The 72,089-nt window shown below is 35.5% G+C and overlaps 1 protein-coding gene and 1 long non-coding RNA gene across 6 annotated transcripts; one reads left to right on the top strand and one right to left on the bottom strand.

Annotated features, from left to right (window-relative positions):
- Positions 1-22,866: 22,866 nt before the first annotated feature.
- On the bottom strand, positions 22,867-37,582 carry ETAA1 (ETAA1 activator of ATR kinase). 5 transcript variants are annotated; one of them, XM_003908745.5, is made up of 6 exons: positions 37,232-37,582; positions 35,562-35,690; positions 35,232-35,308; positions 31,940-32,052; positions 29,664-31,690; positions 22,867-25,070 (listed from the first exon to the last, which is right to left on the bottom strand). In XM_003908745.5, the coding sequence occupies exons 1-6, from the start codon at positions 37,452-37,454 to the stop codon at positions 24,943-24,945; spliced, it is 2,697 nt and encodes an 898-aa protein (XP_003908794.2). In that variant the 5' UTR covers positions 37,455-37,582; the 3' UTR covers positions 22,867-24,942. The 5 variants fall into 5 exon arrangements, with proteins under 5 accessions (XP_003908794.2, XP_021780585.2, XP_009182594.2 ...); XM_021924893.2 differs by having other exon boundaries at positions 35,562-35,632; positions 37,232-37,346; XM_009184330.4 differs by having other exon boundaries at positions 35,562-35,686; positions 37,232-37,342.
- LOC110741072 lies at positions 36,784-46,673 on the top strand. Its single transcript, XR_002516709.2, has 3 exons — positions 36,784-36,987; positions 41,905-41,940; positions 44,302-46,673. It is a non-coding gene; the product is annotated as an uncharacterized LOC110741072 (long non-coding RNA).
- Positions 46,674-72,089: the final 25,416 nt, after the last annotated feature.

Below are 72,089 nucleotides of genomic sequence, written 5' to 3'. Positions count from 1 at the left end.
GTAGATCTAAACAGAACTCACCCAGAAAATTTTCTCCCGTATTACTAAAGGAATCCAAAAAATCTCCCTCATGCTAAAATGCTTAAAAGCCAAATTTCTGAACCACAGACAAAAATGAACAGGAATTGACATCATACATTTTGCCTTCTTTCTTACCTTATTTTTAGCCTCATGTCAAACTGTATCTCAGTTTCCTCTCATTTAGGCCAGATTCTTTTGGTCTCAAGTTATTGAAAGCTTAATTTTTAAATAGGGACTTTATGTATTACCTCTAAAGTCACTAGTTTAGCACTTTAATTCTTCTGTTTCTTGTTGGATTTTATAAAATAGAACAAAATGCAGTAAGTTGTTTACACAATTGTCAAAACATTCCTGCATAAGATGGCAATGCTGTCAAAATAAACTATTAGCCTGCAAGCAGATCCAGAAAATGAGTACCTCAGTTGTCCATTCAACTGATGAATGAAAATCTGTTGGGCAATTGTAGGAGTATTAATGTGTAATACATGAAAGTACAGGTTTTAAATATGCACCCTGCAGAGAAATTTTCCCACAATAGTTGAGATATAATTTGTTACAATTAAATGTAGTTACCGTGTTAACTAAATTCACTTATTATATATTTTATTCTAAATATTTGACTGGTTAAGAAAACCAAAAAGCAATTGTGACTTAAGAAAACTAAAAAACAGTAGTGAGATATCAGAGATATAACTAACTGAGAGTTTCTTAAACAGGCAAAAACAAATAGAAATTCAAATGGAATTGTGTTTGAAAAGTATATTTCCTGAAATATGTTTTAATAGTCTCAACTGGAGAGGTAACTTCTACAGTGTTAATATAATATCTCAAATGAATTGACATAAAAAATACAAGTGATATTGTAAAGTCAGTATTTTCTCATTTTCTTCCTGGAAATGACCAGAGAAAGAGATGTAATAAACTCCCTTTTTGGGGCAAAAGTAGTACCTAAAACCATAAACTAAAAAGTAAGCGTAGGGTTCCTGTAAGAGTGGCGATCAAGCAGAGATGTATGCAGAAGGGATAGGAGACAAAACATTACAGCTTCAGATCTAAGAAAGAGTCAACAAAATACACCTCTTAAAAGACAAGGACACTCTCTGGGGTGCAAAATCCAAATGCTTTGTTGAAAACAATGGGAATAGGATTCATGTACTGGAGACAGGAACTCCCCTGGACCTGGTTTACTTCTGAGAATAAAAAAGATGGCAATAAACCAGGAATTATGCACATTAACTGTATTTGCAGAAGGAAGTAGTGGGAGCCGAAATTTGGCACTGTGAAAAACTTCCATAGTGCCTATTCTCATTGTCTTGAGAAAATTAAGGATTAGACAAATTCATATACAAAATTCTGGGTCAGACCCCAGGATAATTCTGCTAACATGGAATATAGCCCTGAAATCTCATACACAAAACTCCTGAAGATAAACCTACCTTGGATAAATTCATCCACTTTAATCATAAATAATGAAACAAGGAAACATCACCAGAGCCACACAAATATATTGCAAGGAAAAGGAGGAAACAAATAAGAGAAATATCTTACAAATGAAGAATATTCAAAAAAAGAAGTTCTATTGTAGCAGAAAAATTGGGACCAAATTATCTACCAGAAATTTTAGAAGTTCAATCAAGCAATATCTCCTATGAAGAAAGAGGATGAAAAAGATATTTAAAAACTCAAGGAAGAGATCATAAGACAATAGGAAGAGATAAAATATAAATTCAGCTATAAGGTGAAAGAGAAAAACAACAAAACCATCAAGAAAACAAAGGCAAAATCAGAAGCAGCACAATGGAGAAAAAATGCAGAAAACACAATAAAACACATAAAAGAAATAAGAAAAGTAAGGAAATGAAATGGAAATTAAAAAGTAAAATGAACTAGAGGCAAACTGACCCAAGATTTGAACAGAGTGCTCTCTAAAAAATTTTTTTAAAACAAGTAATTTACAGTAGTTTAAGAATATTTTACTGAAATAAAAGATTTGGATTCATACAGTGAAAGAGCAAGCTTTGTCAAAAAAATATGTATTCAAAATAATAGGCCAGGCTCGGTGGCTCATGCCTGCAATCTTAGCAGTTGGGGAGGCCGAGGCAGGTGGATTGTCTAAGCTTAGGAGTTCGAGACTAGGCTGGGCAACACAGTGAAACCCCATCTCTACTAAAATACAAGAAAAATTACCCAGGTGTGGTAGAGCGCTCCCATAGTCCCAGCTACTCAGGAGGTTGAGGCAGGAGAATTGCTTGAACCTGGGAGGTGGAGGTTGCAGTGAGTCAAGACTGCGCCACTGCACTCCAGCCTGGTAACAGAGCCAGACTCCATTTCTAAAAAATCGTAATAATAATAATAATAAACAAGACACATCCTAGAAAGCTTAAAGAATTCTAATGAAAATGAAATGAAGATTTGGATAAAAAAACATCAAGGGATGGAGTGGGGTATCACAGTGTACTCAGGCTTTTCCACAGAGAAATTCAAAGCTAGACATTGCATAGGAATCCTACAACATCCTTAGGAAAAGAAAGTGGGTGGAAGGTGGGGAACCTAAGAATTTTATACCCAGTCAAAGTATGATTTTAAAAATAAAGCGATCTACTAAAACTGTAAGAACTCAGAAAATATTGTCCCCATGGGTCCTTCTTGAGTAATCACAAGAATAAGAACAGTTATAGAAAAGATGATTGAAGACAGCATTTGCTCTCTTAACATTGAGGACTAAGAGGTTAAAAAAATATGTAGGATTAGAGTTATAGGGAAGTACAAGCATCATAAGCTCTTGCAGTATAGAAATATGTAACTAACAAAAATGGAAAAGGCAGGGGGAAAGAAGGTGAGAAGTAGTATAAGCTTTCCTATTTCCTCGTCTTTAATAGCTGCAGATCAAAGCACATCACTGAAAGCTAACAAATCATTAGTAAAGATATAATTATAGAGACAGTGGTTAATAGCTTGAAAGATAAGATAATCAACCCAAGTCAAATGATACAGGAGAGGGAATGGAGAAGCAAAAAAGAAACATCTTTATCATTGCTTATGATAACAACTTAGGTATGTTTAAAGAAATGGGGAAATAGAAGATTAGTGAATTATATGATGTTATTGTCATAAAGATACTCATTAGAACAAAAATTAAAACGTTCTAATTATTAGGAGAAATAAATAAACATATGTATAAAGGGAAGCCTACATGAAAGATTTTTAACAGGCATAAAAGCAAAGAGTAAAACTTAACATGACAACTAAGACTACATCTATCATTCATCATAAGTATAAACAAGTTAACTCAGCCATTAAGAGAAAGTGATACCTAACTCTGTAGTGTAAAAAAGGAGACACCTGAAATAAAGAAGTTCAGAGGGAAAAATAGAAGGATGAGCAAAAGTTTTCCAGGTGAATACATGTAAAGAGAAAGCAAAGGTCACAATTTTCATATGAGACAGGATTGAATTTAGGTTCCAAATCACTGAATAAGTAGAGAAGTTTATTTTCTAAAACCAGAGGGTAAAATTCAAAATGGAAGTATAATAGCAATGTCTGTAAACCAAATAATATCATAAGTAGACTGTTCAAAAGACAGAAACTATTGCAACTATTCCACTTTTCTTTAGGATATAGGAAGTCACAAGAGCAAGTTTCTCTCATACTAAACATGAGATACAGCTGGATAATCTAAAAAAATACTTTTCTTGAACCTATCAGAGAGCTGAGGTTACAAGGCAACCTACTGAGTTGAATAAAAAACGTGACAAGTTCCTCACACACAAACTGCCTCACGTTTGGCACAGCAGGATAGGAGGAGGTGGCCTCCATTTTGCTATACTCTCTTTTTGTTATCTGTTCTTTCAATTTTTTTCTTTATCCGCCTTCTTTTTGATTGAGTATTTTTATGATGTTAATCTACCTCCAGTATTAGCTTTTCAGTTTTGCCTTTTTTATTAAAAAAAAAAAAAAAAAGTATTAGAGTCGGGCATGGTGGCTCACACCTGTAATCTCAACAGTTTGGGAGGCCAAGACAGAAGGATCGCTTGAGACCAGGAGTTTGAAATTGGCCTGAGCATCAAAGCCAGTCCTCATCTCTACAAAAAATGTTTAAAATATTAGCCACCCATGGTGGCGCTGCTTGTAATCCCAGTTTCTTGGGAGGCTGAGGCAGGAGGATTACTTAAATACAGGAGGTCAAGATTGCAGTGAGCTATGATGGCACCACTGCACTACAGCCTGGGTGACAGAGCAAGATCCTGTCTCTAAAAAAAAAAACATATTTTTATTTTTAGTTTTTCTTCTAGGTTTTTCAAGAGATATCTTTAACATCATATTTTGCCTAAATAATTTTGTATTATGTATATTATAAGAAACTTAAAACAGCATACTTTGATTTTCTCTTTTATACTTTATAAATTATATTTGAATTCTACATATTTTATAATCTCACAATACCTTGTTAATATTTTGCTTAAGATAGTCAATTATCTTTTCATGAATTTACCTAAAATGATTTGAGAAGACATAGAAATTCTGAACAAAGCAATTACCATATGATGAATAAAATTATTAAATAGTATTTAATAGTATTATTAAATACTCCAAAAGTACCAGACCATACAGTTTCAAAAATGAATTCTGTGAGGAACAAATTGTCTCATGCTATTTAAATTATTTTAGCATATAGTAAAGAAAGTCTTCTAACTCCTTTATAAAGTGTTCATATAATTGACGCCAATGTTTAAAATAGATTCCACACACGCAAAAACTAGTGACCGATGTCACCCAAAGAATCCCAAATAACATATTAGAAAACAGAATCCATCAAGGCATGACAAGAATATATCAGAGTACGATTGAGGGGGGTTGGATTATCTAGTACAGTAGGTTCTCATTTAGCATAATCAATCGGGTCTTGGAAACCATGACTTTAAGCAAAAGGACTTAGAACAACCAATTTAACCACAGGCTAATTGAGATAAACAAGAGTTAAGTTCTTACTACATATTTCTGGTCAAAAAACAGCACCAAACTTCTAAAACAAGATCCAAAACACTTCTAGTATTAAACATTAATATAAAAATGAGCTAGACATATATTTAAAAAAGATTAATACAAACAACTAAGATCATTTTTTACCCACTTACTCCAGTTCAAGGTGGCGAGTGGCCAGAGCCTATCTCAGCAGCTCAGGGTGCAAGGCGGGAACCAGCCCTGACCAGGACCCTCTCCTACGGCAGGGCACACTCACACCCACACACACACTCACTCCTCTGGAATCATGTAGACACGCAGATTCACCTAAGCTGCACATCTTTGGGATGTGGGAGGAAGCTGAGTAGAAAACCTGTGCAGCCATGGGGAGAACGTGCAGACTCCACACAGACAGTGGCCACTGCTGGGAACTATTTTTTTTTCCTATCAGTGTTATAATGAAACAACGATGAACAAAATGACATTATTCCAGGACCTTCTATACTATAAGGATGTTTTAATGTTCAAAAATCTAATAATATAAATATAAAACTGAAAACAGAAAAGAAGAGATAACTCACAAAAACTTCACTTGTTGGTAATACAAACTTTAAATAACAGTGGCTTACATAAAATAAGTTTACTTCTGTCTCCTAAAATAGATTAAGCATAAGCAATCGCTTAGTAAACAGTGGTACCTTAGTTTTGAAGAAATTATGGCACCAACTAAAATTAGTGGATGTTAGCAATAAAGGTAAAAAGAGATGATAGATATCGGGAGCATCAAATAGTATCTGCTGTAGTTATCTCCATTAATGAGGATAATAAGACATTTGAGAAAAGCAATATTTGCTTTTGAAGAAAAACTCAACGAGGTAAATAGTATAACAAAAGCTATTAGCAGTATAAAAGCCTGAGATGTAATTAAAAAGAAAACTGAAAGCATCTTCATTAAAGTCAGGAATAAGTGGCCAGGCGCAGTGGCTCATGCCTGTAATCCCAGCACTTTGGGAGGCTGAGGCGGGTGGATCATGAGGTCAGGAGTTCAAGACCAGCCTGACCAACATGGTGAAACCCTGTCTCTACTAAAAATACAAACATTAGCCGGGCGTGGTGGCGGGTGCCTGTAATCCCAGCTGCTCAGGAGGCTGAGACAGGAGAATCACTTGACCCCGGGAGGCAGAGGTTGAGCGAGCCAAGATCACGTCACTGCACTCCAGCCTGGGTGATAGAGCGAGACTCCATCTGAAAAAAAAAAAAAAAAAAAAAGGAATAAGTAGGATACCTGCAACAACCATACTTATTCAAGAATTTTCTTGCCAGTACTAGCCAATAAAAATAAAAATACATAAGTGAGATAAATCAAATTTGTTAAGGAGGAAAATACTTTTAAGTTGTTTTTGGTTATCTATTGATGCATACAGCACCCAACTAAAAACTATGAACTTAAAATAACATGTATTATCTCTCATGATTATATGGGTTAACTAGGCAGTTCTGCTTTCCCCTCCAGAGCAATTTAAAGTTTCTATTCTAAATCGTCCAAATAGACAAAAACTCTAATATAAAATTATAATATTAGAAAATGTTTATTTAGAGAAACATTTTCAATGCAAGGTACATTTTACCTGTAGGTCTTTGAAGGTTTATGCTCTCACGTTCCCTTTTAAAAATTTTATAAAGTGAAGAAGTAACACAATATTTAGCTTATCCTCTTTTAACTAAATGATAGATAGGTTTCAAACCCAAGATTTCCATGGTTAAGTTTATAAACTGACTTTTTCAACTGGGTTCACAGTATTGTGACACATACATGGATTATTCTAGACACAGAACAGAAGCAGAAACTTGATCAAGAATCCAGCATTAGAGAAATGAAAACGGCATAAGTGCATAACTAAGACTGACATGGCATAAGAAATGTGTGTTCTAAATATGTGAGCTTTCATGGGGAGGTTCTGAATGCATTTTAGTATTTTCTGGCTGTCATGTGACACAATTTCAATTGATTATTTGTTATTTTAAGCTTAACGAACCAATTTTAGAACTTTTCCCAGACACATAGAACTATTCCTATGTTTTATCTCATAGGTTGCTTAAAGTATTTAGTTCTCCTTAATTTGGAATATATACAACTTCAAAGCAAAAATATGAGAATTATGTGAGATTTCAATAATACTTTCCTAAGGTAATCCACCCCTTTGATCAGCAGTATTGTCTTCTCTCAAATATAAAGACCACATCCAGCATTTCAAAAGAGGCAAACGTGTTTGTGATATGACATAGTTGCCTGGTGTTGAAAGGAACTGTGTTGTTTCTTGCTATCTCAGAAAACAAACAGTAAGTCTAGAATAATGGTAAACAGCTTTTTTTTTTTTTTTTTTTTGGACAAGAGCTAATTCAAGAAAATAAAAATGTTACTTTTTTGTCAGTCCGTATTTCTTCTTTTTAGAAACTGCCTCTCTTTTAGGTCCATGATTCTGGTAGTGTTGTCAATTAAGAGGTCACTTCCCTGCCCCAAGGGTTGCATGTGAGGGAGCAGGAATAATCAAGGTTCTTGCTTAGTGAAGGAGATGGGAATAGAGTGGGGTCTGTCTTTTTATAAGGGGTTGAGCTTGAAAATCAGGTAAACGTGGAGATGTTAGGATCCATCTTTCTCATTATATGGAGAGAACTTGGCTAAGATAAAGTCAACAGAGAAACAGAGATGTGAGAGATAGAAGTACAGAGAGACAGATGGAGAAACTGACCCCGGGACATTATTTGAGCATTTAGATCAAGGTATACCTAAAGCATGGATTATAATAAAATAATTTAAATAATATGACAAAATGTTTAATTTCATTAAACTATTCTCAACTATTTTAGAAACAAAATACAGCTTTAAACTTAAATTTTTAATGTGTAAATGCCACACATCAATAGGCCTATGACTTTTAGTATGCCACACTCATTAAAATTATACATATGTACCTTGTGAAAGCATAAGTTCTGTTTTGTCAGCATTACCATCCTTGCAATGTGGTGTTTGTGCAACTATTTGAATATTTTAATATATTTTGCCCATATTTGACAAAATTGAATGGAAAACTTAATAAAGAATGTGCTAATATCAATAGGTTTAGATCATTTTAAAATTTGAAAACAAAACCTCTTTTTATTTATTTTATTTTTTATTGTTCTTTTTTTTAAGATGGAGTCTCTCTCTGTCACCCAGGGTGGAGTGCAGTGGCATAATTTTGTCTCACTGCAACCTCTGCCTCCCGGGTTCAAGCGATGCTCCTGCCTCAGCCTCCTGAGTAGCTGGGACTACAGACACATGCCACTACGCCCAGCTAGTTTTTATATTTTTAGTAGAGACAGGGTTTTACCGTGTTGGCCAGGCTGTTCTCAAACTCCTGACCTCAACTGATCTGCCCACCTCAGCCTCCCAAAGTGCTGGGATTTCAGGCGTGAGGCACCATGCCCAGCCTCAAAACCTCTTTTCAAAGTTGACTATTCAATTTATAGGTCCTCAACTTTCACACGTATATCCTATAAGTTTTATGAGGAAAAAGAAGGAATAATTGTAGGCAGTATTAAGACAATTAGTATAACACAAACTAAATAACCCAAACAAGATTGTATATAACAAATCAGTTACAAAACCAGACATACCAAAAAGCACTTTTAACAGCTACCATGCCCTGCAACAACTATATTGACATCAAAATGGTTTTGGGCTTGTTTTAAAAGAAGTCAAATTTGATTATATATTAGAGTAGTTGCTACAAGACTGAAAAGAAAAGCCTCCATGACAAGATAAATCAAAGGCTATATATTGAAATAGAATGAGCATAAAGAGGGAATTACATTACACTGAAGTATAGCAGTGACTGCTCTGCTCATATAAAGACGTGAGGGGGCAGGGAGAGAGAGAGCATCAGAATAAATAGCGAATGCATACAGGGCTTAATACCTAGATGATGGGTTGATAGTGGCAGCAAACCATCATGACACACGTTTACCTATGTAACAAACCTGTACGTCCTCTACATGTATCCCAGAACTTAAAATAAAATTAAAAGAATTGCACCATCAGCAGAGACTTGAAAATGAAGGCTTAAGCAAATATTAACAAATAAAGCAGTAATAAAACAGGACAAGTCATAATTTAATTTAAAATAAATCTGAAATGATAGTAATATTTGTATAAACTTTTTAGTTGGGTGAAAGACTGAAAATGTTAAGTTTTAAATTTTTTAGGTTCTTTTTATATATATTAATTAAATTTATATATGTACATTAACAAAAGTCTTCTCTTGGTAAAAGCTAATAATTCTATCAATAAAAGTTTATAGATTATTGCTACCACAAATTATGGCAATAAATGATATTATTTTTAATATTTCTAGCATGAAGCATGCATACTGTAATTATTCTTTTCGTGGGAATATAGATTTATACAAAAGTTAAATTAGTCTGGGTGTAGTGGGTCAGGTCTATAATCTCAGCACTTTGGGAGGCCAAAGTGGGCAGATCACTTGAGGCCAGGAGTTTGAGACCAGCCAACACGGTGAAACCCTGCCTCTGCTAAAAATACAAAAATTAGCTAGTTGTGGTGTCAGGCAGCTGTAATCCCAGCTACTTGAGAGAATCACTTGAACCCAAGAGGCAGAGGTTGCAGTGAGCCAAAATCACATCACTGCACTCCAGCCTGGGCAACACAGTGAGACTCTCTCTCAAAAAAATAACAATAAAAAAGTGAAAAGTTAAATTAGAAAGTGACTATCATAACAAACACGATCTTTGCAGAAAACAATCCACACAATTCCTATGAATGTCAATCATCCATTATGAACTCTAAATATTATTTGGTATTATTACATTTAATACTTCCAGGAAGCCATCTATTATAACAAGTTAAATAGTGTAAGCCTTATAGTTAAAATGTTGGTATTTAATTGAAACATTATTTTCAAAACACATTAACAATAGTGGCACATATACACAAAACCGAGTGTATGTGTGCATGTGTGTGTATTGTGTAAAATGACATGACATATATACGAAACTCAAAGGAATCTACTACCTTTAGAGTCACAGAACCTTGAAGGGATCTTGAATATTAATCTTTTTTATTTTTTACAGAGACAGGGTCTGGTTATGTTGCCCAGGCTGGCCTCAAACTTCTGGACTTAAGTGATCCTCCTGTCTCAGCCTCCTGAGTGGCTAGTACTATAGGTGTGCATCACTGTACCCAGCTTGGATCTTCTTCATTTTCATAGTGAGTAAACAGATGTCCAGAGAATTTATTTAGGCAATGAATTAATGGTAAAACCAAAAGTAGTATTTTAAAAGTTATGAATGTTTTGTGTTATTTGGGGCCATGTAAAATATAATGTGTTTATCCTAGACTGGGGATCTCATGGGTAATCAGTATACCATTTCTTTCTATTCAAAATATCTAAAATTGGCAGTTTTGTCTCTAGTATCAAGATAAAGTACCTAATAGATAGTCTGTTAGATAACTAAAACCTGATCAAAATTAAAAGTTCAATTACTTTATGGCTCTACAGAGTCAAAAAAAGCAGGCAGATTTTGGAGGGGTGCTAAAACTTGGAGGTAGTAAACTGTAGAAAGAAAGATTCCCCTATTTGAGGTTTTGTGCTGAAGTCAAACACAACTCTGGCAGAGTGCAAAGTGGCTAAATGACCCAGAAAAAGTCTACCATCTTTCTGTTTAGAGGAACTAAGAGAAGCAGCCAAGGTAAACAGGGCTGCCAGAGAGAAAATATCAGAACAGACAGTGCCAGATAAGGCAAATTCAAAACTCCATGTAAAAACTCTGTCTAAATCTCTGGCTGACCCTTGAACGATACATATGCTAAGCCAACTAAAAGAAGTATGAAATCAGATCTGAACTTGCACCATAGTCAAGGCAGAATTTTTTTGTTTGAGTTCAGCCAAATTAACTGCCTACTAAAACAAAAACATCAGCACTCTTTAGAGGAATATAACCAAATCCAGTCTCCAGAATATAACCAACACAATGTCCAGGATACAATCCAACATGATCTGACATACAAAGAGCCAGAAAATGTGATCTAATCTCCAAGGAAAAGATAATCAGCAAAGGCAAACTCTATAGTGATTGAGATGTTAGAATAATCAGGCAGGGCACGGTGGCTCATGCCTGTAGTCCCAGCATTTTGGGAGGCTAAGGTGGGCAGATCACTTGAGGCCAGGAGTTTGAGACCAGCCTGGCCAACATGGTGAAAACCCATCTCTACTAAAAATACAAAAATTAGCTGGGCATAGTGGCGTGCATCTGTAATCCCAGCTATTTGGGAGGCTGAGGCAGGAGAATCACTTGAACCCGGGAGGTGGAGTTTTCAGTGAGCTGAGATCATGCCACTGCACTCCAGCTTGGGCAACAGACTGAGACTCTGTCTCAAAAAAAACAAACAATCAAAAAAAAAGAAGGAGAAGAAGGAGAAGAAGGAGAAGGAGAAGAAGGAGAAGGAGAAGGAGAAGGAGGAGAAGAGGAAGAAGAAGAGGAAGAAGAAGAGGAAGAAGAAGAGGAAGAAGAAGAGGAAGAGGAAGAGGAAGAGGAAGAGGAAGAAGAAGAGGAAGAAGAAGAGGAAGAAGAAGAAGAAGAAGAAGAAGAAGAATAATAATAATAATAATAATAATAATAATCAGGCAAAGACTTTAAAGCACCTAACCCCAGGCAAAGACTTTAAAGCAGCTAAACCGTGCTTAATGATGTACAAATATGTTTGCATACATACAAATATGTTTGCAATGAATAAAATGATATGAAATATCAGCTGAGAAACTATAAGAAAGATGTGACAATTTTAGAACTGAAAGTAAATGTCTAAAATTTAAAGAAATCATATGATGGGCTCAATAGCTGCATGACAATGACAGCATAAAAATTCGGTTAACCTGAGGATCATTTTAAAATATGCAATCTAAAGAAGACAGAAAAAATGATGGAACTAAAGTATAAAAATCCTTGGGTACTTGTACTACAAATCAAATGGATAATTGGAGTTCCAGAAAGAAAGGAGAAAAAGAATGGGACAGAAAAATATGTGAAACTAAAGAACCAAAAACTTTCCAAATTTAGTGAAAAACATAATTACACATCCAAGAAGTTTAGTGAGTCTGAAACTGTCTAAATACGAAGAAAATCAGGCCTACAAGTATTATAGTTGAACTGCTAAAGACCAAGCCAAATAGTCTTGACCAAATAAAGTATTTAATGTTTGTTGATTTTAAAATAAATAATTCTGAAAATATAATTGCGGTAGAAATGCTTTTGCCTTACATTTTTATTACATACTTATGCACAGCTTTAGGTAAATATAAAAAAGTCATTAAATAAATGTGCAGATAGAATTGTATAAAAAACTGAAGGAAAAAATCAGGTTATGAGCATCCTAAAAGTAACATAATTTACTAAAATATATAATAATAAAAAGAAATCCATAAAATACTACAGGTATACCTCAGAGATATTGTGGATTTGGGTCCAGACCATTGCAATAAAGTGAATATTGCAATAAAGTGAGTCATGTGAATATTGCAACAAAGTGAGTCACATGAATTTTTTAGTTTCCTAGTACATGTAAAAGTTGTATCTATGCTATACTGTATTCTATTAAGTACACAATAGCTGATAGCAGTGATATTTTGAGAATGGAAAAATAATTTAAAAAGGGAATAAATAAGAACTTTAAAAAAGTGTACACTAGCATTATGTCCAGAACGCATTGTACATGCATTTAATTAAAAATACTTTAAATACTTAATTTAAAAATACTTTATTGCAGCTGGGTGGGGTGGCTCATGCCTGTAATCCTAGCACTTTGGGAGACCAAGGTGGGTGCATCACTTGAGGCCAGGAGTTGATGGCCAGCATGGTTAACATGGTGAAACCCCACCTCTACTAAAAATACAAAAATTAGCTGGGCCTGATGGCACATGCCTGTAATCCTAGCTACTTGGGAGGCTGAGGCATGAGAATTCGCTTGAACCCAGGAGGCAGAGGTTGCAATGAGCTGAGATTGCACCACTGCACTCCAGCCTGGGTGACAGAGTGAGACTGTCTCCAAAAACATAAAATAAAATAAAATAAAATAAAATAAAATAAAATAAAATAAAATAAAATAAAATAAAATAAAGTAAAATAAAATAAAATACCTTATTGCTAAAAAGATGCTAACAATTATCTGAGCCTTCAGCAAGTCGTAATTTTTTTGCAGGTGGAGAGTCTCCATGTTGATGGCAGCTGATTGCTCAAGGTAGTAGTTGATGAAGTTTAGGGTAGCTGTGGTTGTTTCTTAAAATAATAAAACAATGAAGTCTGCCACATCTACAGACACTTCCTGTCATTAAACATTTCCCTGTAGCATGCAATGTTGTTTGATAGCATTTTACTCACATAGAACTTCTTTCAAAATTGGAGTCAGTATTCTCAAACACTGCTGCTGCTTTACCAACTAAGTTTATGAAAATATCCTAAATCTTTATTGCCATTTCAATAATGTTCACAGTATCTTCACCCAGAAATAGACTTCATCTCAAGAAACTACTTTCTTTGTTCATCCATAAAAACAACTCTTAAACTGTTAAAAGTTTTATCAAGATTGCAGCATTCTGGGACACCTTCAGGCTCTACTGCTAATTCTAGTTATTTTGGCATTCCCACCACTTCTGTAGTTACTTCCTCCACAGAAGTCTTGAAGCCTTCAAGTCATCCATGAGGATTGGAATCAACTTCTTCCAAACCCTTGTTACGGCTGATATTTTGACTTCCTCCCATGAATCATATATTCTTAATGGCATCTAGAATGCTGAATCCTTTCCAGAAGGTTTTCAATTTTATTTTGCCCAGATCCGTCAGACGAATCATTATCTATGGCAGCTATAGCTGTGCAAATATATTTCTTAAATAATAAGAATTGAAAGTCATGGTATTCTTCACTGCTGTTCACCTGCTGTCAAGAAAAAAAAAAAGACACTTCACTTGATGACCATAATTAAGCAGCAATAATTATTAATTTTATCAAATTTCAATCTTGAGTATACATTTTTTAATAGTCTGTAAGATCAAATGGAAAGTACACACAAACACTTCTACATATCAATGTGTCATGGTTATCTCAAGGAAAAGTACTTGTTGCATGCTGAATTAGCTACTTTTTAAAATATGAAATATCAATTTCATTTGAAAGAATGACTGGCAGTATCTGGTTATTTGGCCTTAAATATTTGGTAGACATCATCTCAAACATGAACAAAGTTAATCTGTCACTTCAAGGAGAAAAACTGAAATTATTTTTTGGAAAGGATAAAATTCAAGCTTTCAAGCAAAAATTAAAATTTTGGAAAACTTGTATCAGCTATCATAAAGCTTGACAGTTTCTGAAAGCAGTAAGACATTTCTTGAGATCAGTAGTGATAGTAAATGTGATCATATTATGAAATGTGCCAACACTTGGAAGATCTGCATAACTCAGTGAACCAGTATTTTCCAAATGATAATTGCGTGAAGATATTTTACACATATGTAAAAACCTATTTAAATAAAATATAGACCAATGAGTTTTAACATACCAGAGTATGAAAAGTTTATTGGTTTGGTTCAAATTCTACATTGCAACTAACTTTATTTTTCATAGATAGCTTTAACTGAGATACAATTGACATACAATAAATTTTACATATTTAAATTGTATAATTTGGCTGGGCATGGTGGCTCACACCTATAGTCTCAGCACTTTGGGAGGCTGAGGCAGGAGGATCACTTGAGGCCAGGAGTTCGAGACCAGCCTGGGCATATAGTGAGACTCTGTCTCTACCAAGAAAAAAATGTAATAAATAGTACAATTTTATAAGTTTGGAGTACGTATGCAGCCATAAAAACACCGAAATCAAATAGTCAACATATCCATCAACCCCCAAGTTTCTCTCCTTTGTAATCCTTCCCACTGTCCCCTCGTTTCTTCCCCCATCCTCAAGCAATGACTGATCTGCCTTCTGCCACAATCCATGGCTTTCCATTTTCTGGAGTTTTATATAAGCCTTAAAATTATTTTCACCATTTTACCTACCTAGAGGGAGCATATGAGAGTTCTAGTTCCTCCAGATTCTGCCAACATTGATACAGCCAGTACTATAATTTGAATATTTGGGCTTCCTTAAAACTCATGTTGAAATTTGATTCCCATTGTTGGAGGTGGGGCCCAGTGGGAGGTGTTTGGGTCATGGGAGTGGATCCCCTCTGGTGGGGGTAAGGGAGTTCTCTATTCGTTCCTGGTAGCCAAAGCTGGTTGTTAAAAAGAGCTTGGCACCTCCCTGCTCTCTCTTGCACTGTGATTTCTATATTTTTAGAGACAGTGCCAATCTGTCACAGGCTGAAGTGCAATGGTGTGATCACCACTCACTGTGGCCTCAAAAACTAGGATCAAGCCATCCTCTCACTTCAGCCTCCAAGTAGTTGTGACTACAGGTGCACACCACTGTGCATGGTTAATTATTATTTTTTTTGTGTGTGAAGATAGGGTCTCACAGTGTTGCCTAGGCTGGTCTTCAATTCCTGGCCTCAAGCGATCCTCCCACCTCAGCCTCCTGAAATGTTGGAGTTACAGGCATGAAGCACCACATCCAACCTGCCCTGTGATTTCTACATACTGGCTTTCTTTCCTTTTCTGCCATGAGTAGAGGTAGCTTGAGGCTCTCACTAGATGCAGATGCTGGCATTATGCTTCTTGTACAGCCTGCAGACCCACGAGCCAAAACAAACAAACAACCCCCCCCCCCAAAAAAAAAACCTCTTTTCTTTATAAATTACCCAGCCTCTGGTATTTCTTTCTAGCAATATAAATAGACATGTCTTTTTAATGTTATTCATTCTAATATGTGTGTAATGACATCTCAGTAGCCCTTATGGAGAAACTCTACTAAGGTAGTGTGGAGGGCAAATATGGGGTTGGAGCCCCCACACACAGTCCTCACTGGGGCACGGCCTAGTGGAGCTGTGAGAAGAGGGCCACCATCCTCCACACCCCAGAAGGTACATCCACTAACAGCTTGCACCATGCACCTGGAAAAGCCATAGGCACTCAATGCCAGCGCTTGAGAGCAGTCATGGGAGCTGAGCTGAGCCCTGCACAGGGCAGAGCTGCCCAAAGCCTTGGGAGCCCACTCCTTGCAATCAGAGAGGCCTGGATATAAGACATGAGTCAAAAGAGATTATTTTGGAGTATTGAGATTTAATGACTACTTTGCTGGGATTTGGAATTGCACGGGGCCTGAAGCCCCTTTGTTTTGGCAGATTTTTCCCTTTTGGAAAGTGGGTATTTACCCAATGCCTGTACCCCCATTTAATCTTGGAAGTAACCAGCATGTTTTTATTTTAAAGGCTCATAGGCAGAAGGGACTTGCCTTGCCTCAGAGAGACTTTGGACTTGGACTTTTAAGTTAACACTGGAATGAATTAAGACTTTGGAGGACTGTTGGGAAAGCATGATTGTATTTTGAAACATAAGAAGGACATGAGATTTGGGAGGGGATGGGGACAGAATTATATGGTTTGGCTCTGTGTCCCCACTCAAATCTCATGTCGACTTGTAATCCTCAATGTTGAAGGAGGGACCTGGTGGGAGGTGACTGAATGATGGGGGTGATTTCTAATGGTTTAGCACCTTCCCCCAGTGCTGTCTTATGATAGAGTTTACATGAGATCTGGTTGTTTGGAAGTGTGTAGCACCTCTCCCTTTGCTCTCTTTTCTTTCTGCTCTGGCCATGTGAAGACCAAGCCTGCTTCCCTTTCACCTTCTGCCATGATTGTAAGTTTCCTGAGGTATCCCAGGAAGCAGAAGCCCAGATAGCTTGCAGAACCTGATCCAATTAAAACCTCTTTTCTTATGAATTAGTCTCTACTAGTTCTTTACAGCAATGCAAGAACAGACTAATACACTGTCTTTTGCCCATTAAAAAAATGGGTTGTTTTCTGTCTGAAGGTTGAGATTTGGAAGTAAGTTATGTATTCTGGATACAGGTCCTTAATCATGATGTAATTTGCCAAGATTTTTCTCTTATTCTATAGGTAGTTGTTTCACTTTCTTGATGGTATCTTTTGAAACATGAAGTTTTTGATTTAGATGAAGCTTTTGTTTTGTTTTGTCACTTGTACTTTTGGTGTTATAGCTAAGAAACTACTGCTAATTCAAAGTCATAAAAATTTACTCCTATGTTTTCTACTAAGAGTTTTACAGTTTTGGCCCTTACATTAAGTTCTATGATCTATTTTGAGTTAATTTTTGTATATAGTCTAACTTTATGCTTTGGCATATGGATATTCCGTTGTCTTAGCACCATTTGTTAAGACTTTTCTTTCCCCATTGAATGATTTTTGGTACATGCTATGGTTTGAATGTTTGTCCCCTTCAAAACTCATGTTGAAATTTAATTGTCATTTTAACAGCATTGAGAGGTGAGAACTTTAACTAGGCCATGAGGGATCCACCCTCATGGATGGGATTGGCGCTGTTATAAAAGGGTGAACTGGGCCCCTCTTACTCTGTCTTGCCCTTCTTCCTTTCTTCATGGGATGACACAGAAAGAGGGCTGTTGCAAGACGCCAGCCCTTTGATTTTGGACTTCCCAGCCTCCAGAATAGTGAGTCAACAAATCTGTTCATTATAAATTACCCAGTCTCAGATATTCTGTTACAGCAGCAAAAGCAGACTAAGATAGGAGCCTTGTTGAAAATAAACTAATGAAAAACATTTGTTTAAGGAATATTGGGCTATTTAGGTTATCATCTATTTCTTGAGTGAGCTTTGGTTATTTGTAACTTCCAAGGAATTTTTCAATTAATCTGTGTTGTCAAATATGTTGGCATTAAGATTGTTCATAATATTCACTTATCATTTTTTCTGTACAATCTGCAGTGATGTCACCTCTCATACTCTTAATATTAGTAATTTGGGTCTTTTTAAAAAAACTTAAAAATAAATGACAGACTTTTGTTGTCATTCATTTTTCTTTTTTATATTTCATTAAATCAGCTTTGATCTTTGTTTCCTTTCTTCTGCATTTTTTTTTATTATGATTATTATTTTGAAATTGAGTCATGCTATATTGCACAGGCTAAACTCCTGGGATCAAGCAGTCCTCGTGCCTCAGCCTCCTGAATAGCTGGGATTACAAGTATGTACCACCACACCTGGCTTTGATTAATTTTAATTCACTTTTGTTTTTCTAGTTTCTTAGACTGAAGGCAGTTTGGGGCCTTTTTTTGGGATCTTATTTTTCCAGATAGGTATTTAGTGCTATAAATTTTCCCCTAAGTACTTCTTTAGCAGTACATCACATTCTGTTATGTTGTGTTATTTTCATTCATACCAAAATGCCTAATTTTTAAAAAAATTTTTATTCATGGATGATTTAGAGATATGTACTTTCCACATATTTAAGGATTTTCTAGGGATCATTTTGTTATCAATTTCTAACAAAGTTCCACTGACAGCAGAGAACATTCTTTGCATGACTTGAGTACTTTAAAACTGAGAATTATTTTGTGGTCTGGAATATGGTCTAACTTGATAAATGCTTCATGTGTCCATGAGAAGAATGTGTATTCTATTGTTGGGTGTGGAGTGTTCTGTTATTCACATCAAGTTGGTTGATAGTGTTGCTCAAGTCTATTTTACCCTTGCTTACGTTCTGCTTATTTGTTCTCTCAGTTAATGAGAGGGCATATTCAAATCTCAGACTGTAATTGTGGATTTGTCCTTTTCTTTTCTATCAATGTCTGTTTCATGCATTTTGAGCTGTTGAGTATATACATATTTGAGATAGTTATGTTCTCTTGATTGACTACTTTATTGTTATGACATGGCTTTCCTCTCTGGAAATATTTGCTATAAAATTTATATGATATTAATACAATCAGTCAAGATTTCTTTTGACTAGCATTAGTCTGACAAATCCTTGCCACATTTTTACTTTAACCTACCTGTGTCCTTAAAGTGTACTTCTTGTAGGCACCATATAGTTGTGTACTCCTTTATTAAAATCCAATCTGCCAATCTCTGCCTTCTAATTGGAATGTTTAGATCATTTCCATTCCACATGATTACTGATATGGTTAGGTTTAACTCCTTCATATTTATATTGGTTTTCTGCTTCTTCCACATGTTCTTGTTCCCTACTTTTTCTGCCTTTTTAAGGATTTTTATTATTTCATTTAATCTTCTGTGTTGGACTACTAGTTATAACTCTATTTTGTTATTTTAGTAGTTGCTTTAGGATTTATAGTATATACTTTAAATTTATCAGTCTTATCTTCAAGTGATACCACTTTATGCATAGTATAAGATGTTGACCACATTATACAGGCTGTTCATGCCTTGCACATGAATGCAGGACCATAAAAATGACTGTGCAAACTGAAACCATTCAAAACAATCTTAATAATCAATAGGAAAATTTACAATTGTTCCATGACCTTTAAAAATGTTTGTCAAAAAATGAAAACCTCTGTTTCAGTTGTAAATGTATTGAGAAATTAAAACTAGAAAAGCTAATATTTACAATATAAAACATTACAAATATTGAATAGTTTTTTGTTTGTGTAAAAAATTTATCAGGTAGTTTGAACAATGCTTGCCTTTTTCTTCCTCTCATTAACTTACAATATAAGGTGACCCTCTTTTCCATGGTATGATGAATTATACTCCAAGTTTGGTTCAGCTTACAATATTTTAAAATTTATACTCTTAATGTCTTAAATAGTCCAAAGTCCATTCAAAGTGAAGTTTTTTGCCAATGTCATTTCCTCTGGGACATCTTAAATGTTTTAGTCACAACCACTTTCCCCACTTATATTGTTTACCTTCACTAAGCAACTCTGACTGCATAGATTCTTGAAAGGTGCCAACATTCCCATCAACAGCTATTTTTCCCATACCTCCATTCATGCTGGATTTGAATTTCACTTTCGATGTTATTGCTTTTTGTTGTTTTGCTACACTTTCATCTTTATCGGTTAGTTCCACCTTTCAAAGATCCATCTTTATAAAACAGCACATGGGTTTTTCAGGAGGCATACAATTACAACCTTTGCTGCGTATGTAATGAATTACAGGTGTGCAGTGACCAATCACAGCAGACCTTGAATAGAAGTGACATGATTGGTCACTTATGATTCACATCTGTTATTTAGGTAGTGATTTGTGAACTGAGGAAGCTGTAAAGTCTGTACTTCATGCAGTTATTCACAGATAATATACTTGTGTTAACAGAAAGTTGAACAGTGTTGTTTGGGGAATAGTGTTAGGTAACCAAACCTCACGCATGTCAGAAGTGCAAAATAAGGAATGTCTATTCTTTCATTATTTTCCTTCTGGCCTTTATGCTATTGTCATGTACTTCACTTTGACATGTTATAAATGCCACATTATTATTGTTTAACCAGCCAATTATCTTTTAAAGAGACATAATAACTTTTTGAAACTTGTATATTTACCCATGTGTTTATCATTTCCAGTGTTCATCATTCCTTTGTGTAGATCCATATTTCCACTTTCCTAATTACGCTGATGTCCAGTATCTTGAAGTCCACTTTTTCATGTAGTTTGTCTTTTTAAAATTTGGTTAATTCAGCAAGAAGAGTACATGGGTCCTTGTTATCGCATCTTGGAATGCAACTAATTTTTAAGAAATTACTTTTTGAGTGTTGGTGTAATATCAAAGAAGAATATCCACAATTATCTGAAAAGACGATCACAATACTTCATCCTTTCCCAACTACATGTCTGCATGAGACTGAACTTTTCTGTATACTTCAACTATAACAATTTTAACAAATTAAATGGCAAAATTTATGTGAGAATCCAGGTATCTTCTATACAGTCGGATTACCAAAGAGTTGCCAAAAAGTAATGCTATTTTCTTTGCCATATTTTTGTTTTAAAAAATGTTTTTCATAACAGGCACACTTGTTAACATCTAATGGCTTTTAAAATATACTAATAAATATATCACTTTTAATATGGTAAATATAAACAGATAAAAACCCCCTTAAGCAAAACCTTTTTGGAGTCCTCAACTAAAGAGTATAAAAAGGCCCTAGGACTTAAAATGTTTGATTACCAGTACTCTATATAGTGTGCATCTAATCAGAAACCTTAATTTTACTACTTGCATTGAAGTTTTATTAGCAGCTTGAGGTATGCCATTACATCTTGGACTAGGAAATTAATTTTTCCCCAATAGATTTAAAACCAGAACATCCAGAAGTTACTAAAATAATGATGTGAAATGAAGGCATTTTTAAGTAGCTATGCATTTTATGTATTCTCTATTCTTTTGTTTAATAGTTGAATGAAAAAAGATAACCTCTTTATGGGCTAATACAATCAAAACCTACCTACCCAAACACATAAAGTACAGCAATCATCTATAACAGAAATTGGGATTGGAAAAAGTATTCTCCTGGGCTATAAAAGACCTACAGAATAGTCATGGTATTTTTGGCATAAATGCCTCAAATGCTCTAATTGTCTCCTGATAATTTCCATAGGTAACTAGTTCTTATTAATTGTTTCCAGATGATAGTATATTCAGTGGCTAAGATCACAATATTTGGAATTAAGATTATTTGGGTTTAAACTCTAGTTCCAACTTCTAAATGTGGGATTTTTGAGAAAGTCAATCTGATTACTTTCCCTATTTGTAAAATGGGTGTAAAAGTATTACTTTATATGGTTGTTTTGAGAAGTAAATTAAATACAGTTGACGCCATTTAGCAATGTTATAAGTCTAGCAATTACATTTATTTTCAATAGTACCTGCTATAGCCAATGGGCTTTCAAAAGACACATCTGAAATTAAATCCTACATCTACTCATTTATGAGGTCTAAGAGAAGGCAGGAGGACAAGTTTAGTTTTTGTTTTAGGATCCCACAAGTGATTATGATCACTCCTGGCAAGAACTGAAATCCATGGTCAGATTCTAAATAATTACTTAATGCTAGTGCTAGGCTTAAATTGTTCCTAGAAACATTTCCCAACCCTAAAACTGAGAGAATCAGAGTCAAATTGTTTCAGGTGGGGGAGGGCAGGATTTCTGCCACCAGATTCTGTCTAAATTCATTCAACATTTAATGAGTAACCACTGGCTATCAGTATCAGGTGGACAGAAATGAGTAAGGTGTCTCTGTTCTTGGTAACTTAAAACCTGGTCATAACAGGGTAGTATATAAGGCAGTGTTTCCCATGGTAGGATACATGTCTACATACCACTAACTGTCTGCAGTAAGCAACCCAAATGTTCCTGGGATCAGGGTCATCTGTCTATAACCGAAAAAGATTAATGAGAGATAAGCTCCAATTTAAACAGGCTCTTTTTGGAAATAATGGCATTACGAACATCAGTCTGAGATGCAGAAACAGCAGCAGAACTTTAGGGAGAAATTGCCAGGCTACCAGTTGTCCCTTCTTCAGATTCCTGTAGGGAATCTGTCTCGAGAGATTCCCTACAGAATAGGAAAGAGTAAAGCCAGGCAAACTATATAGACAGCCCTCTGTATGCTCATTTATGGGCCATTCACCCCCTAATGTTTCCAACAAGGGCGAAAGGAAGAATCAGGATAGGAAAGGAGAGTGGTATGAACAGTAGCAGTGACCCTAAATACCAGTCATGTCGGGTTCAGATGTATAGGGCTACTACACCTGCCACCACCCAGAAGTGCTATAAGTTTCTTTTCTTTCTTTTCTTTTCTTTTTTTTTTTAAAAACGGGAGTCACTTAGAGGAAACTATTATGTAACTAATACTATGGGCTATGTAAGAATTTGGCAGAATTACCAGAGACACAAAATGACAAATTATAAAATAAGATTTATACAACGAAACAATATGTAAGGCATTATAGAATTGTTCAGTGAAAGACACAATAATCAGTACCATTATGATCAGAGAGAATAATCAATTCCAGTGAAGATGGTTAGGTACGAGACTCAAAGAAATACACTTATTAGGCTGAGTCTAAATGAACGAACAGAATAGCCTAAAAGTACTCTTAAAAAAGCAAGCAGTAAGCAGGGAGGAGCTTAAGCAAGGACAGAGATATCCAAAGCATAGTCAGAACACAGTGAAGCCACTTTTAGTAAAAGATTCTCCACTCTTTATTTTCTTGCATAGAAACTACTTGCATTTATCTAGGTTATTATATATTCCTAGAAAAGTAATATAGGTTAGCTAAACTCTAGTACACCACTGTATATATGAAAATACCATTTACAATGTACAGTCTCCAACTTAAAATGGTTGACTTAAAATTTTTCAACTCTAAGGTGGTGCAAAAGTGATATGCGTTCAATAGAAACCATACTTTAAAGTTTGATTCTTTCCCATGCTAGAGATATGCAGTACAACATTCTCACAATGCTGGGCATCAGCTCAACTGATACTCTACAGTGAGTCGTGTTGCCAGATTTGCCCAACTCTAGGCTAATATAAGTGATTTGAGCATGTTTAAGGTAGGCTGGGCTAAGCTATGTTGTTGGGTAGATTAAGTGTAGTAAATGCATTTTTAACTTAAGGTATTTTCATCTCATGATGGGTTTATTGGGACGTAACTCCACGGTGAGTTAAGGAGTATCTGCATAATTATAGGGCAGTAACTACCATATTATCACTGCTTTGAGACACCTGAATAGTGACAAATGCCACACCATGACAGGTGTTTTGTATCTCTAACTTTCCCTAGATCTCCTAAAACCATTTAAGAGGAATAAAGCATCCTCCCTGCCTTACGCCCTCTAGTTGGACTTCTATTATTGGTTTAGCAAATTCCAAATAGGCAAAACGGCAAAAAAAGAAAAAACAAAACAGTAATAGAGAAGAAAAGATTAGTAAAGTAAGTAAATTGAGGGAAAAATTACACAATTACAGAAAAAGTGAAAAGAAAAAAGATTATCATTTTTACATCCTGGAAAGGCTAATTCTTTAAAGCAAAATAAGGAAAAATGAGCATTATTATCAAACAGTCCTTATTACATCTTTTGTATTTTAATTACATCTTTTGTTTTATACTAGAAAATAACAATCCCTCAAGTTATTTTATGTACTAATACTTTGATGCAAATGGTGTAATTGTTTAGGTGTCCAAAGTAATCATTCTAATCGTAGCACAGCATTAACTTACCTACGACTTTGAAAACAGTATTACGTTTTCTCACCGACACAATAAAGAAGCTGGACCAGACGACATATGAAGTTTCTGCCAGTTCTAAATGTTAATGATGCCACGTTACTTTTGTAGACAATTCACTACTTCTTTTCTTCTATGCTAGACTTCTAAAATCAGAGTTTTCCTAAATATGGTGGAAAGTTTCCAAAATGTGTCACATTTTAGAATTATTAAAATTCAAATCTACTTCTAAGAACTGAAAATAATTTCCTTACAAATAAAGTCCTTTATTTCATATCAACCATGCTCCTAGAAATATGAAAGTATTAATTAAAATCTGGAAGTGTATAAAAACCTTAAGCAACAGTTAATGAAAGTAAAACAACAAAAATCATCTCTACTAACTTAGAAAGTTGAAGTTTTGTATTAGGAAAACACATTAGAATAGGAAATAACATAGATTACCTCTTTTTTGATGATCCTCTGCAATAATAGCATTTAAAAATATAACTACTTTTCTCTGTATAATATCTGTACATAATTGCTAACTTTCCTGAATTTCCAAAACTTATATGTAATGACTTTGAAATACATGTCCAAGGAAATGTTTCATTTACCATTGCAAACATTGATTTATTAAATAAAGTAGAAGTCCAGGCTTTATAAAAGTCAGCATTACATTTCTCACAGAGAAATCAAGAAAAAAACATGTCCTATCACAGATAGTTATCAGCGGTCTTTGTGAAATCTTCCAATATTTCATTAAAGAAATGAAGTGGGAGCTGCATTTACAGATGAGGCTCGTGCTTTAGCCATTCTCCGAACCAGCGCTTCTTGTCTTTTTCTCTGAATTTCTTCAGGAGAACACTTTCTATTTTTCTCTTCTTCCTCTAAAAATTCAACAAAAGATGAGTTTACTTTTATAGCTTATAAAGTCATTCAATATGTGCTTTAATTTTTGCTTTTTTAATCACCTAGATTTGCCATATTAGTTGGCTATTAAACTAAACTACTAAATATAAAATTCCAAGTACATAATACAGATATAACACTCCAGTTCAAAAGAAAATCAAGCACTGATGGATCTGTCTCTATTTGATACGTTCTTTTCACAGTGTGATAAAATCCAATTTGATAGAAAACTGACTACCCACCAAATAATACTTGTGGACAATGACATCTAATTTATATGACCTATGAATAAATATATCTTTAAAAAGGATACATTGGGATTTTAAATGTTATATACACTTTAATAGAAAAATAGTCAAAATATAAGGAATTAAATTAGCTATCAGTATCTCAAATAGTGTATATTTACATAAGATGTTATATTAATATTCACATCTACTTTTCCCTTTAAAGTTTTCATTTCATCCACTGAGGAAATATATTTTAGAGTGATTAAATGAAATCTCTCATGTTAGACTGGTTTCCTGTGATTCACTGTTAGAAATTATATTTTTATTTGGAGGATGCATTTTGGAGAAACTTTAAAATAATCTCAATTAAGTTGAAGCTTTGTATTAGAAATCACTTTCTCATTTAAATGATATTTTAAGTTTAAGATTATCAGCCTAATACATATTTAAGTAAACTTTCACCAGTAAAACCGTTTATGTTGTAAAATATGCTTTTTAAGAAAGAAGAATCTGTAATATTGACAGAAGAGAAATATCATTTATTCTGACATCTAGAAAAAGATTCACAATTTATGAGATACTTCTCTTGTTAACTAACAGAGGCATTTTCCAAAACATATAATCTGCCTCCCTTTCCTTTCTTGGTATAATAAAAAATGGGAGGGAGTATTCAGCTTAATAAATATATATTTTGAATAAGTTTCCCAGATGATTTTGATGGCTTTTATTTCCTAAGCTGTTTACCTAACAGACTGTAGCTATTTTTCCCTAAAGAAAGACACCAGAAGATACTTTCTAATTAGCATGACTAATTATCTAATACTTTAGTATCAAAGCTGAGAAACACAACAAACTCAGACTACACATACAAAGACTTTACACTGAATTTGTGTGAAAACAGGTTAATAATCTACAACAGCAGAAAATATAATTTCCTAAAGTTGCTCTTACAATTTGCTTGGTAATATTATAGCAAATAATTTCAAATGATAATCAGGTCACACCATGAAAATTTGATTTAGGGACGCATCCATTTTTCTCATCAGTCTTCCTTTAACGCAGTCTATAATAAAAATACACAATGAAGTCTTAAAATATTATAAAGTACTAAGCGAAAGCTGCTCTTCTTAACCTTGATCTTACAGTGCAAGGGTCAGTAATTTTTTTTTTTCCCTCCTGTAGAGTCAGAAAGCAAGAATGTTAACCTTTGAGTACCTTGTTGCAACTGCTCACCTGTACCACTGTAGCAAAAATAGTTATGGAAAATGTATAAATAACTGATGAGCTGTGTTCAAATAAAACCTGTTTATGGACAATGAAATCTGGATTTCATATAATTTTCAAACGTCATGAAATATTATTCTCCTTTTGATTTTTTTCCAACCATTTAAAATGTAAAAATCATTTTTAGTGTGCTGGCTATACATAAACAAGCTGCAGGCTAGATTTGGACGGATCATAGTTTGCCAACTCCTGCCTGAAATCAATGAGGGAGTTAAGTGAGTTTTGTTTCAGAGATACTTCCCTGGAGAGCAGCTTGCTACATAACAAAGTAAAAGGAAGTAGAAACAACAGAAAACATCAACAAAGTTAATAGTAATTAAGAGACTCGGTACTATCAATAAGCTTAAAGAAAATATTCATGAGATAAGCAAAAAGGCAGATTATCCATGAAAAATGCAGACTGATTGGTAGATAGGAGTTTTGGGAAAACTCAAATACTCCAGGAGGTTTAGTCTTTATAGAATTATAACTATAGTTGACCCTTGAACAACATGGGCTTGAACTGGCAAGTCCACTCATTTGTAGGTTGTTTTCTGCATCTGACACCCTTGAGACAACAAGACCAACTCTTACTCTTCTTCCTTCTCGGCCTACTAGACATGAAGATTATGAGGATGAAGACCTTTATAATGATCCACTTTCACTTAATGAATAGTAAATATTATTTTCTCTTCCTTATGATTTTAATAACACTTTCTCTAGCTTATGGTAAGAATACAGTATATAATACATATAAGAGCATACAAAATATGCATTAATTATTTGTTATCAGAAAGGTTTCTGATCAACAGCAGGCTATTAGCAGTTAAGATTTTGGGGGATCAAAAGTTACACACAGACTTTTGACTGCAAATCAGATCAGTGCCTGTAAACCCTCCATTGTTCAAGGGTCAACTCTATCTGTAAATAAATTCATGCTGGGAACATGCTTGAATTAGTTACAATATACTCACTTTAATACAAATTTAAATACTTAAAATTATTATAGATTGAGAACAATTTTTAACATTTCAAAATATCTAGTTTGGGCTATCATGTAAAGAAAGCTATCCAACCTGCAGCCCACAGGCTACCTGCAGCCCAACACGGCTTTGAATGCAGCCCAACACAAATTCATCAACTTTCTTAAAATATTATGAGATTTTTTTGTGATTTTTTTTTTTTTTTTTTTAGTTCATCAGCTATTATGAGTGTCAGTGTATTTTATGTGTGGTCCAAGATAATTCTTCCAATGTGGCCTGGGGAAGCCAAAAGATTGGATACCCTGGGTGTAGAGAATCATTTATTGACAAGATAAATTGGTATAACTGCTTCAGACAGAAATTTGGTGGTATCCATCAAATTTTAAAACTTTCTCTTGTAGCAATTTTTTAGGAATTAACAGATATAATTATACAAACATGCAGAAGTTTATGTAGAAGGATATTTACTGGAGTATTGTTTGTAATTGCAAAAGACTGCAACCAACCCAAACTTCCATCACAGAGAAACAGTTAAATTATGATACATCCACTATATATATATCACTTAGTCATTAACAGGACTAAAATAAATTTAAATGTACTAAAAGGAAAAGACAGCTATATTAAGGCAAAAGCAAGTTGCCAAATAGTGGGTATACAGATTTATTAATATTTAAATAAATCTGCAGGTATATATGCATACACATATATATGTATATACACACACACATACCTTTTTATATGCATAGAAAATGCTACATAATGTATACCAAACTATTAATAGTGGTTTTCCCTAAGGGATGGTTATGAGAAAGGAGAAACATAAGACTTAACGTTTTACTTCAAATTATTCTATACTGTTTTACTTTTCTTTTTAAATAACTAGCATATTACTGTTGTAAATTTTAAAAAAGTCACTTAAATAGGAAAGTTGTAGCAGTAATGCCAACAAGACAGAGAAGAGTCACTAAAAATTTAATTGCAACTTGTGATAAAAGCAATTAAGAAATAAAAAATAAACAGGGAGATTTAGAGACTCTTCAAGGAAGGCCTCTGTGAGAAAGTAGTAATATATTGAGATATAAGAAAGCACCAACAAGAGTGGAGGAGGGGTCACATGTTGAAAAGAAGTAGTTTTAGTCAAAGGGAAGAGCACGGTCTACGTTCCTGGACAAGGAAGAAACATAAACTGTTTGAGAAACTAAAAGACAGCTGGTATAGCTGAAGCTTAGTAGGTAAGGAAAAAAGAGGAGATGCAGGTTAAAGAGAGAGAATCCACAGCTTTGTTGCTGACAGTATACAGTTTGGATTTTATCTGAAATATGATGGGCAGCCACTGAAGGTTGTTTTAAGCATAGAAACGTCATTTTTGCCCATCCAATTTTAAAAGGCTATTCCACTATTTGGAGATGAAAATTGAAAGGAGATAGATAAAAGAACTGCAGTAGTCTCGTCAAGAAATGTTAACTTGTTGTAGAAAGAAAAATGGATAGTTTGGGGATACAGGGTTTTTGAGATAGAAACAATGAAACTTATTGATAGAATGGAGAATTAGAGAAAAGAGGAACTGGAAGAATCAGAAATGATAGCTGTTATCAAATAAGTAAATCATAATTTTAACCATCACCACTAGCACATTTATGTCAAATATCACACTAGTAAACATGTTTAATTAGAATGCTCTAAATTTCTAAATATTATTTACCTCACTGCTCCATCATCTGCTTCCTAGAAGATTACTCAAGTTTTAAAACAATTTAGTAAATACAATCTTAAAATGAACACTGTAATACATTTATCTAAAGGTATGATTTTCCAAGAAACAATAAATCATTCAAAAAATATTTACTGAGTACCTACTATATGCCAGTCATTGTATTAAGTGCTGGGAAAGAATTCAATGTAATATTTTGAAAAATAAACCAACTACTCTTTGTATAATGCAGTATAATTATTTCCAAGTATCATTTTAAGAATTCTAGTTAAACGTTATAGTTTTACCTTATATATTACTCACACTCAAAAACAACAAATAATTATTTTACTACTTTTTAAGATACTTTTCAAAGAAAACTATTTCATATTTCATACATACCTTTTGAAGATTGTTTCAAAGATTCAGAAAGTTTCACCAAAGATTGCTGTTCAACAGCTTCCTCTAGCAATGGATTGACACTTTTCTTTTTCTCCACACCCTGTGTAATTTTGGTATCAGACATACTTCCAGTTATACAATTTTGATTAAACTGAGAAAGAATCTGAGAATTTTTCATCCTTGTAAATGTAAACTTTGAAAATCCAACTGTTTTATTATGGTTGCTCTGAGATTCATCTGTTATACTCTTATGGCATAGCTGCTTAGTACTCAGTTTCTTCTTGTAAGTAGCAATTTCTGTATTCATATTATCTGAAGTTACACTTGAACTTCCCGAAAGAACCAATTTGGAACTATTCACTTGTATTGGAACATCAGTGTTAGCATAAGGCACATGCAGATTATTTATCTGACAGTTTGAGATCTTAGAATACATAGTCAAATTTGTGGCACCTAAAAATCTTGGAGAATTTCCATACATTTCCCCTTTCTCCATTTTCATTGGCTTATCTGTTTGTGAGCTATTTGTCAAAGATGTCTGCACTGAAATGCTGTCTGGATTCAAATGCTTTGATTGTACTAAATTACTTCCTTGTTTAGATATAGTAAACATGTTTTTGGCTCCATGTTCAGAATTATTATTGATCTCACATATACTTTCTGATGTCTTACTGTCCTTTCTAATATCTTGTTGCTGAGTTAGTCTTTCAATATCATCACATGCTTGGTACAACAAATCATCATCTACATCATCTGCTTCCCAGGTATTATCTAATTGATGACACGCTTTAATAATCTCATTGGCAAATGAGGGATCATTCCAATCATCAAAGAAAGAACCTAATTTTGATGCACTAGTCTGATTTGGGTTACTAACACTGGTTTCATTGCCTAGATTTGCAGAGCCAAAAAGATCAGTATTAACAGGGGCTTTAACAGCTTGATTTAAAATGCACTTATTTTTCTGCTCATTAGAATATCTTGTGTTCAAAGCTGACTTCTTTTCAGAAGCATATACAGTAGATTTAGTAAGAGTATCTTCCTTTATTTTTGTCAGATTAGATGTAAGTATACAATCTTGAATTTTGTCTTGAATAACGATTTTATTGGAAGAGTTCTCAAATTTCATTTTATTTCTAGTGGATGATAATTTGTTTGATTTATTTGGATTTGATGAAAATCTATATTCTGCACCTATTAATTCTCTGTCACATATCTTTGAAGAAAGATCTTGTAATACTTTTGAATCTCCTAACCTGGCATCTGGACTTGTATTTGCTCTTGACATATTTTTAACAGTTTTACTATTAAAGGTACAAATTTCCTTTTGACCAGTAACCTGGGCTGTTTTACAGGGGAAGAATTCAGGCATGTCGACATTTTGCATAGCAAAAGGTTCATTACCTAGTAAGTTTTCCCAATCATCCTCAAAATCACTGGTAGTAAATGCATCAATGTACCTCTTAGAAGTTTCTGGCTTCTTAGTACAGGAAGTCACACATGATTTTGTCATTATGGGTGTATCTACTTGAGAAGAAAGTGATCGTGGGGTTTTATTTGACAGTTTTTCAATGACCAGAGTTTCATTAGTAATGATTTTCTCCTCTTTCAAAGCATTTGTCTTTACAAAGGTAGTATTACTGGTGCTCCAAAAAGCTTCTGGCAGTTCTTGGCTTAACTGTCCGCTACATTTCTGAGTAGAACCATCAAAAATAGCATTAAAGGCTGCTTCAGCAGTTTGGTCAAATGGCTTCTGACTGCTATTTTGATTATTTGCCACAGATATCTTGGTGTTTCCTTTGATTGGCTTCTTTTTTGTAGCATTATCTATTTCGGGAACTATATTATGTAATGACCGCATCTGTGTATTATCTTTATGATTACTTAAAATCTCTGTTTCTGAAATCATCTGGGTAAAATCATAATTCCTCTTGTTTTGCTCTTGAATCACATCTAGCTCTTCCATATTTTTATCAAATTGTTTAGCCAGTTTCATAAGTTCTTCTTCTTGATTTTGTGTTTTTAACCTATTAAACAAGATTTAAAAATTATAATTAAAAATGTTCTGAGACATAATATCCAACTGTTATTTAACATATTTTGATGTTAAAGCTCTAAGATTTTAACACTTACAATTATTTTAACTCTAAAATTTGATCAAAACTGTGGAAATTTTATTAACAAAAATTTTGATATATTCACAAAACAAAAATGGAGTATTATCAAAAAATATTTGCTTCACTGAATTTCAGAAAAGCTGAAAAGTCTTAACTTACTTTGTGCAGCTGATTTTTGCTCTTGATTTTCCTTTCACTACACTGGGAGTACAAGGAATAGCAGTTTCACCAATCCACATGTCCAGCATAGAACTTGTTGTTGGTTTTTCATCCTTTGGCAGATAGGGAACAAAAGAGGTATAAAGTACCAATGTAGCACCCCGCCCCCTTCCAGAAAAACAAAATAAAAAAGAAAATAAAAACTACTTTGAATTAATTTCCTAAATTCTGGTGAGGTAAGTTACCAAACAAACTCAAAAACAATAAGAAGTTGCGAGATAGCAATAATAAGCTACAAGAATTGATCCACTTGTTTCAGAGAATGAAAACATTCAGAATTACAAATTGCTTATTTAAAAAAAAAATTGTTTTAAGAATTAAATTTATCAAATGTACATTTCATAACAGAAGCACATTTTTATTAAAAGAAAATTGACATTTTAATTGCCCTAAGATTCTTATACTTTCTGTATCATCTGTTTCTCCAAATTTTCTTTATCCTTATTATAACCTTTATATAAAGTTGGACAATCCATGTTGACCTAAATTGAGAACACTCAGAATTGAGGTCAGGACTGAATTAAGAGGTAAGAGCAAGGTTAGAACTAAGAATGAGACAGGAATAAGAATAAAAAAATAGAGAAAGCAGAAAAGTTTACCCAGATAATATATAGAAAAAAGCCATTTTAGACTTGGATATTTTTGCTGTACCTTTCAGTCACTTGATCACACAAAAAAATTACAGAATGAGCTTTAGGCATTAATTGCAAACCAAACCAACAAATCAAATCAAATAACCATTTTCACTCTATTTTACAGTACCTAGAATGAACATAAATATCACACAAGTTAAAAAATAATATTACTACTAGATTATAGGCTACTCAAAGGCAAGGACTCTTCTTAGAATAACTCAGCATTCAGCACAATACTGGGCATAACAGTGTCAGTTTACATTTATTTACTAGAAGATTTAGATGAAAAGCTCCCTACAACTTGGTACTTCAAATCCTCAATGAATCAAAAAAGTTTTCTTAGTGTCGACTTGAACCTAGTTGCCTTTAGCTTTGCAAATACTCAAGAAAATCAGTAATTTCACTTTCAGACTCAATATATATTTTCCCTTTTATTTCAACAATCTTGAATTTAAAGAAAATAATAGTCTTAATTATGAACTCTGCCATTTACCAAAGTAATTTTAAATTTATTCAATTTTCAGAGGACTAAATTATGACTTTATGTACCCAACTTTACATATACATGGGTCCTATGTATGTTTGTATACTATTTGTACATATTACATATTTCTTCCTGAATAATTACCTAATTTATTGATTTTCAACCATAATCCAGGTGCTGTATAAGGTATCTAAATGCATTACTTCATTTCATTATAAAAGGTATACTGTGCAAAGCTGTATAAATGAAGATATATACCATCTTCAAATAAACAACACTGTATAAAAAATATCCCTGCAGAAGGTGAACTGACTGTCCAATCAAAATAAAACCTCGTATTAAAAAAAAAATGCTATCTCTGAAAACGTTAAAAGAAAATTAAATAATGATTTGAGAATGACTCACCTAAAAATAAACAATATAAATATTTGTCATTCTGAGAACATGACAAGCTTTCAAGCAGACCTTGAAACTGCTAAAGATTTATATGCTTTAAAAGTACTCAGTTTAAGAGGGTAACATTTTAAAGCTACTAATTTCACTATATTTTTTTCTTTTTATATAAGTTACCACTTGCATACTGTTGGCATTTCTTTATATGAGCTATTATTTCCAGCCCAGTTAGGTAAAGGGTCCAATAATTTATTCACAACTATCTTTTTATCACTATTTAGACTGGCCCGCCCAAACACATTTTATTATGCTTCTTTCATGTGAAACCCACAATTAATGAAGATCTATTGTTAACTTATAGAGTAAGTATTATTATGGCATAAATGCTATTTAACTAATGAACTGTAAGTAAAATAAGTTTCTATGACATGCTAAACATGGAATGTAGAGCTAGTAGCAACAGAGTTGTTTTGACTGTGCTAGGTGTAATTTTGGATATTTTATAGCTGCTAAGAAAAACTTCATTTCCTGTCTCTTCCACCTGAATGACAGTAATTCTTCAAACCATGTTTTGGGCCAGTGCCATCTATTGTTTATGGTCAACATACAATAACTATTCAAGGGCATGTTAAGGAAAAATGGCATACTTCCTTTAGAGAAGACACTAAGCAAAAACGTTCTCTGGATTTAAATGTTGTTAAATAAGAAAAAGAGAACAAAAAGTAAAGAAGTTCAGAACAGTTTTATGTATTAAGCCTTTGCTTCTTAGTAATTGTAATATTAGAGTTATTGGACTGCTTTGTGTCAAATGATTGACTTGAACATGTTTCTATTTCACTCCAACAGTACAAGAACAGAAATGAAAAAAAGAAATGAAACACTCAAAATTTTTTTTTCAGAGATGGGGTCTTAAACTCCTGGCCTCAAGCAATCTTCCCCTTTCTCCTGGCCTCAGCCTTCCTCCCAAAGTGCTGAGATCACAGGAGTGAGTCACCATGCCCGGCCAAGAAAAAAAAAAAACCTTTGGAGATGGTTCTATTACGGTAACAACTTTAACATAACCTTACAATTATAGCACTCTATAGTTTACAAAGAATTTTTATCTAGTTTAATCTTCATAATGATCCAATGAAGAGAGCAAGAGGAACATAATAATTCTAGTTCACGGCTGAATGAAATGAGGTGGTGAGAGTTTAAATAACTTGCACTGGGTCACACAGCACAGGAGGCTGAAGGAGAAGACTAAATTTGAATTCAGTACTCTCCGCTTTTGTAAGTGTTTCTTGATAATCTTATAAGTCAATGAGTATTAAGAAGAATAGTTTCAATGGGGAAATGTTATAGACAGTAAATACCAATCACAAAACAATCTTAAAAGTTTAAATTTTTTGACTGCCTTATTCTATTATTTTAGCAACTTGAAAAATGAATGCCGTATGTTGTTAAGCACATTACAGATAAACACAATGCCCTAGTCAAAAATTACTCTAAAAAATTAAAACAAGATATATACTTAAGAAAATATCTTATATTTTATATTACGTTCCTTTTCTCAAAATATGCATTTCAAAAGTAGAAAAGGCAAAATAGCAATCTTTGCTGCCTTATTTTTAGAAAAAAGAATTATAAAAGACAATACTTTTCATTTAAAGAAACTACAAAAACTTAGTGGCACATTCTTCACTGTTTTAAAACAAACTATAAAACTAGTGATATTTACCTGAGGAGCAATACGATTAACAATATGTGAAATCTCATCACTATCTGTGGTATAAATCTGTTTTTTTCTTCCTTTACCTGAAGAAAAAGAAAGACATTTCTATAAATTTTAAACAAAAAACCCTCAATTTTAAAAAATAGCTGTCACTTCTTAGAAAATAATTTTAATTAGTGCAGCTTAGAGCATTGTGTGTTTACATCACATACTTATGCAGATAAAATCATGTAGATTCTCAGAGGTTCCTGATGCTATTATCTGACTAGAATTCTAGTTAAATCTGAATCATTTATCAAACATTTACTCACATAAATAATGTTAATAATGAATTACCTAACTGCTTTGTCAATGGAGAATTCTGATCCCAAAAGATATCATTCTGTCCATCTGGATCATTAGGAGAACTAAAGGAAGATGACAGTAAGTCCATTTTCAGCACTCTCTTTGGTGTTTCATACCTGTCTATATAAAATATGAGTAAAATAACAATTGTGGCATTTTAAAGCATTACCTTACTTCATAAGAACCCAGGGTCAAATAATAGCTTAGACTAAGTTTCATAGTCCAATATAATTTTTTTTCCCAGAGATAATTACCTGAACCATAACTGAAATGCTTGTTTCATATAAAAATCCATGCAGCACTTCGCAAACCTGACATTGTAAATAGCAAGCACTTTTAGATAATCCAGAAGCTCTATGAATGCATAATACAATACTGTATAACCTAAGTCATTCTATTTATTGTCATTGAGACCTGGAGGCTTTGAGGAACCATCTGTAATTTATAGGTACATTCAAAAATCCAAAGTCACCCAACAGAAACCTAAATATGTTTAGCCCCTTTTCACCAGCTCTAATCTACATTAATTGCGATTCTTCAAACAGCGTAAGTGATCCAATGCTTGGGAATTTTTGTCTAGAATAACTTTTTTTTTTTTTTTGAGACAGTCTCGCTCTGTTGCCCAGGCTGGAGTGCAGTGGCACCATCGCCGCTCACTGCAAGCTCCGCCTCCCGGGTTCACGCCATTCTCCTGCCTCAGCCTCCCGAGTAGCTGGGACTACAGGCGCCCGCCACCTCGTCCGGCTAGTTTTTTGTATTTTTTAGTAGAGACGGGATTTCACCGTGTTAGTCAGGATGGTCTCGATCTCCTGACCTCGTGATCCGCCCGCCTCGGCCTCCCAAAGTGCTGGCATTACAGGCTTGAGCCACCGCGCCCGGCTGAGGCAGGAGAATCACTTGAACCACGGAGGCGGAGGTTGCAGTGAGCCGAGATTGCGCCACTGCACTCCAGCCTGGGCGACAGAGCAAGATTCCTTCTCAAAAAAAACAAAAAACAGAAAAAGACATGTAAGGTTAAAAAAAGCACTATTTCAAGAACATGCTCCAGAATAAAGGCGTTTGTATGAGTTTCAATTCCAACTAAGATTTACTAGAAGTCTTTCAAAAAGTGCACCCAAAACTAATAGTGAGGAAAGGGATCCTTAGTATCTTATTTGGAGGGATGTTACAGACAGCAACTTCCGGTTTATTCATAATGAGGTGAGACATCGCCCAGACTTTGAGACAAACTTTAACTTTTCATATGAACTCTTCTCTAAAGCAGGTCCGGGGGTGCGGGGGGGAAACAAGGTTTAACCAGAAATAATTTCTCCGAACATAAACTGAGGTTAGTGGGCCTATCAGCTCTTCCTCCTCGCTCCGCCACCGCTGCTGACCCGAGGAGCAGCCTGGAAAGCAGCCGCCCTCCCGCAAACAGGTAAACCACATGACCTATTCCTGTGGCGGAGGCAAGTGGATGGTCAAACCTAACGGGGTAGTGCTCAAGCTCGGGGACAGAAGCCCATCGGGGAGTGGTATAGGAGTATTTTTGGACTCTCGAGGGGTGAATCCCAGAGACACAACACTCCAGACTCCACCCCCACCCCAGATTTCCCTGTTGTAAGCTGGGCTGTGGGGATGCGGCGCCGAAGCCAAGGCAGGCCGCGCTGCCGACGTCTCACCCTCGGGGTTACTTTTACTGCACAAGGCGGCTGTTGGAGGCTGCTCTCGCTGCCGCACTGGCCCGGGAGGCCCCTCTCTAGCCCCGCAGGGCCACGAACCGCGGGCCGACCTCAGCCGCCTCCTCCCTGACTCGACCACCGAGCCGCATTCCTCAGCCGCCACGGTTTTGTGCGGCGTTTTCTTCGGGCTAGGGCTGTCATCATGTTTCCGTCGCCGACTCATTGCCTATGGCCCGCCTCCACCAGCCGTTTCTTCTTTCACATTTTGGAAAGGGATGAATAGGGCAACAGCACTACAAACCGGACTCAGCACCAACGGCAGCCGCCATTTTGGCCGGTGGGGCGCGCGCAAGAGGCGGCCGCTGATTGGCTGGGTCCCGGAGAGGGGCGGAGCTGTTAAGGTGCCGAGGGCGTGCGCACTTCCGCAGCTGGGACCGGAGGCTGCTCTGGAGGAGCGTCTGGGCTCAAATTCCTCTAGACTGGTGGGGATAGCAGGGGTAGTAGTCGGGTCAGCGTAAACTGAGAGTGGGAGCTTGTGAGATGGAAAGAAGATTTAATACACTAGCAGCTTTTTATTGAATGTATAATGAAAATTGCACGTTAGTCAGATTCAGATTGAGGGTCTTCGAATTTGTCAAGAAAAGGAAATATAGCTAATTTTTCATAGATTGTATGTGCATAGAAAAATCCAAAAGAAAGTAGAAAAAATTACTAAATTAATTTAAGAGTTGCTGGATACAAAGTCAATATTCAAAGGTCAATGTGTTTCACTAGATTGGCAACAAATATAAAATTCAAGTTTTAAAGAGATACTATTTATAATAGTACATGAGATAGCAAGTAACTAGGAATAAGTTAAAGATTGTCCTTCCTACAGTGAGAACTATACAACATTTTTGAGATCAGGCACAATAGCTCACGCCTGTAATCCCAGCACTTTGGGAGGCCGAGGCAGACGGATCACGAGGTCAGGAGTTCAAGACCAGCCTGGCCAGCATGGTGAAACCCGTCTCCACTAAAAATACAAAAAATTTAGCTGGGCCTGGTGGCATGTGCCTGTGGTCCCAGCTACTGGGGAGGCCGAGGCAGGAGAATTGCTTGAACCCGGGAGGCGGAAGTTGCAGTGAGCCGAGATTGCGCCACCGCACTTGCAGTGAGCCGAGATGGCGCAACTGCACTCCAGCCTAGGCAACAGAGGGAGACTTCGTTTATAAATAAATGAATTAATTAATTAAACAAATACAAAAATTAGCCAGGCGTTGTGGCGGGCGCCTGTAATCCCAGTTACTCGTGAGCTGAGGCAGAGAATTGCTTGAACGTGGGAGTTGGAGGTTGCAGTGAGCCGACATTATGCCACTGCACTCCAGCCTGGGCAATAGAGCAAGACTCTGTCTCAAAAAAAAAATTTTTTTTTTGAAAGAAAATGAAGACCTAAATAAATGGTTATACTATACTCATAGGTTGTGAGACTCAATATGTTACAATGTCAGCTATTTCCAAACTGACCTATAGATTCCACATAAATACATATGAAGGCCCAGTGTGTGTGTGTGTGTGTGTGTGTGTGTGTGTGTGTGTGTAACATGACAAATTTTTTCTAAAATTTATATGAAAATGCAAAGGACCAAAAATATCAATAAACTCTTGAAGATCTCTCGAAGAATAATGAGGGTGGACACCTACCAGGTATCAAGACTTATGTAAAGTTATGGTAATTAAGACTGTTATGATGGTGACAGGACAAAGATGAAAGAAACGGGATAGCACAGGAACAGAATTCCATATAAATGAACACGATTTAAGACAAAGGTGACCCTCCTGAGCAATGGTAAAAGGACTTTTGAAATTAAATAGTGCTCGGTCTATTTGATATTCACGTAGAAAAAGAAAGAAACATGACTTCTACCTAAAACTTTATCCCCAAGTCAGGTGCATATATATTCATTATAAATTTAATTGGAAAAGATAAAATAATGTTTTAGGAGGTATAAATTGTTTTCATGACAGAGAATGTATTTGAAATAAAACAAAGATCACCAGGCATAATTACAAATGTGACTACATAAAATTAATAATTTGAGAACTTCTGTCCATTGAAAAACAACATTAAAGAGAATGCAGGGCAAGGCACAAATTGGGAGAAAATATTTATAAGATATATTTTAGGGCCCATATATAGGTTATATGAAGAACTGATACAAATCACTAAGGAAATGATTGACCATCAAAACCCAAAGTGGATGAGACACTTGAGCAGGATCTTCACAAGATAAAATATTATCAACAAACTTATGGAAAAATCAGATTCATTTTTAATCAAGAAAATACAAATGAAAACCATATCAGAATGGCTAAAGTTAAAAAGACTGACAATATAGGTAAGTACACCAGTGAAAGCTGTCATGTACTGCTGGTGAGAGTATAATTTGGCACAACCACTTTCAAAAACAGTTTTTGATCTAGCAGTCCCACTCTGAGGAATATTCTCTGTTTAAATGCGTGGACTTGTTCATCAAGATGCAGTTTATAAAAATGCTTTGGTGGGATGCAGTGGCTTATGCCTGTAATCCCAGCACTTTGAGAGGCCGAGGCAGGTGGATTGCTTGAGCCCACGAGTTTGAGACCAGCCTGGGCAACATGGCGAAAACCCATCTCTACAAAAAATAGAAAAAATTAGCTGGGCATTTTGGTGCATGGCTGTAGTCCTAGCTGCTAGGAAGGAGAATCACTTGAGCCCAGGAGTTGAGCTGCTGTGAGTCATGACTGTGCCACTGCATTCCAGCCTGGGCAACAGAAAAAAAAGAAAAAAAAAAAATAAATAAAAATAAAAAATGCTTTTAGCAGTAAAATTCAATTCAAAATTACTTTGTACTGTAAGTGGACCAAATGCTTTTTGATAGTAGAATGATAAATATATTGAACTATATTCACACAACAAAATAGCAATGAAAATGAAAACTACAACTCTGTGCAACAACATGGATAAATCTCAGAAAGTTGAGCAAAAAAGGCTAGACCTCCCAGCCTTCCTCCATAATATTAAATAATCCCATATAAATTCCATCAGGCAAAATTCTACTATATTGTATAGAGATGTAAGCTTTAGTGTTAAAACGATAAAGAAAAATCTAGGAATGATTACCACAAAAGTCAGGATAATAGTTACCTTTGGGAGGGGGAAGGGACAGTGATTAGAAGTGGACAGAGGGAGGAGAGAATTTCATGTATTTATTGGCTTTATTTTCATGTTCTAGTTGTTAATTACAAAAATATTTGTTTTGTGGTACTCTACCGAGCTGTACATTTTGTTCACTTTCTACACACATGTTATATTTATCAATTAAAATGTTTAAAAATGTTAATGTAAGGCAAAGATCTTAGTTTCTACTGAGGAGCTGATATATTTCTTCTATCTTGTAAACTATTCTGTTTTTACTCTTCAGTTTGGCTGACAGAAATCCTAGAACTAAATTTGAGATTCAGGTCTAGCAGTTATATAAACCATATAAACCGTTGTGAATAGATATTTCCATTATTTTTCCTCAGTGTTTGACCTTCTACTAATACTTTTTATTTCCATAATTGTTTTTTACCTACGTGTATTTAAACCATTGTTTAGTTTTATTTATTTATAAGCAGATAAGACTGTTTGGAATACAAGTGATGTTACATCTTTTAAAATTCAAATTAATTACTTGAACCTTCACTTGTATAAATTAGTAGGAATATTATTATTTGTCTCAGGGATCTCTCCTACGTCAAGTGACCAAAAATCCTAGAAGCATTAAAAAAAATTTAAAAAGAACTTAATTTACCCAAATAAATATCCAACTCACATTTAGAAAGTAATTAAGGAAGTTTAAAAAATTTAGTGATGTTTATAGGAGAAATAACCATGTAGTAATCCTTTAAAACATATTAATGCTGCAAATAAAATAACAGTGCATACTTTACCATAACTCCAAATTCTATAGTGCCCAAGTAACCATGGTTGAAATGAACAACTTGAGCCTAAAGGACAGACGTGGTATCTTAACACACCTAGGATGGCTGTAACCTGTAATCATTATGTGGTAGGAAATTATAGTAAATTTTAACTTGAAAATTACTTACTTTACATAATCTGTTACATTTCTAAATGTACTTCAAATTAAATTTACTTCTTGAATATAACTCCTGAAATAAGTATAGCACAATTAATTCCTTAATAAAATGTTTTTAATATGAAATAAAAGTCTTACAGACATTTGAATGCAATATGATTCATAACTCAGCATTTCCAGGCATTTGAATAATTTATACATATAAATAAGGTTTACTGCAACTAAAGACTTTAATAAACCAAAGTAAAACTTTTGCTTGTTTCACTTATAGGGATTATTTATAAACTTGACAATAATTATTAAGGCAAAAATTGCGACACTGAAGGTCTGAGTTACTAAGGAGCTTCTCTGCCAGTGATTGCCTCCTCACATTACAATGATGGGTCAATACTACTGGATCAATGGCTAACTATAAGCAGTCTTCCTTTCAAGAAAAAAAAAATCCATAATTATGTGAATTATGTTTATATTTTATATAGAGCTCCAGCTCCAAGTCTATGAGGGTGCATTTGGCAGAATCTGAACAAGCAACAAAATGATTAGAGGTTTTTGTTTTTTTGTTTTTAACAGTTTTGTTACGATGTTTCCACCCCAAAATGTACCTAGGTAAGTGCTGGGCCCATTTTTCCTTATTAGTGACCTACCTGTAATTGTATTAGCTAGAACCACCTATCATGCCTAACTGCTCCATCAGGAGCCTCTGCTGCCTTGATGACCATGTCTGGCCAGACGGGCCCAATCAGGTAAAAATGACTGGACTAGACATGGGCACCTGATTTTAGGAACCAGTCCATAGCCTGCTTCTCCACCTCTGACTGACACAAAAAGAGGCATTGAGACAATCATATTCTTTCTTGGAGATTTGAACTAAGAATTTGCTGGAGGACCCTGTGCAAAACCATGGCAGGCAGAAACTACGAAGAAGCTTGCTCAAAGTGAAACTGAAGGAAGTAGCAGAATTATGCAGACTGGGGACCAATGGAATCAACATCTGTTGACTCTGGATAACTTGAAACCCAACCACCATTCAGCTTCAATGTCCATAAAACCAGATTTTACTGTGATACCAGTCCCTTTTTCTTTCAATGTGAGCCTTTACAGTAAACTTCCTTTGTTAGGCAGGGACTAGCTAATGCCAGTTGGTCTGTATTTCTTACATCTAAAAAGAAACCGGAACTAAAACATAGAACAAACACCAGTATTGGGTCAAGGGTTGTAGTCTTATTGTTTCTCAATTAAAGGAATATTATTTTTAAAAGTTCAAAATAGAATGAAACAAAATCTCATTTAAAGATGGAACTGGTAGTTAAAATATTTTGGTGACTCCTTTGCACCTGAGACAAATTATACTGGAGACTAGCTGTCATCTGAAATCACTTTTTCTTAAGTTTTTTGGTTCAATTATTGCGTAAAGACCTAAGAGTTAGAGAAATAAGGAATGTGTTTTTATTTCTCTGTAGCCCCATACTCCTGGGGATGACATTTCAAGCTTTGCTTTATCAGTTTCTTCAATCTTCTTACCCTCTGAAGCTAGCAATACACTTTTCTTACTAGGCTCCAGCTTTGGCTCAATCATGCTATTTATTTTCTCAGCTGCTGAGCTGTTATATTGGAAAGAGTCTTAACTGCACTAGCATGAACCTATAGTCATCAGCTGAGCTTTCAATGGCACATGACAATGTCACTGACCAGCTCATGCTTCTCTTCTCCAAAGTAGAGAGTCCAAATTTCTAACACTTTCTATAAATCCCCTTCCAGCTCAGGTTGTTCCTTTTTTAAAAAGTTATTTGCATCCTACTTCCCAGAAAAAAAAATTGACCTATGAAATATAAAATCCCTCATTAAAATTATGAAGTAGATAAGGATGTCTGTCATATCTAATTTTTCTCAGGGTGGAATATAGCTAGCTTTAAAATCAGCCAACTGACCATGAATTAACTACAGTTCTAAGCCTTTCTTACAAGTAAAGGGGTCCACTTTACAAAGTTTTAACTAAAACCCATAAGCGGAAGTCGCTAGGTGGAGCTTTTGGAAAAAATCTTTCTTCCTGATGGAAACAAGGAACTGCAGAGGTCATGATGGGACTATGAGGCGTAAAGCCACACTCTAAGGACAGTAGAGCAGAAGAATTCAAGGAGTCAAGGTTCCCAAGGTATCGTGCAACCACAGTACTTGGCCTGGGTGGCCTAACTCTATGCCATCAATCCTTTACCCTTTGATATTCATCAATCCCTTACTTGTTTAAACCAATAATTCTCAAACTAGTAGCATCAGTATCACCTGGGAACTTGTTAGAAATCCATATTCTTGGGCCCCATACTGGATAAGAAACTCAGTGTAGGTTTAGAAATCTGAGTTTTTATAAGCCCTCCAGGTGATTTTGACTCATTTTAATGCCTGAGAACCTCTAGTTTAAGTCGCTGTCTTTTAAGTCTTCCTAAAAGCCAAATAAAAAATGTATTTTTGTGCATATATGGGGCTGGAAAAACTGGCCAGCTTTAAAAAAGTAACATTCTTATTTTTAATATATTAACAGCTAATATAAAAAAGTAAAAGATTTGTATAACAAAATAAAATACTTATACCATGGTATGGAAGAAAAGCAAGTTATGCATGTCGTATCTACTATTCATATGCACATGAGTATGTACAAATACCCCCACACATTTCAAATGAGATATTCCAAATATTGACTATATGTTATCTCTGGGTTGTGAGATTTAACTAATGCTTGTTTTCTTTGTTTTTTTTTTTATTCCAAATTATCTACAATGAAGATGTATTGCTTTTAAAACCAGAAAAATATGCATAAAATATTATATATGAAGCATGCAAATAATAGGTTTAAGAATAGACACTAGGTGAGACATAAGGATTTAATTACTAAGGATAATCTTAAGAGAAATTGTACTAAAGCTCATAATGGGATAAATAAAGTTGCAATGTTTTTTGGCAATTGTTCTACAGTACCAAATACTCCCTGGAATCTTCACTACGATCAAGATAATGAACCTATTCATCACTCCCAAAAGTTTCCTTGTGCTCCTTTAGATTACTTTTGTTTGTAATAGGTAAGTTGACATAATTTACTTTTGATTCATGGCTGTGTTAGACAAGAAGCTCGCAAAATTACTCGAAATTTAATAATCAGCTCTTACAAGCTAGTATGAACTGGCTACAGCACACTACTTATTCTGTTACTGCTCATTCTCCTTTCTCCAGTTTATGTAACCTCAGTTTCTTTGACATTTCCTCATCTTACCTGTTTTTTCCAGGCTTTCATCAATGTTAAACCTCTCAATTCAGTGGTTGCGCTCAGACCTGGACCTAGAGAGACCTATACTCTAGGTTATAGGCTTAGAAATGAAGCCAAGCAGTAAATGTTAAAGAAAAAGAAAGCCTGGGGCAGTTTACAAGGGCTGAGAAACTGGAGGGTGCTGGGAAAAGCAGCTCTACTACAGAAAGGGCCCCTTTCTAAGTAAGTCACCCTTGGGAGTTCAGTCTGTGAATGTCAGTAGGAGGTTGAAGGGAAGCAGGTTACCCAGTTCTGATGTGGGGCATACTATTGCACACTGCTTTCTGCAAGCACCACTTAGTAGCACTAATTGAATCCAACCCCACTGATCATTTCAGATACCAACCCCCATCTGGCCTATATCTACTCAGGAATAATGGCTGTGGGTGTCATAGAGGTAATTTGAAAAGACATTTTCCTCTACTGCTTTAAGTGAAACCTTAAGAATATTAAAAAAAACCCTCAGCAGTCCCAAAATGTCTTATTCAGGGTTAATAACTTTCTTTCCACTGGCCATAATGGAATTTAGTCCTCATCTATGTGTTTTTGCTTTTATGAATCCCAGAAAGATGGCCTGATTTTAAAGCTTGTCCTTGACTCTTCTTCAAGCAGCAGGATCCAGATCATTCACTCTGTCACCATAATTTTAACATAAAACACTCCTAAACTGTATCTGAGACTATTACAAATTTCTTTATCTTGCAATAAAAGTAAAATCTCAAAATTTTTACAATTCTTAATAGTATTTAGGTTACCCTAGCCAAGTGCAGGCCTAGGAATGCTGGGAATGTCCTAGATGCAAATAGTTTTTTGGTGAATAGTTATTTACGCAGAATATTCTGGCCCAAGCTGAAAATGGCTTTTGATTGTTTAGAAAGGAAATTACAGCATTTAAAACATATTAAAGTTTAAAATAACATTTTTGAGCAATTAGGATATAAAATAATAGATGGGGAAGAAATTAGTTAAATTGCAAAACCCGTAAACAAAACTAACACTGCTCATTTGTTCGAAGCCTAAGAAAATTTTCATTTCAAGAAGGCTTTTCCTATCTTGCAGACTACTGGAAAAAATGGTTGGTTCATTTCACATGAGTGTAACAGACTCTTTGGCTTTGGTCTGGTATTAATGATGTAAATGACAGTGTGAGGGAACACTGGGCCTGGGGGTTATTCCATTGGCAAAAAATGTATGAAAAACACAGGAACATTTATTCTGCTAAACTATTTTTATAAGCCTGTTGTGGCTTCTAATTCATCAAGAGGAAGGTTCCTTTACTTGCTACTCTTCACATTTCCAAATCCTCCCTGTCTTTGAATAATTGTTGCTATTCAAAGTGTTGTAATATATGGAAGAGCAGCATGGATATCACCTGGGAGCTCATTGGAAATGTAGAACTTGGGCCCCAGACCTGCTGAAGCGGGATCTGCATGGTAACAAGATCCCAGGCCATTCACAATCACAAGAAAGTTCCACAGGTGACCATCTGCAGAGACTGTCTCTAATAATTTTAGCCTGCAATGTTTAATGCCTCTTTTCACTGAACTTTTATCTTACCTTCAGTCTGCTGTATATAATTTAGCAGTTGATTATATAATCTTACATTTCTTAATAATTACTGGAGGTATGCAAATCTTATTTACAAGATTATGTAAGTCTCTGTTACAGAGGTTTGCAATCACTGCTCATTATTCCATTGTTTGTTAAAGCCCTATTCTATTCCTTTCTGCCTTATGTTCCAAAACATTTTGAGGTCAGGTTTAGGAAGAACTATAAAAAATTATCCTAATATTAATAAAAATAAATATTTACATGCTTTAGAAAGAAGCTGTTAATAAGAGTGGAAGATTGTAGATAACTTCATATATAGTTTTTATTTTCTTATGAATGCCAAGACATAAAAGTAAACTGTGCTCTTGGCAAAAGGTTTAGAGTATAACCAATCCTTGATTTTTCATTAAAATCATGTTTGTAGCCTGTAATCCCAGCACTTTGGGATGTTGAGGCAGGAAGATTGCTTGAGACCAGAAGTTGGAGACCAGCCTGGGCAACACAGTGAGATGCTGTTTCTACCAAAAAAAGTAAAAAAAAAAGCTGGATATGATAGTGCATACCTGTAGTCCTACCTACTCAGGAGGCTAAGGTGGGAGGATCCCTTGAGCCCAGGAGTTTAAGGTTGCAGTGAACTCTAATTATGCCATTATGCTGTAGCCTACAGCCTGGGCAAGAGAGCAAGAAAGACCCTGACTCAAAAAAGAAGAAAGAGAAAGAGAGAAAAGAAAAAAGGAGAAAAGAAAGAAGGAAGGAAGGAAGGGAAGGAAGAAAGAAAGAAAGAAATAAGGACTCAGTATGAGTACATCAACAGCAAAAGAATTAAAGGTACTATGGCACAGTAGTTAATTTGAATTTTTTTTTTTTTTTAATTATGCTTTAAGTTCTAGGGTACATGTGCACAACGTGCAGGTTTGTTACATATGTATACATGTGCCATGTTGGTGTGCTGCAGCCATTAACTCGTCATTTACATTAGGTATATCTCCTAATGCTATCCCTCCCCCCTCCCCCCTCCCCACAATAGGACCCGGTGTGTAATGATCCCTTTCCTGTGTCCAAGTGATCTCATTGTTCAATTCCCACCTATGAGTGAGAACATGCGGTATTTGGTTTTCAGTTCTTGCAATAGTTTGCTGAGAATGATGGTTTCTAGCTGCATCCATGTCCCTACAAAGGACACGAACTCATCCTTTTTTATGGCTGCATAGTATTCCATGGTGTATATGTGCCACATTTTCTTAATCCAGTATGTCACTGATGGACATTTGGGTTGATTCCAAGTCTTTGCTATTATGAATAGTGCCACAATAAACAGACATGTGCTTGTGTCTTTATAGCAGCATGACTTATAATCCTTTGGGTATACACCCAGTAATGGGATGGCTGGGTCAAATGGTATTTCTAGTTCTCGATCCTTGAGGAATCGCCACACTGTTTTCCACAGTGGTTGAAATAGTTTACAGTCCCAACAACAGTGTAAAAGTGTTCCTATTTCTCCACATCCTCTCCAGCACGTCTTGTTTCCTGATTTTTTAATGATCGCCATTCTAACTGGTGTGAGATGGTATCTCATTGTGGTTTTGATTTGCATTTCTCTGATGGCGGGTGATGATGAGCATTTTTTCGTGTGTCTGTTGGCTGTATGAATGTCTTCTTTTGAGAAGTGTCTGTTCATATCCTTTGCCCACTTTTTGATGGGGTTGTTTGTTTTTCTCTTCTAAATTTGATTGAGTTATTTATAGGTTTTGGATATTAGCCCTTTGTCAGATGAGTAGATTGCAAAAATTTTCTCCCATTCTGTAGGTTGCCTGTTCACTCTGATGGTAGTTTCTTTTGCTGTGCAGAAACTCTTTAGTTTAATTAGATCCCATTTGTCAATTTTGGCTCTTGCCGTTGCTTTTGGTATTTTAGATATGAAGTCCTTGCCCATGGCTATGTCCTGAATGGTATTACCTAGGTTTTCTTCTAGGGTTTGTATGGTTTTAGGTCTAATATTTAGGTCTCTAATCCATCTTGAATTAATTTTCGTATAAGGAGTAAGGAAAGGATCCAGTTTCAGCTTTCTACTTATGGCTAGCCAATTTTCCCAGCACCATTTATTAAATAGGGAATCCTTTCCCCATTTCTTGTTTTTGTCAGGTTTGTCAAAGATCAGATGGCTGTAGATGTGTGGTATTATTTCTGAGGGCTCTGTTCTGTTCCATTGGTCTATATCTCTGTTTTGGTACCAGTAGCATGCTGTTTTGGTTACTGTAGCCTTGTAGTATAGTTTGAAGTCAGGTAGCATGATGCCTCCAGCTTTGTTCTTTTGGCTTAGGATTGTCTTGGCAATGCGGGCTCTTTTTTGGTTCCATATAAACTTTGAAGCAGTTTTTTCCAATTCTGTGAAGAAACTCATTGGTAGCTTAATGGGGATGGCATTGAATCTATAAATTACCTTGGGCAGTATGGCCATTTTCACGATATTGATTCTTCCTATCCATGAGCATGGTATGTTCTTCCATTTGTTTGTGTCCTCTTTTATTTCACTGAACAGTGGTTTGTAGTTCTCCTTGAAGAGGTCCTTTATATCCCATGTAAGTTGGATTCCTAAGTATTTTATTCTCTTTGAAGCTATTGTGAATGGGAGTTCATTCATGATTTGGCTCTCTGTTTGTCTGTTACTGGTGTATAAGAATGCTTGTGATTTTTGCACATTGATTTTGTATCCTGAGACTTTGCTGAAGTTGCTTATCAGCTTAAGGAGATTTTGGGCTGAGACAATGGGGTTTTCTAAATATACAATCATGTCATCTGCAAACAGGGACAATTTGACTTCTTCTTTTCCTAACTGAATACCCTTTATTTCTTTCTCTTTTCTGATTGCCCTAGCCAGAACTTCCAACACTATGTTGAATAGGAGTGATGACAGAAGGCATCCCTGTCTTGTGCCAGTTTTCAAAGGGAATGCTTCCAGTTTTTGCCCATTCAGTATGATATTGGCTGTGGGTTAGTCATAAATAGCTCTTATTATTTTGAGATACATTCCACCAATACCGAATTTATTGAGAGTTTTTAGCATGAAGGGCTGTTGAATTTTGTCAAAGGCCTTTTCTGCATCTATTGAGATAATCATGTGGTTTCTGTCTTTGGTTCTGTTTATATGCTGGATTACATTTATTGATTTGTGTATGTTGAACCAGCCTTGCATTCCAGGGAGGAAGCCCACTTGATCATGGTGGATAAGCTTTTTGATGTGCTTCTGGATTTGATTTGCCAGTATTTTATTGAGGATTTTTGCATCGATGTTCATCAGGGATATTGGTCTAAAATTCTCTTTTTTTGTTGTATCTCTGTCAGGTTTTGGTATCAGGATGATGTTGGCCTCGTAAAATGAGTTAGGGAGGATTCCCTCTTTTTCTATTGATTGAAATAGTTTCAGAAGGAATGGTACCAATTCCTCCTTGTACCTCTAGTAGAATTTGGCTGTGAATCCCTCTGGTCCTGGACTTTTTTTGGTTGGTAGGCTATTAATTATTGCTTCAATTTCAGAGCCTGCTATTGGTCTATTCAGGGATTCAGCTTCTTCCTGGTTTAGTCTTGGGAGAGTGTAAGTGTCCAGGAAATTATCCATTTCTTCTAGGTTTTCTAGTTTATTTGTGTAGAGGTGTTTATAGTATTCTCTGATGGTAGTTTGTATTTCTGTGGGGTCAGTGGTGATATCCCCTTTATCATTTTTTACTGCGTCTATTTGATTCTTCTCTCTTTTCTTCTTTATTAGTCTTGTTATCAGTCTATCAATTTTGTTGATCTTTTCAAAAAACCAGCTCCTGGATTCATTGATTTTTTGGAGGGTTTTTTGTGTCTCAATCTCCTTCAGTTCTGCTCTGATCTTTGTTATTTCTTGTCTTCTGCTAACTTTTGAATGTGTTTGCTCTTGCTTCACTAGTTCTTTTAATTGTGATGTTAGGGTGTCAATTTTAGATCTTTCCTGCTTTTTCTTGTGGGCATTTAGTGCTATAAATTTCCCTCTACACACTGCTTTAAATGTGTCCTAGAGATTCTGGTATGTTGTATCTTTGTTCTCATTGGTTTCAAAGAACATCTTTATTTCTGCCTTCATTTCATTATGTACCCAGTAGTCATTCAGGAGCAGGTTGTTCAGTTTCCATGTAGTTGAGCAGTTTTGATTGAGTTTCTTAGTCCTGAGTTCTAGTTTAATTTCACTGTTGTCTGAGAGACAGTTTGTTATAATTTCTGTTCTTTTACATTTGCTGAGGAGTGCTTTCCTTCCACGTATGTGGTCAGTTTTGGAATAAGTGTAATGTGGTGCTGAGAAGAATGTATATTCTGTTGCTTTGGGGTGGAGAGTTCTGTAGATGTCTATTAGGTCTGTTTGGTGCAGAGATAAGTTCAATTCCTGGATATCCTTGTTAACTTTCTGTCTCGTTGATCTGTCTAATGTTGACAATGGGGTGTTAAAGTCTCCCATTATTATTGTATGGGAGTCTAAGTCTCTTTGTAAGTCTCTGAGGACTTGCTTTATGAATCTGGGTGCTCCTTTATTGGGTGGATATATATTTAGGATAGTTAGCTCTTCCTGATGAATTGATCCCTTTACCATTATCTAATGGCCTTCTTTGTCTCTTTTGATCTTTGTTGGTTTAAAGTCTGTTTTATCATAGACTAGGATTGCAACCCCTGCTTTTTTTTGTTTTCCATTTGCTTGGTAGATCTTCCTCCATCCCTTTATTTTGAGCCTATGTATGTCTCTGCATGTGAGATGGGTCTCCTGAATATAGCAAACTGATGGGTTTTGACTCTTTATCCAATTTGCCAGTCTGTGTCTTTTAATTGGACCATTTAGTCCATTTACATTTAAGGTTAATATTGTTATGTGTGAACTTGCTCCTGTCATTATGATATTAGCTGGTTATTTTGCTTGCTAGTTGATGCAGTTTCTTCCTAGCATCGATGGACTTTACATTTTGACATGTTTATCAATGGCTGGTACCTGTTGTTCCTTTTCATGTTTAGTGCTTCCTTCAGGATCTCTTGTAGGGCAGGCCTGGTGGTGACAAAATCTCTAAGCATTTGCTTGTCTGTAAAGGATTTTATTTCTCCTTCACTTATGAAACTTAGTTTGGCTGGATATGAAATTCTGGGTTTAAAATCTTTTCTTTAAGAATGTTGAATATTGGCCCCCACTCTCTTCTGGCTTGTAGAGTTTCTGCCGAGAGATCTGCTGTTAGTCTGATGGGCTTCCCTTTGACCATAGTATTATTCTTTAATCTCTATGTGCTTATAAGATTGCAATCTAATATCATAACAAGTCATCCCTTGTGTTTAAAGTACAAATCCATCAGAATTAGTTCCCAGATTGTATTAATTCTTTAAGAATTAAAATAACTATTAGCAAGAGAGAAACGAAAAATCTAGGAAAAAGAACAACATAGCATATATATTGTACGCGCGCACACACACACACCCACTCACACAGGCTGGCCTGTTGACTGCTCCAGGCAATGTTGGAATGGGAAGTACGTTTTCTGTTGAGGTTAATATTTTGTGGATTTTTTTAAACCATTGTAAGAAAACCTGCAATAAACTTAAGAGTAGAAAAAATACTTTTGCTGTTAGGAAAGATAAAAGAAAGTTATCATATATTATGCTCTATAGATTGTTTCTTTCGCTGGTACCAAAAGAATTGGGCCATGTTTGAAGATCTGAATTTAATTAAGTCTACACAGAATATAGTTTAAAGGTGTGAAGACTTTGCTATTAATATGATAAATAATTTTTCTTAAGACATTGTTTATCTACAGAGAGACCACCATATTCAAGATTTAAGGTAGATTATTTTTGTTCACATCATTTTGAGCTTAGGTTTTGCTTGATACATTCACAAGAAGGGGGCCTTTAATTTATATATTCTGTAAGAATAATTAATAGCTAATTTGCAGATTAAAAAGAAAATCCTGGCCAGGTGCGGTGGCTCACGCCTGTAATCCCAGCACTTTGGGAGGCCGAGGCGGGCAAATCATGAGGTCAGGAGATCAAGACCATCCTGGCTAATACACTGAAACTCTGTCTCTACTAAAAATGCAAAAAAATTAGCCAGGCCTGTTGGCATATGCCTGTAGTCCCAGCTACTTGGGAGACTGAGGCAGGAGAATCACTTGAATCCGGGAGGTGGAGGTTGCAGTGAGCCGAGATTATGCCACTGTACTCCATCCTGGGCAACAGAGCGAGACTCTGTCTCAAAAAAAAAATTCCTTTTTTGTTTTTCCACAAAAATTATTTTCTATGTTTTCCTTGAAGGTTTTCCAAGGAAAACTTTGGAAACCATGTCATTTCCCCCTCCCTTGGATTACTTTTAATAATCTCAAGACAGTGTGGATTGGCTTGCAAAGACTAATAGTTGACTTCATGTCCCAGAAACATCAGAGAATGTTGATCATGTTGAGAGCTGCCCCTTTGTAGGCATCTACTGGGTTTCCTGGAAGTGAAAACTTGTAATTTTCAAGTATGGCATGGGAATAGTTGCTCTGAAATACATTCCAGAACTGTCAAGATTAGGTCTTCATAAGAAGTCAGGTCTGAAGAAGTCATTCATTCAAGGTGATGTTTAGTTAGTAGAAATCAGTGAAGGCAATTGCAGAGGTCAAAGATCATGACCCCACGTTCTAATGACTGGAATTGTAAATTCAGTAAATAATCATTATCATTCTTAACTATTGTCCCTCTTGATCAGAACCTAGTTCTAGGTATAAGAATAATGCTACAGCACAATCAAGGTGGGGAAGAGCCATTTTGGCCTCTCGGTCCAAGCATCCATTGTAACAAGACAACTCATTCTGATGTCCCATGATCATGAAAGGAGCCCATGGTAGGATTGAATGAACACTGGTCTCTTAGAAATACTTAGGCTGAATCATGAGGGCCAGGGCCCAAGCCTTTAGTTGGGCCTACTGCTTGAATAGGGCGGCCTTATACAACCAAAATGGCCTAGATTTCCAGCACATTTCCCTGATGCTCTGCAATATTTATCTTTTTCTTGCAAGAGCTCATTAGCAAGATGGAAGATGTTCAGGTTACTCATGAATGTACATATTATAGACTTCTCTTTATGAGTGTATGTGTCAGTTCATTTTTGTATTGCTATAAATACCTGAGGCTTGGTAATTTATAAAGTAAAGAGGTTTAATTAGCTCACAGTTCTGTAGGCTGTATAGGAAGCATGGTACTGGCATATGCTCAGTTTCTGGTAGGGCCATAGGGAGCTTTTACTCATGGCAGAAGGCCAAGGGGGAACAGGCATGGTGAGAGAGGGAGCAAGAGAGAGAAGGGGGAGGTCCCAGACTCTCTAAGCAACTAGGTCTATCGTGAACTAACTGAGTGAGAACTCAGTCATCACCAAGGGGATGGTGCTAAACCATTCATGAGAGATCTGCCCCCATCATCCAATACCTCCCACCAGGCCCCACCTCCAACATTGAAGATCACATTTCAACATGATATTTGAAAGGGACACACCTCCAAATCCTATCAGTATATGAATTATGTTGAAATATACTTTTCTGGGAGAATATAGGGGAGGTAGGGCCATGGTTTGCTCATAAAAATATTTCAAAAATTGTGAAAGCTATTAAAAATTAATTTATATATAAACCTGTACTAAATATAAGATCTTAAAAACAACGTTTGTAAATAATCAAAACTCACCACTTCATAATTATTTTACTACATTTTACTAATATCTATGCTTTTGAGTTTGTGTCTGTTGTGTCTGTATGGAAGAAATATTCTATGGTGGTCTGCTATTGTCATTATATATCTTTTCTCAGTTCAGTGTATTCAGTGATGTCACCTTGGAAGCTTGAAATTAGCCATGATGGGAATAGTCACACCATGGAAACTGGTGAACACTACAAATAAAGGCTTGATTTATTGTTTGTTGATTGCCTAGACCTTAGACAGTTCCACAGGAAATACACATTAAACTTAATGTTTAATTGACTATAACCAGCACGGTGTGAATGGACCAAAAAATGAGGAAATACTCTTCAAGTATTCAAAAACAATTCTCTGATAGAGCAAAGAAGTCACTTCATCATTGAGAAACTATTGAAGTTCCTGTATTTATCTTCATTGTTTCACTTTCTTGTTAACCAACATTTATGTCAGGACTATACTGTGGCTCATCAATTGCAGCCATAGGTTGGCTGTGAATGCAACAGTTTAGTAAAAACAAAAACATTCTGTGAGATTCAATTAGCTATATAGAATTCACAGGAACAAATATTATGTCTTTTATTATTTGCAAATCATATGCTAAGAATCCTTCATATTAGTCACAATTTATAATAATTGTATGTATGTGTCCATCTATCTATGGCTATATTACTTGTTTTAAATGAGAGATGGTTGTTAAATATTTTCCAGAATACTACTCATTGCAACCTATGGATCTAACCTTGTCTGATGTCAGTACTGCCCTTAAGGGTTCTGGGCTTGGCCATTGTGATATTTTAAGTCCATGGAGATGCCACATCACTAGTGATTAAAGCCAAAGAGGTGAAGCTTGAAGACTGAAAAATAAGAGTGAATGGTGACTTAAATTGGAGGCACACACTTGAAAAGGGACAGAGAGTAAGTCAGGATGGGAAACTAGACAGTCAGAGAAAGAATGAGATGAAGGATGGAGGTGGTTCCTGAATTCTCTCATTAAAAGAGGCCCATCTGATGTGAGGCTGCCAGATGATTTATTGTTCTGGGCACACGTGTAAAGGCATGTGTATTTTATGTATATGTACATACATTCACATTTGTATACATATATATGTACACGTATGTACATATATATATATGTGTAATTGTGAATCCATCTGAAGTTCAATTTTTTGTATGAAGGGAAGACCGGGCTTAATTTATTTTCTGAAAGTCTACCAAATTTTATTAGCATGTTCATCAGTAAAATACATTTTTAGTGAGACAGACACTTGAAAAACAGTGGCTTAAACCAGAGCTCTCAGACTTTTAAGCAAGCATCAGAATCTCCTGGAGGACTTGTTAAAACCCAGATTGCTGGACTGCTTCTCCAGAGTTTTTGGTTCAGTAGGTCTGGAATGGGGCCAAAGAATCTGGATTTCTAACAAGTTCCCAGATGATACCAATGCTGCTGGTCTGAGAACTACCTTCAGAATTACTGGTTTCAACAAATAAAGGATTGATGAATATCAATGGTGATATGGTTTGGCTCTGTGTCATGGGAGAGACCCAGTGGGAGGGAATTGAACCATGGGGGCAGGTCTTTCCCTTGCTGTTTTCATAATAGTGATTAAGTCTCACGAGATCTGATGGTTTTATAAAGGGGAGTCCCCTGCACATGCTCTCTTGCCTGCTGTCATGTAAAACATGACTTTTCTCCTCCTTTGCCTTCCACCATGATTGTGAGGTCTTGCCAGCCATGTGGAACTGTGAGTCCACTAAATGCTTTTTTCTTTATAAATTACCCAGTCTCAGGGATGTCTTTATTAGCAGCATGAAAATGGACTAATACAAATGGATATAAAAAACTGACTGTCTAGAGGTAGGCCACGCAGGGTGTGGTGGTTGTGTGATACTTTGGGAACCTCTTGTCCTTGACTTTTTCTCCCCAATAATCCTGAAAGTGTGGCTTTAGGCCTCATGGTCTTACGTGGCTCCTGCAATTTCATGTTTCTTTCAAGAATAAGAGGAACAGCCTCCCCCTAAACTCCCCTCCCCTTCCACTTCTTCAGCCCCCATCCGGGGATTTCTGCTTACAGGGTTTTGGCTAGAACTGTGACACATAGCGACTTTTACCTTTAATAATGACTTGAAAATATAGATTATTTTTGCTTTTCATTTTCTTAAACTAGATACATTTCTACCCAAAACAAAACTGAACATGGTAGACATTTATGTGTTCTTAGTAATTTCAGTGGCAGTGTTTCTAGTGTCTCATCATTAAGATGTTGGCTTCTCATATAGACAAAGATTCTCTCTTGACCAAATTCTGCTTAGGCCCCTGTGAACTCTTTCAGCTAGGCCTCAGTTTTTGGATTTTCATGTTCATCTCTGCATTGTACAGTTTTAGCAAGAATCCTGCCAAGTCAGTTTAACTAAAATCCCCCACCATCAATATCTGATCACCTTCAATATCTAATGGAGTTCCTTCCTCATCCTCCACCATCCGCATGGTGATATCTGAATACCTTGGCCTGCCTTGACAAGAATTCTGTTAAGTTTGTTCGGCCAGGATCCCCTCTTACCCCTGATGTATTCTCTTACTAGCGTTCCATCCGCTGACCCACACTCTGCTCCTTGGCTGTAGATTCCCACTTGCTCATTCTATATTTGGAATTAAGCCCAGTTCTATATTGAAGTCTCATTTCCTGCATTGTAATAGTCCTGAGTAAGATCTGTTTTTATTGCTTTAACTACTATCCAGCTCTGTTTTTTCTTTGACAATATTAAGGAGATATCTTACTTTCCTTTCTCACTAATAAAAGGATATCAAGGCCAGGCATGTTGGCTCATGCCTGTAATCCCAGCACTTTGGGAGGCATAGGTGGGTGGATCACCTGAGGTTAGGAGATCGAGACCAGACTGACCAACATGGTGAAGCCCCATCTCTACTAAAAATACAAAATTAGCTGGGTGTGGTGGTGCATGCCTGTAATCCCAGCTACTCCGGAGGCTGAGGCAGGAGAATTGCTTGAACCCAGGAGGCGGAGGTTGCAGTGAGCTGAGATTGTGCCATTGCACTCCAGCCTGGACAACAAGGGCAAATAAAACTCCATCTCAAAAACAAACAAACAAAAAACAAAGGCTATCAAGAATAGGTTCTTTAAATGTGATTATACGCTTTTCTTATTTCATGTATTTATGTAGCTGGACTCATTGCATTGGTACATGTTGTAATAATAGATTATCATTGTATTTATATATGATTATTTTCTTATGATGTATTCAATTTTATTGCATATATTTTGTTCAGATTTTTATACTGTTTTTCATTAATTAAATTGATATGTAGTTGACTTCAGAGTTATATTTAACAGTTTTATATCAGAGTTATTCTAGCTTTACCAAAAAATAGCTATTAAGTGTGTAGTGTGTCCCTGGGAATCTACTAAGCTGAGGTTTATATGCATTATCCCTTTTAAGTTTCACAGCAATTTTATGAAATCTATGCCTTAATTGTTATTCTGTTTTAGATAAGAATATTGAGTTTGAGAGAGCTTGTCTAAGGCCACTGATCTAGATATTCTAAGGCTCTTATTCCCTAGATTGATTTTTAATTTATTTGTTTCACTAGGAAGCCCTCCATCTTTTGTTGCATTGTAGAATAGTTTATGTCGTGTGGAAATTATTGACTTCTCAGATGATTTAAATAATTTATCTATAATATAAATCCAAGTATTTATTATCTGATTCTGTAGTCATTTGAGGAATTTTTTAATGATAATTTAGCATTTTATTTACAGTTGAACTAGATTTTCAATGTCTCCTTGTCATTGAAATTGTCAAATTTATTAGCACAGAGTTGAACACAAAATACACACATAAAAATCACCTCCGTAGTTGTCACAATCTCTTTCTATTAAAACTATTAAATTATTATAATTACATTATATTTTCCTCAAAGAACTAGACTATGGCTTTATCTATCAGTTTTCTCTATGTTCTAATTCACTGTATTATAAATATAGGATCATTACTTTCTACCTCCTGCCTACCTTAAATACTATTATAGTTGTTTCTTCCTAATATCTTAAAATAATTAGCTATGGCTTAGTATATTTTGTGTTTCTGTAACAGAATAGCTGATACTGGGTAATTGATAAAGGAAAGAGATGGGTCAGGCATGGTGGGTCATGTCTCTAATCCCAGCACTTTGGGAGGCCAAGAGGAGGGGATAACTTGAGGCCAGAAATTCAAGACTGGCCTGGCTAACATGGCAAAACCCCATCTGTACTAAAAATACAAAAATTAGTCAGCCATGGTGGTGTACCCCTGTAATCCCAGCAGTTACTTGGGCGGCTGACGCATAAGAATTGCTTGAACCCAGGAGACAGAGGTTGCAGTGAGCTGAGATTACACCACTGCACTCCAGCTTGGGCAGCAGAGTGAGAGTCCCATCTCAAAAAAAGAAAAAGAAAAGAAAAGAGATGTATTTGGCTTACAGTTCTGGTGACTGCAAAGTCCAAGGTTGGACGGTTGCATCTGTTGAGGGTCTCATGGTTTTTCCACTCATGGTGGAAAGTGGAAGAGGAGTGGGCGTATGAAATAGAACACATGGTGAAAGAGGAAACAAGAGAGATAAACCGAGAAAGCCAGATTCTTTCTTAGCAACCCACTCCCAAAGGAATTTATCCATTCTTGAGAGAGAGTGAGAACTCATTCACCCATGAGAGGGTATTAATCCATTTACAAGGGATATACTTCTGTGATCCAGACACTAGGCCCCACCTCCCAACATTGCCACATTGGGGATCAAATTTCTACATGAGATTCTGCTGGGACAAACCACATTCAAACCATAGTAATCTAGTTTCTCTATATATTTTATTATTTTAAAAAATTGATGCAAGTTTTTGAGTCTATCCATGTATTTTCAAATATGGCTACAGTTTGAATTCCTTACCTTTTTGTATATGTTAGTTTCCTTTTCATTGTTCTCTGTTAGTCTCTCATTTTGCATTTGATTTCTTGTTTAGTCAACAGTTATTTAAAAGAAATTATTGAAGTTAGTAAAGGGCTATGAATATTTGTCTGATTTTTTACTATTAACTTTTAGTTATTTTGTGTTTTGTTTTGTTTTATGTTATGATTAGAGAAAACCAGTACAATTTTCATTTTCTAAGTTTACTGAGGTTTTGTTTCTAGAAAATGATGAAATTATATTTTTCAAGGACGTTGTAAAAAAAGACTATATGTATTTGTCATAGATAAAACTATGTTATTATAACTTAGTTTTCTAAATGAATTTGTCAATTAAATATTTTCCACTTGATATTTCATAGACTTATAGTGGTTTATTAAGAATCCCAGTAGAGCCTATTTCTGTCCATTTCTTCTATTTCTGTCAGTATGAACTTTTTATATTGTAACCTGACAAAATTTTATAACTCTTATCTCTCCTTTTAGTCTTCTACATTCATTTTCTTTAACTCACATACGCTTTTATTCCTGCGTGGATGTTTTCTTGTCAATAGTAGTATCACTCTTATACTTTTTAAATCTTTAAAAAACATTTGTTGAAAATAGTGTTGGCTATCTCATTTTCTTCATTTTCTTAAGGTTTTTGCTTACTTTATTTTCAATACTTTTCGTGTAAGCAACAGTTATTTGGATTTTTATAAAGTTAAATCTAAACGTTTTGTTTTTCTTAATAGGGATTTTTTTTTTTTTGGAATGGGATCTTACTGTGATGCCCAAGCTGGTCTGGAACAGAGATCTTCCCTCAGCCTCCCAAGTAACTGAGATTATAGGTGTGTGTGACTGCATGTGGCAATAAGAAATTTTAATCCATATACATTAATTATCACAAGTGATCTTTTAAATCTACTTTGGAGATTTTGTTTTATTTTTCTAAGTTTATTCTTCTTGTTCTTTATTAATCTGCCTTTTACTAGATGAACTATATATTTTTCAGTTGTATTTGTTTCAGGCATTTGGAAGATACAGTCCCACTTTTAGTTCTTTCAGTTTCTTTTATTCAGAGTTATTTTTTAGTTAAAATGTGAGCATATGTAAAGCTTTAATTATTCATTCAGCAAGCATTTCTGATTGGATTTTGTAAGCGAGACACTATTGTAGGCCATGAGATAGCACGGTTGGCAAATAAATAAATTCAAATTCATTGGTTTTGGCAATGATTTCTTGGATATGACACCAAAAGCACAGGCAAAGAAAATGAAAACAGACAAGTGGAACTACAACAAACTGAAAAGCTTCTACACAGCAAAGGAAACAATAAAGAGAATGACAAGTCGGTCTGTGGAATGGGAGAAAATATTTACAAATTACATATCTGGTAAAGGGTTAATATCCAAAATATATAAGGAACTCCTACAACTCAATAAGGGAAAAACAAGCAACCCAATTTAAAAATTGGCAAAGGACTTGAATAGACATTAATTCAATCAAGACATACAAATGACCAATGGGCATATAAAAAAATACTCATCCCTAATTGTTAGGGAAATACAAATCAAACTACAATGAGATATCATCTCACATCAGTTAAGATGGCTATTATAAAAACAAAAAACAAAACAAGATAACAACTGTTTATTAGAGTGTGGAGAAAAGGAACACTTGTACACTGTTGGTAAGAATGTAAATTGGTAACAATCACTATGGAAAACAGTGTGGAAGTCCCTTGAAAAATTAAATATAGAACTATCGTATCATCCAGCAATCAGACTTCTAGGTATATACCCCAAATAATTAAAACTATGATTTCAAAGAAATATCTGTACTCCCATGTTCATTGCAACATTATTTACAATATCAAAGACATAGAAACAACCTAAATGCCCATCAACAAATTAATGGATAAAGAAAATGTGGTTTATATATACAGTGAAATATTATTCAATATTAAAAAAGAAGAAACTTCTGGCTGGGTGTGGTGGCTCATGCAGTCACAGCACTTTGGGAGGTTGAGGCAGGTGGATCACCTGAGGACAGGAGTTTGAGACTAGCCTGGCTAACATAGTGAAACCCCATCTCTACTAAAAATGCAATAATTAAGCCAGGCGTAGTGGTGGGTTCCTGTAATCCCAGCTACTTGGGAGGCTGAAACAGGAGAATTGCTTGAACCTGGGTGGTGGAAGTTGCAGTGAGCTGAGATTGCACCATTGTACTCCAGCCTGGATGACAAGAATGAAACTTCATCTCAAAAAAAAAAAAAAAAGGAAGAAGAAGAAACTTCTAACATTTGCAACAACCAACTACATGGATGAACCTGGAGAACACTGGAGTAAGTGAAATAAGTCAGGCATAGAAGGACAAATACTGCAAGATTTTATGTATATGAGGTACCTAAATTAGTCAGATTCACTGAAGCAGAGAACAGAACAGTGGTTACCAGGAGAAGGGAGAAATGAGGGGGTTGTTCAATTGGTATGAAGGTTCAGTTATGCCAGATAAATTAGTTCTAGACATCTGCTATACAGCATAATGCCTATAATCAACAATGCTGTATTGTGTACCTTAAAATTTGTGAGAAGGGTAAATCTCATGTTAAATGTTCTTACCACAAAACCAAACCAAAACAAAAAACAAAGAGACACAAATAAACTTTTGTGGGTGATGGATATGTCTATTGTCTTTATTGTGGTGGTGATTTCATGGGTGTATGCATATATCCAAACTCATCAAATTTCATACATTAAATATATGCCATTTTTATATATCAACTATATCTCAATAAAGATGTTTTCTAAAAAGACTATTAAATACGTCTTTCCAAATTACAATCATGTAAAGTGTTATAAGGAGAAGTACATAGTATCATAAGGTTGAATAAGAGGAGAAAAGTTGACTCAGACATGGAGGCCAGGCAGGCCTTGGCCCTTTAATTGTCCATATTGTTGCTTGACTTGGCATAAAACTTGTAACTATTTAGGGGTCATGGGCCCTGTTGAGTTTTCAGGTTGGCTAAGGCTTGGTAGCAACAACGCAGTGACTTTTGTCTTAAAAGAAAGCATTATTTCATTTATATACATCCGATTATCTTCCAAGTGACCGAGGCCAAAAGATAGCTTTCTTTACAATGATTCTGAGACTGTTTTTTTTTTCTCGCTTTGAAATGTGAATAGAAGCAAACAAATAATCCATCATCAACAACAACAGCAAAATCTATTTTTCAAAAAAGCATTTTATGACTTTTCTGAAATCTAATGCACTTTTGTACAGTTAAGAATTTAATATTCTGTCTTTCATTCTCAGCAAAACCTCTTGAAAAGGTGATAAATTTGTCCCTGATTTTGATAAAATGACTTTAATTGCAGGAGACAGTATTCATGTAGGATGCAGACATCCCCTTAATGTCAGTGTAGTCTGGTAGAGAGCATAACAAGGCTCAGTACCGCATGTATAGCTTTCATCTTCACCCTAGAAGCAAAATTAAACAAGTAGTTCATCATTTCAGGCACTCCATCTGCACCTTAGGTACCAACATGTTTTGTTCAATTGAATTTTTACTCAACAAATAAACATTTTACCATTTCGAATGTACTGGCAGCCTTTAGAATTTTCAAAAAGTGTTCATAAACTAGGAGTTTTTCTTGGATGTCATCAGTGTGAATATACAGGATAAAAACCAGGAATCTGGCAGCACAGAGGAATATTAGGATCAAATTACATCCTGAAGATAAAGGGAATAATTGTCAATTCATCTATATCCTACTTCAAAACATAAGAAGACCAACATTTCTGGACTGGATAAAATCATTTGTCAGAGGTGTTGCCTTACTTTTTCCCCTCTTCTCCAAGACACAACCGGTTCCATCATTTCCAGGGTACCTGGCTTTACCATGGTCCCCATAGCTGTGAGGATCTTCTTTTTGTTTGGATTTGAGATAAGCAAATTTGGAAGATGCTTTTAGATAAGGATTGTGTATTAGAAACTAATTCAACTTTGCTAAAATTATCTAGTCTGCACAATGAACCTCCTTTTTCACACAGATTTGTGCTGATGTATTCTTAGGATGTACAATTGTAAGGTCAACTTTACAATCGTTGTGTTTCATAACACATAACAATGTGATGCATTTCCTTGAATGCCTTTACACTGGTCTTGAAACCGTCTTGAGCCAGGAATCAGCAATCTGTCCTACCCCCCAAAATGAAAGTAACTTTAAAACCACTAGCAAAAAAAGCCTATTTCTGTGTCTTTTTCTTCTCTTTCTTTACTCTATTTTTTCTTAGAAATTGGCCTATTTATCTCAAATTGTGTTCTCCACTTAGCAAAACAAAACAAAACAAAAAAATTTTATCTGTAAAACCACTGCGTGGGAGAAGTATAAATCAGAGCAGTGAGACAAGAAGCAGGCGTGTTGAGGATTGCTGGCACCATTCTTTCTGCAGTTGTACTATCTTTAACATGAGAAAGAAAAAAAAGTGCTACTGGAGACCAAGTTCCATCAAAATAATGGAAAAAACCAAAAAAGCAGAAAATCTTGAAATTCATGAGATGTATAATCTAAATTAGGAGACAGGCAGAGGGAATTCCTAGGACAATTAGGAGGCGATGGCGCAAGATATTAGTGGTGCAATTTATTTCTACTCCAGATAAAAGCAGAATGAAAGTTCTCAGAAGGGAAGTCTTCAAAAATAAAACACAAAAACAGAGAACTTATGTCTAATGAAATATTATTCTGACAACTGGCAAGTGTGTGAAAAATTAGCAATAAATATAAGTAAAAATGAAATAAATGAAAACAGGCAGGAATCAGAGATGTCAGGTGGCCTAGACAGGGATTCCCAATTGTGGCAAAGTGAAGAGGCTGGCAAATATTCTCCCACTAATATAAGTATGAAACTGGACACATTTAAATATAAACAGACAAGCCACACATATTTCAGGGCTCTGGAAATTAAACAAATACAAACAACAAATTGAGAATTTACTAATTAAAAAAAAATCACTCTACTTCAGTTAAGCACGATGGAAGTCTGTGCCATTCTTGCCTGGGGCGATTCCCGTCCAATCCTTCAGTCATTTGGCATGATAGTTCTGTCCGGTGGGGCTGGTCATAAAATTATTAATAGCAGCTTTTCTGCTGTAGAGGCAGACTTGATTTGGAGTGCAGAGCAAAAAACTCCCGTATCCAAATAGGAAAAGAATAATGAAAGCCATAATACTGCAATAAAAGACTGAAGTTGTTATCCTTGCTGGGGTGAGCAGCAGAACCAACAGCACCATGAAAGAGCTAGCTGAGGTCTTCATAACACATCACTGGCAGACTGGGAGGCCTTGCATATGTACAGAGGAGACCTGTAAGGACACTACAGGAAGTAAAAGCCTGATACGTGGATGTGCTGCCATCACACAAACAGATCTATCAATGGGGTATAAGCCCTACTGGCTCAAGGTGCCAGAGCACAACATCTGGCCAGTCTTGGGGTGACCACTAAGCTATACATACTCTGTTGATTCCCAATCTAGTCTGACAGAGAAAAAATGAGAGAAGACACAAACTATTATAGCAAATTCAAGAATAAAAGAGAACACATCACTACCACCCCTCAAAAATTAAAATAATTGTAAGAAAATATTATCAACGATTAAAATTTTGAATAAAGCCCTGGAAGAAATGAGGGAATATGCCATGTAGATATCTGGAGAAAGAGCATTCCAGGAAAGAAATAGCAAGTGCAAAGGCCCTGGTCAGAAGCCTACCTGGTGGGTTGAAAAACAGTGATCGGACTCTTTGGCTAAAGCAGAGAGAAACAAGAGAGCGCAACAGAAGATGAGGTCAGAAACAGGAAAGAATCTGGAACCCAGATCACATGAGGCCTTATAAACTTTGGAAAAAGGTTAGCAGTTTTTAAAAAGTGAAACATAAACTTATTGTACAACTCAGAAATTCCATGCCTAGATATCTACCCAAGGGAAATGAAATCATAAGTCCACACAAAACTTGTACATATATGTTCACGGCAGCAATATTTCTAGTAGCCAAAAAGTGGAAACAATTCATCAGCTGGTGAAAGGATTAACAAAGTGTTGTATATCTATAAAGTAGAATACAATTCATCAATAAAAAGATACAGACTACAGATACATGCTATGACATAATGAATCTCAAAATATTATGCTAAGTGAAAGAAGCCAGATGCAAGAGACTACGTATTGCATGATTCCATTTATATGAAGTTTCCAGAAAAGGCAAATTTATAGAGACAGAAAACAGATGAGTGGTTGCCTGGGGCTGGGAGTGGAAGTGAAGATTGACTGCAAACAGGCACAAGGGAGCTTTTTTGGGGTGATGGAAATGTTTCAAAGCTGGTTTGTGATGGTAGTTGCATTACTCTGTACATTTACCAAAGTTCACTGAATTGTATACTTATGATGGGCGCATTTTATGGTGTATAACTTGTACCTCAATCAAAAAAAGATGGTAATAATTAACTTTGGTGAAAATATAAGAAAGGAAGTGTAATCATAGTACAGTGCTCAGCTGTGAGTAATATTTACACAGACTTAACTGAATATTGATTTAATCTAAAAATGACTACAACTGAATTGGAATCATAGAGGAGGGAAAGTAGAGGCAATGGGAGCCTAAGAGAGTAAAATGCTAAACTACCATAATAGGAAGTAATTAGATAATGCTCAACATTCATGTATCTAAGAATAGCAAATACACATACTATTTAAACATATAAAGTTAGGTAAATGTCAAAAGAAACAGCCGAAAGAATCAAAGTGACTGCTTCTGAAATTACCAACCTGGGAGTAGAAAAAAGTGGGTGGGAAATAGATTATTTTATGTTATAAACCTTTTAGTACAATTTGAAATTTTAAAGCATATGAATTTAATTAAGACTTTAAACATGCAAGCTTCCTTATTTTTTTTTCTCTCTTCTCTGTTTTTCTTTCCTCTGCTTTCTGGGAGATTTTTCTAACTTTTTTCTAAATTTTATTTCCTAGTAAATCTATTAAGTTAAAAAATTAATGCTCTCATGTTTTCAATTCCATACTCTTTGTTTTGTTCTTTGAATGCTCCTTTTTATAGCATCTTATCAATGCTCTTCTTTCTCTAGGATTATTGTGTTTTTCTCAAATTTTTTTTTCCCCCCTGCAGTCTTTGTTTCCTTTGCATGTTTTTTTTTTTTTTCTTTCTCTTTTTGGTTTCAATTATTCACATTATAAGGTTTTCTCTGCTGTCTGTGGATCTTGGTAGCTCACTTATGTTTAAGAGTATCAACCTAAGATTAATATCCGCAGAATAAACTCCTGGTGTTCTGCCTGGTGATGGGGGAGAATTTGCCCAACTTCACAGAGTAGAAGAGGGGATTTGGTGTTTGTTCCTTAAACTGCTCTTAACCAATTTTCCTTATGTTAGTACCCCATTTCTGGGAGCACTTAGTCCTGATATCTGAGCCTTTGGAGGAGTCTGTGAACACATTCAGGCTTCCCACATTACTGGATTAGGATTCATCTTTTTCCAGTTTCCTGTTAGTTACCACTGGTTCATCTGCTTCCCCTTTCCACAAATGTAGTTGAAGTTATATCCTCTTCTGCTCTACTAATACTTTGAGATTTAGGTCTTTAAAAGCAAAAATCCCTTTATTGCCATTTTTAGTGGAAAGGAGAAAAATTATAGGCATATGTTCAATCTTCCATTTTATCTACATAACTGACATAGATATTTTGACTGCAGGATCATTTTTGATGTTGCATAAACAAAGAAACAATTAAAATCTCGATTTCCAAGGAAAATTGGTAAGTGATGTTTGAAATGGACATCCGTACCTTGGACCAGAGCATGTCAACTTCTGGGAAAGTCATGAGATTGATAAAAATTAAGTCTGAGGATAAGGGAGGTTGGGACGGGCTAGGGTTGGCACATATAGTAGGTGATGAGGTGGGTGTCAGACAATGTGCAGAAAAAAATTGTACCAAACCCAGACTCATATGTCTACTCAATAACAACTTTTTTTTTTCAGAACCAGTCTAAGCAAAATATTTGCTTATTTTCTAGTGTCCTACATAATATGCATATCAAATCCTCTCATTTCTTTGTTAAAGTAGCAGTAATCATGCTCATTTAATTTTAAATAATAGGTGCATTTATCAGCTTAACGATGGCACGTATTTTTCCGTTGGAAAATTTAAAGGAATCTTCTGCTTTTGGTAGTGTTGTTGATTACAATTCCCGAAGCAGAGTGTGAATAATTCAGAAATGCATTTCTTAACTCCTATTGATCATATGAATAGGGGAAATTTTCCCCAAGTCAAAAGTATCTTATTTTTTCTTCAACCAGAGGTGTTATCAATTTGTTTCATTTTACATAGAGTTCTAATTTTGACTGAGTATTTATTATAAAATGTCTGTAAGGGAAGAGATATTTGTGTTACATTATAATCTTATTCTCAGTTCCCGGTTGTCCAGGATATTGTCACATCTCTTTTCCTATCAGATCTTTTAGTATTCAATATTATACATATATTTAATTGAATTATTTAGGCTATTGTATAATAATCATTTAAGAGCTATTTTCATGTCTTTAAAAGTTAAATCAGTTATGACACTTAAAAATTATTGTTAGTTCTAAAAGTAATATGTACTTGTAAAAAATTTATGTCATATCAGAATGAAAAAGTAAGGAGTGAAAGTGTCCCTTAATTGGAGTGGTTATGTCTGCTAAGCATCTTCCTTGCTAAAATAATAATATGCTAGTAACAAAGCAGTGATTTTACATTCTGACAGACTAACTTGGATGTTAAAATAGCCAAGACAATAGTCTCTTTAGTCATTATGTGGGGATCAACAAGTTTGTCTCAAATTGCACTGTGCATTTGATTAGTGGTACTGTTGAATCTTGAGAGGAATGGTATCTGGATGCAAATGGAAAAAGAAAAGCCTTGGAAGTGGTGAAGGAAGAGAAAGATGTTGACTGATTAGAAAATAATTGCTTTGGAGAATAGAGGTGGATTTCTGGTAAATGCACCCAGACACCTTTGGGTTGGGTGTGCTAGGTGATGTAAGTCAAAACCTTTTCTACCTTTCAGGTACCTGTTCTTAATGTTCTGATTCACAGATTAAAGTCTGAGGAAGTCAGGAATGTACTTCTTAACTAATCCTTATTGTTTGCAGAGAGATTGGAAATCCCTTGAAGAGTAGGATGTGCTCTTTTGCCTTCAGTCAATGTAGTTGCCAGATTTTGTCTTTTTATAAATCCTTGTCATGAGGTTAAGAACAGAATTTAAATGGAAACTTGTAGGATATTTAAACAGACAGGAGACTCAAATACACTGCGTTTGTCTTGTTTCTGCTGTCCTTTATATTCTACAGCTTTCATATGATAGTTGATTATGGCATAGGAAACATGGTGCTATGGTTTCCAGAGCAAAACTTTATAGGACTGTATTTTTATTAGGGAGGAGTAGGTGGTTCAAAGGAAAGAGGATTGGACTTCAGAAAATATAATTTGAGTTCCAATCTGTCACTCACTAGTTGTGTAAAATGGTTCTAAGTTACTTAACTTCTCTGAGCTTCAGTTTCTTTATCTGCAAAACGAGATGATGCCTGCTGCTTGGGGTTGTTGCGAAACTTAAAGACATGCTATTTGGGAAAGTGCAACATCAACTGTGTAATGGTGAACAAAGAGAAGTGTGGTCCTTGCCTTCACGGAGCTTGCTATCAGGAGGGAGAGTCAGTATTAGATAATCAATATCACCAGCAAATATAAAACTGTGTCTGTGACATGCTACTATACTCCATATCCCACCTTCCAAAAAATCCTATTGTCTCTGTCTCTGTCTTCATTATATAGGGAATCCTCACTTTGTGGTTGATAGGCTTGAATTTCAGTTACCACAGTTTAGTTAAACAATGCCAGCTCACCAACAACATGGTTCAAATTTCAGTTACCACAATATATTAACCGAGTAATACTAGCTCTTCAGCTCATAAATCTCTACAAAAATAATAGCTGCTCATCATAATCAATGATCAATCATGTGACTTCTTTCAGAGCTTGTCAGTGACTCATCATAGCACATCTCTTATTCCCAGCAAAGTATGCAGTTGTGTTGACTCCTTGTCTCTTAGTGATAAATACATATGACATTTCACAAAAATGGATAATTGAAAGAAGAAATTGACCCATAAAGATGAAAGTGTGGCAAAAAAAAAAAAAAAACCAAAATGATAATAATGGTGGAAGTGAAATGCAAATCAAATGTAAATGGAGTTATAGAAGAAATACTTATCCGTGGCAATGTAAGTGCTACCATACTCCAAGAGACTCTAGATTTGTAACCAGAAGGACTGTGTTCAGATGGACTTACCAACAAAAATGAAGAAAGTAGTTGCACTAAAAAGGATGAAGATGCCCCAGAGGAAATTACAGAGAAATTAACTGCACATTAAAGACAGTCAGAAGTATTTCATGATGTTGAAAGTACAAACATTAAATGTTGGAAGTTGATGCAAATTTAAATAGAAGTATAATAATTCACCAAGGTATATAGGAAAGAGGCTTGCTCATTATTGTAAATTATATGGCAATTTTAAAAAGGCAAGAACTGTTCTAAGCACTCTTCATACGTGTTTTATTTTTTACAAAGAAACAAAACACTATTTTTCTAGTGTTTCAAATTACTGTGTTCTAAATAAACAATAGTTTTAGTAGTTTTTAGTATTTCATTTCCCTATATATTTTAACTGACAGAGAGTTTTTAATGTTTTGAGAAAAATTTTAAAGGTTGTAGAATAATCACAATTATTCCTATTGATTATTAGGATGAGATTATTGATTATTAAGTTGCACAGTCATATTTACTGTTCTGCAGCATATTCAAAGATTGCCTGAATATATTAAAAAAATTCGACCATCATCATCTCATGCTTGGATTATTGCGATAGTCATCTGAACTGTTTTTTTTTCTGCTTCTTGCCTTGTTCTCCTGAAGCTTATCCTCAACGCAGAAGCCAGAGTCATCCTGAGAAACATATGCTAGATCACGTCATGCTTCCACTACTGGTTTCTGATCTCACTCAGATTAGAAGCCACCATTCTTACTTTTATAAGGCCTCATGTGATCTGGGTTCCAGATTCTTTCCTGTTTCTGACCTCATCTTCTGTTACGCTCTCTTGTTTCTCTCTGCTTTAGCCAAAGAGTCCGATCACTGTTTTTCAACCCACCAGGTAGGCTTCTGACCAGGGCCTTTGCACTTGCTATTTCTTTCCTGGAATGCTCTTTCTCCAGATATCTACATGGCATATTCCCTCATTTCTTCCAGGGCTTTATTCAAAAGTCACCTTCCCCATGTGATTATTTCCCTGGCTACCCAATATCTGAAGTTTCAGCCCTTCCTTTCTCATCCCTCTTTTCTTCTTTATTTTTATCTTTCCCTTAGTAAGTATCACTAACACTGTATTTTTCACATTTTAATCTTGCTTATATTTATTTCCTTCACTGCAATGTAAATAGAAGGAAGAGAGGGATCTTCTTTTTGTTTTTGTTCTCTGTGACATATCCTCAGTGCCTACCACAGTGCCTTACATGTGGTATGTGGCCTCTGAATATCTGCTAAATTAATGTGGAGTACATGATTGAAAGTCTACACTTCCAACAGTTTTCAGAAACAAAATTATTTCTGGATCATAAAGGAACTATTGTATGATATTTCACAAGTAAATTAATATTTTTATCACCTGGATATTAAATTTTACAAGTAGATAAAAACAACTAAATACAGCTTTGTCTTCCATGACAAACATATTATCATTTAGTTTCCTAAATGGTAGTAAAGTAGGGATGTTTGTTTGTGTCGTTGGCATTGAGAGCTATGGAGTTATACAAAAGATGCCATTCATCAAAGTCCTGAAGGAAATATTCAGTTGCATTTCAGCAGCTAATGCAATTAGGAGGGAGATATTTTGTTCAAAAGAAATCATACTATAACTAAAGAAAAAAAGGAACACTCCACATAATAATATTTTTAATTCTACATAGATTAAAAACAGAAGGTAAGATAAATTAGCTCTTGATGATATTAATTTTCAGCTATATCCTCCACTATTTCTCTCCTTGAAGTTTCTGTAACTGCTTTTAGTAGTCAAAACTTAAAAAATTTTCTACCTCCTCTTTTTAACACTTTTACCCAATGTATGAATCTTCCATTTTTTACATTTTTGTTTCTCACTTTTAATTCTATTTTTCCTCTGCCATGTTCCCTAGCCTTGAATTTGCTTTTCTTTCTTAAACTAGCTTTCCCCCAATTCTCTCCTTATACTTTTTTCTGTGAAACTTTTAAGATGCTTATAGAAAATTCTTTTGCAGAGATAAAATATGGATATAATTGAGTTAGATTGAAAGGGCAAAGTAAAATGAAATATTGAGAAACAGTTTGTCATTAGCTGAGGGATTTTCTTGCTTTCCCCAGTGTGTTCAGGGCCTATCTTTATTTGTAGTATGAGTAAGAAAATATCATGTGATCTGGCCAGGCGCGGTGGCTCACGCCTGTAATCCTAGAACTTTGGGATGCTGAGGCGGACAGATCACCTGAGGCCAGGAGTTTGAGACCACCTGAGGAGTTTGAGATCACCTGAGGCCAACGTGGTGAAACACCGTTTCTACTAAAAATACACACACACACAAAATCAGTCAGGTGTGGTGGTGCATGCCTGTAATCCCAACTACTCAGAAGGCTGAGGTCCCAGAATCACTTGGGCTTGGGAGGTAGAGGTGTTGGTAAGCCGAGATCACACCACTGGAATCCGGCCTGGGTGACAGAGCAAGAATCTGTTTCAAAAAATAAAATAAAATAAAAGAGAGAAAAGAAAATATCCTGTGACCTATGTCAGTCCAGGAGTCTAGGCTGTGTTGGGTTCAGCATCTTCCAGCTCGCTCAGGTTTATGAGATCTCCTGTGATCTCAGCCTGTGTAGAACTGAAAACCACACTTTGCCCTGGGGTTCCCCCTAGATGCTTGGGGCCAGCTAATTGTTCCAAACCTCTCTCTTTGAGCAGACTCAGCTGTGCTCTGAATGCCAGCCTCTGGTCATCTCTTCATTTTAGTCCTCTCCCCCTGGACTCTGCATGTTCTTGCTGCCCATCCTTCTGTCACTGCCCTTTCCCCAGCACTACCCACTCTGCCCACTGAAGCCTCTGCTCCATGGTAAATAAACTCTCTCGGTCTTTAGCTTTT

The sequence above is a fragment of the Papio anubis genome, chromosome 14 (assembly GCF_008728515.1).
Source record: "Papio anubis isolate 15944 chromosome 14, Panubis1.0, whole genome shotgun sequence".
Lineage (NCBI taxonomy): Eukaryota > Metazoa > Chordata > Mammalia > Primates > Cercopithecidae > Papio > Papio anubis.
The sequence above is the reverse complement of the archived record's forward strand: the minus strand, read 5'-3'. Positions and strand labels throughout refer to the sequence as shown.

Excerpts from the sequence above, each read along its gene's own strand:
- ETAA1 (XM_003908745.5), bottom strand. The coding sequence starts at position 37,454 with ATGAGTCGGCGACGGAAACATGATGACAGCCCTAGCCCGAAGAAAACG. Across the intron at positions 32,053-35,231 it reads TTAATCGTATTGCTCCTCAG|GATGAAAAACCAACAACAAG; the intron begins GTAAATATCACT and ends TATCTGCCAAAG. Across the intron at positions 25,071-29,663 it reads TTTGAAACAATCTTCAAAAG|AGGAAGAAGAGAAAAATAGA; the intron begins GTATGTATGAAA and ends TTGAATTTTTAG.